General features: G+C 41.3%; 1 protein-coding gene across 1 annotated transcript; it reads left to right on the top strand.

Annotated features, from left to right (window-relative positions):
• The first annotated feature begins 18185 nt into the window (after positions 1–18185).
• LOC148032695 (uncharacterized) lies at positions 18186–49122 on the top strand. Its single transcript, XM_087683955.1, has 3 exons — positions 18186–18437; positions 47703–47880; positions 48950–49122. The coding sequence occupies exons 1-3, from the start codon at positions 18372–18374 to the stop codon at positions 49120–49122; spliced, it is 417 nt and encodes a 138-aa protein (XP_087540081.1). The 5' UTR covers positions 18186–18371.
• The last annotated feature ends 22967 nt before the right edge of the window (positions 49123–72089 follow it).

The following is a 72089-nucleotide window of genomic DNA, read 5'->3' as shown; positions in this document are numbered from 1 at the left end:
TTTTAAGGCTACTAGATTTCTCTCGACTTTGGATTGCACACATAATTCGATGGATTTTTCACACCAATTTATGCTCATTTTATAGAGATTATGCAGGCCAAAATTGATTTATGAAGACAATTTTTATGTACTTGTCTCTAATGGCACTTGCATGCTCGAAAGATAGTCAAAATACCTTGTAAAAGCTTGCAAAATTTTCATATGCCTTTGGGAGCACTAAAATATATAATGTTAGTTGCATGCTCAAAAGATAGTCAAAATACCTTGTAAAAGCTTGCAAACATTACATATGCCTTTGGGAGCACTAAAATATCATTTTTGCATCAATTTTATGCTAGTTTGATATTTGGATACCCATTGCTTGGCTTTGCGGGGCACTCTGTTTGCAGTCATTGGTCTCCTTTTTGAGCTTATTGTTGGGTATATCTTCTATTTTTGGTGTGCAAACAAACTTTTATCACATCAACAAGATGGAGGAGATTCAAGATAAGCTTGTATCCCTTGATAAGATCATGTCTTCGTAGGGCCTAGATATGACACTTGATAAGATCATATCTTCTATCCCTTAATAAGATCATGTCTTACATCCCTTGATGAGATCATGTCTTCATAAGGCCTAGCTATGACACTTCTCTTGCATCTTTTGTCATTTAAATATGATGTGTTCTACACCAATCTCCTCAACTCTCATCCAAGGGCCATTCTCACTTGGCATGAGTTATATCTACCTATGTTTGAGTAGGATACACATCACAAGGAGATAAATTTTGATATGCACATAGTCATGCCTTTGTGACATCATCAGTAAGGAAAAAACAAGCAAAGCAAAAGGAAGGGAAGAAGAAGTCTAAGAAATCGGAGTCATATTTAGACTTTGATATAGATTCCAAGGGGAAGTGCAAAGGATGTCCCATATGTCCACATAGTGGTAAGACCTTGCATCCCAAAGAGAAGTGTTGGAAGAAATACCCTCACCTTTGTCCAAGAGTGAAGAATGGAGCTACATCATCAGAGTCTCCATCCACCTCTACTTCTCAATCTACACTAACTATTATTATAAGTTTGTGTTCCTTCACATCCATGTAATGGAGGAGCCTTGATTGTCTCATCATTTAAAAGGCATTTTCTCATTGACATTGGTGTATCGATTCATATGCCTCCTTGAAGAGATTGGCTCCAATATCTCTATTCATTTAAGGCTACAACCATTATAAGTGACATCTCATTGGTGTCTATTTGAGGTCTTAGCACCTTGCCTTTGTTTTCTAACCATCCATCAAGCTCCATTTCAAAAGTCTTACATGTTTCTCTTTGGCTTCCATCTCGTCTTAGTTCATGGTCTTACTACACTTGGTACTCAAATTTTCTTCATCAAGTATGTAGTTTTGGTTAAGGATTCATCTACATGAGCCATTATTGCAATAGGCTAGCAAGAGAGGGGGCTATACAAGCTCCATTCCCCTTCCATTGTGATGGGTCCTTGAGGTCAAATTTCCATCATTGCACCTATTCTTGATTATGCACCACCCACTCCCCAAGTTCTATCCCATCCCCCACCATCTCCTGTGGCAGTTCTCTTATATTATCCATACCTTTTAAAGGGGGACAATATCAATGATGTGGCAATGGATTTCCTAGTCCTTTATGTTTGAGAGGGGGATGTCCAAGACCTTGAGGAGTTTCTTCATGGATTCTAGTTAACTTTGAGACTTTATTTCAGTAGTGGCCTATTTCCTTTGTTATCGAGTCATCCTCTATTGCCATTTGCATACCCTTTTCATACCTTAGTCCTTGTTGTTTTCCTTCGGCAAGATACTATGACTTCGATAGTCTTTTATCATCTCTCATTGGATCTGAGGCCTGGCTCACCCATCCTCAATTGGAGTTTCCTAGAGTGATTTGTTTGAGGCCTCTCCATTTCCATTGGCCTATGGTTGTGCCTCTTGTTGGTTTGACCTTTCATCTAGAGAGGGGTTCTTGCTCCTTGATTGGCATTCTTCATCAATGGACTTCAATTGGTAGTGGCACTCTTCCCACCACCCTAAGATTTGTTTCATGTCCTTTGGCCTTCCACCACAACCTAAATCTAAGGGGGGGTGTTAGAAGACGTGTGTCTTGTACAATCATTTCCTACCTATGAGCCTCAATTAGAGTCAGTAAATGGGGATCTTGGGAGATCTAACATCATGTTTGTCTATCATTTTACATATTTTAGAGTAGTTGGATAGAGTTGGCATCAAGGCATTTTGTTTTGGGCACTATGACCATTCTAATAAAAAAAGCAAGCTATCCTAGGTGCCAAAATTCTAGGCCTAGCCACTTATGTACCACTTGTGGCCTTCATTTTCCTATTTATAGGTGGCATATCCTCTAACTTTGTTCATCCATCATTCACCATCCATTGTGCTCATCAAATCAACTATCCCTCCTCATTCTTTCCCACACTAGCACAATGTTGCATGCTGGGGTTGATTGTTGCAACCTTATATATTTCACCCTTTTGTTAATTTACTCTTTTTTTCTCCTATGTTGTATTCAACCTCCTTCTTCTCTATTCACTCTGTGTTTGATTTCCTTTCTCTACTCACTCTTACATAAATGTGGGCACTCCAACACTTTAGCTATATTTACTATTTAAGTTTTAAGGATATTCAATGAGATGAAAATGTATTATTAATTTTAATTTACCTCTCAATACCCCTCTCATCCCAAAAACTTGAGCCAAGATGGACCACAAAGCATAGCTCATCCAAGAGGTCTCGCCCCAAAGTAGTCAGGGCATTGGATAAAGGGTGCATATTGGCTACCCAATGGCCTACCCAGGCAATAGAGGCAATGAGGAACTACCTCTATTTACCTTGAGAAGTTCCACCTCAAAGTAGTAGGGGCATGGTGGCTCAATGAGTGTTTTTATTTTTGAATGGGATTTTCTTTTTCTTTTCTTTGTGATTTAAAAAATCCCAAATTTTCCTTAGTGAGTCTCTAGTGGGAAGGGATGATTAGCTTGCATGACTATCAACAAGAAAGTACCCAACCCATAAGGTTGTCAAAGATGGAGTAGTGGTAAAGAGCTATGTAAGTGACTGAATTGTGGATAGATATTGCTTAGAACCTTCAATGAGTAAGGTGCTTATGTGTGATTTACCAACATGTGGAAAGGAGCATGTTGAATATTAGCTAGCTAGAGCACACTAAAGACTCGTTGAGCACATTGAAATGAACGGTGAAAAGCGTACACAATAACAACAATGAGGTATCACAAGTAGAAATATTAATATGCCCATTGGAGCTGAAAAGGGTAGGGGTAGTGATGAGAGTAGTGACACCTACATAGAGCTACATTCCCAAAGAGGAGGTGTTATTGAGAAAGTTGAACTCGGCCTTGAAGCCTCAACTATGGAGAGTAAGCTATGTGTTCTAGCACAAAAGGCTATGCTGCCAAGCTTCATGGATTGAGAGAGATGTACAAGGTCTATTGCCATTGGGAATGCCTTGATGATCCTTTCTCCATCCAAGATTTTGTTAGTTGTGACAAGGTGTCACAAGACCTCATCGCCACCTTCCCTAACCTACACCTAGTGGTTAATAAGAACAACAGCATCAAAAAAATCAACCGCACCTAGCACCAGACCAAGCACATCTACATCACCAACAACCCCAACATCTTCACAAATGGCCATGCCCACATTGCCATCCTTCTTATGCCAGTTGCTTGATTGCTTTTGCATTGCCGATCACTTTGTTTGCTTCCCTCTTGCAAAGAAGGGCCATCCAATTGTAGGCTTAGATTGCTCCCTCCACTGTATTAAACATCCCAAGCCACACCCTAGCTATCTTCTTGATGATCCCTTATTTCTACCATCCACTTTCCCCATGGCCTTTTCCTCACCCCTCTATATCACCTCTTCTTTTGTGGCAGCTTGACCTACTCATCAACTATGTCACTAGAAGTAAGCCTCTTTCCTTTCTTAGCATCACATGATGTCTTGTATCTCTACATGATAGTAGGGTGCAAATTGAAAAATCTCTCTCTCTCTCTCTCTCTCTCTCTCTCTCTCTCTCTCTCTCTCTCTCTCTCTCTCTCTCTCTCTCTCTCTCTCTCGTGATAAACCTAATAATGCACCACCCCTCTCTTCCTCCACCTCACTTTGCGTCATACTATAATTAATCAAATAAACAATCAAAATGGCTTTGTGTCATTAAAGAAAAAAAAAAGATAGTTATTATGAGTCAAAATGAATGTGAAAGGTGGAGCAAAAATGAAAGAACAAGCAAAAGCAAGACGGGAACAAGAGCTATGGAGGTTCAAGCACCTACCTTCCCTTATTTTGTTGCCACTAAGGGAATAAAGAATAACGTGACAGTGATGGGTACTTATCACCTGCAATGTACAAGTGTATGGGTACAATATACAAGTAAATGTAGGCAACTAGGCATAGGTAGCCTTTAACCCCCAATAACATTCATAGCTCTTGCTCCCTTCTTGCTTCCACTTGTGCTTCCCATCAACCGCCTAAGGAAGGTATATCATTTCAATGGGAGACTTTTAGTGAGAAGATTTTTAGGATTGGTATCCATAGGAATCTTGAAAAGATCAATGGACTTATCCTCTACCACCTCTATGATAAAGTGATAATGCATCTCAATGTGCTTTGTCTTCATATGGAAAACTAACTTATGGGTCAATTGAATGGCACTCATCAATTCTGAATGTAGTGTAGGAGTCATAGTCATACCAAGATTTGCAACCAGATGGCCTAACCATATGGCCACCTTGCAAGCCTCAGTGGGGCTACAATGTACTCAACCTCAGTAGTAGACAATTTGCACCCTGGACATCCAAGAGATTGCACCTGTAGCAAAGATAAAGACATATCTAGAGGTGGACTTCCTACTATTTGCATATCCTACATAATCCGAGTTAGTGTGATCCAGACTCCTACATCCTAGCTACCATATCAAATGCACATATCTACATTGCCCTTAAGATATCATGGCATTCTTATGTCACTCTTGCTAGAGGTATAGCTATATAACGTGCCACAACTTTCATTACAAAATACTATGTCAGGATGAGTGGCTATCATAGCATACATTAAACTACCCACTATGGATGCACATAGAACCTTGGCAATCTCAGCTCTCTCAACATCTAATTGAGGACAATCAACCTGACTAACCTTTACATGAGAAGGTAAAGGATAATGAATAGACTTACCATCTTGCATATGGAATCACTCAAGTACTCTATTTTACTCCTTCTAGGACAAGTAGAGAAGTCCCTTTTAGAGTGATTGCACATAATCCACATACCAAGTATGTGTGAGGCCTATCCCATGTCCTTCATCTCAAAGCTCTTCTTGAGCTGAGTCTTTAAGGTATCCAACTTAGCACGAGCACTCACAACAATAAGCATATCATCAACATAAAGCACTTATGAATGATGATATGGATAACTTAGCACAAGCACTCACAATATAAAGCATATCATCGACAATAAACATATGGCTACCATCGCGGGACTTCTTTGTGTATAGACATGGATCTATGTCATTGCAAGAATACCCCTATGAATGTAGAAAAGCATCAAACTTATGGTACCACTCCCTAGGTGCCTACTTAAGTCCATAAAGATTGTTCTTCAATTTGCACACTAGATATTTCCTACCTTTTTCCTTAAAGCCCTTAGGCTATTGCATATAAATGTCCTAATGTGAGTCTCTATGTAAAAAATCATTTAACATATATTTGATAAAGATTCAGATTCAATTGAGCAACCAAGACACTAAGACCAAGTATAGGGTAGTCATCTTGACCACCATGAGAGAAGATCTTATCAAAATTAACTCCCTTTTATTACTTAAAATCCTTGGTAACCAATCTGGCCTTATATAGTGGCTTAGGGTGAGATGAAAACAAAAAAGAGAGAAGAGAGGTGAATAAACCAAGAGCACACACACAAGAACAATGGAGACTTGAGCACACAGAGAAATATGGATGAAATCTTCTTCGTCTTTCGTCTTCTTCTACTAAAAAAAGAACTAAGTCTACGAGATGATAAAAAACTAATATAAAAGTACCACAATGTATGTACACATGGTCACTAAGTATAAACCTACTAAGAAAAGAAAAGGTGGCATAATTAATGTGCCACAACCAAGGGTGGGCCAAGGATGAACTACATTGGTGAAGTCCACCAACTATAGAATCAGTAGCATATCCTCATGTCATTCACTTAACATGACATTGAGTAATATCTTGCTACATCATCAGGGTGCATGGTGGATGCCAATTTATGTAGAATTTGGCATCTCAACACTCCCTCTTGAGCTCAACATGAGCTTGTGAACTCCATAGTCTAGAAGCATTGAAGCTTCTCATCTCCCAAGGCCTTGGTGAAAATGTTAGCAACTTGATCCTCTATGATGACATGAACTAAGTCAATATCACTTGCCAAAACCCGCTCCAAAATGAAATGGTAATGGACCTCTATGTGTTTGTTCCATGAATTATACACTAGGTTCATGGCCAATTGAAGGTTACTAAGGTTATCATTGTAGGTTATAGCCTTCTTGTCTAGCTGCATCTCCAAATCACCAAGTAGCTTGTGTAGCCAAGCTATCTCACATGCTACAATGGTAGCACCTCTGTACTCTGCCTCTATACTAGACAAGGTGACTATTGGCTATTTCTTATTGCTCTAAGTAATTGTAGTACTATTGTCAAAGGAAAATATTAAACCACTAGTAGACCCCTTGTCTAAAATACTACCAACCCAATCTCTATCTCTATAACCATGCAAGTCCAATGGTATCCTTGCACCATATAATACGGCATAATCCAATGTGGACTTGACATAATGTAATGTGCATCACACTGCATCCAAATATGGCTTCTATGAAATCTGCATAAATTGACTCTCCTAACTAAATGTGTAGTTTAGGTATGGCCTAGTGATAATCAAATAGACAAGGTTGCACACAATCTTCTGATGCATAGTGACATCCTCAATCAAGTCACCTTCATGTACACTAGGCTTAGAATTAACATCCAAAGACATAGAAATAGGCTTGCAATCAACCATACTATACTTCTTCAACATATCCAATGGATATTGTCTCTGTGACAAATTATATACCCTCTAGAGTCATGATTATCTCTATGCCAAGAAAATAGTACACCTCACCCTAATCCTTCATCTCAAATTCAATCTTGAATGAGACCCTTACCTATCACATAACAACCATCAAATGTGAACCAAAACTACAATTCTTGTTCTACCATTTGACCAACAAAACAAATTCTTTGTAATAGCTGATATATGCAGCATATTAGCCAAGTACTTAGTTTTACCATCCTACATACTCAAAAGAAATTTTCCAACATGAGTAATGGGGTGAGTTGTATCCTCTCATGTCTCTACATAGCCTAGAGACTCTAGATTGTGTATCTCTCTAAACCACTCTCCGAGTGAGAAGTCGTAGTTAAAGACACCTGAGTCTACATATGATACATAATTATTTAATGAAACATCAATAGTCGTAGTATTCATCATTATTCTTGTTATCGGATGTATAACTGCCTTACTGCTTTTTCCCATTCCTAATTTCGTAACTTTAACGACGACCATCACCTAGGCCTCTGCCATGACCTCTACCTCTGCTAGTAAAGTAAAACACATGTTTCAGACTTGTTCTTACTTTGAAAATAAGAGGAATCCAAGCTAAGGTTCTTCTTCTCAAGTATCAACATTGAAATCAAGTTTGCAAAATCAAGGATATCATCCCTTGAATTCATAAATAACCTGAAGCTCTTGTGTTCATCTCCAAGTCCATCTAATTATGTACAACAACAACATCATCAACTACAATGGTTATAGATCTAATGGCTTCCACAATACTCTTGATCTTCAAGCATAATCATTAATGGATAGGTTTTCTCTTTTCACTTGATTCAGCTTTGACTTGAGTTGCGGTATTCTAGCCTTTGTATTTACTTCAAATAGCCTTACTAGATTCTTCCATGCAATAGTGAGGATACCACATTCTTGTAAATAGCACACCATGTTATCTAGCCTTTACTTGTTTTGCAGTAGCATTTCATATAGTAACTTTAGGTGCTACTGCCATGTCTCCTTCAATGTACTTTGAAACTCCTTTGCCCTTCAAGAAATTTATCACCCTGAACTTCCATGTAGGATAATTGTTCTTATCAAACTTTTCACTGACAATCTGGTTGAAGTTATTAGATATTTTAAGAAAATAAACAACCTTGCAAAAAATTACAATATGCAAGCAAGGTGATACCAGGTGCACCACAACTAAACATGTATGTAGCCTTTTTCATTGAATGCACAATAATAACTACAATCTGCAATGTGTACACAAATATCTTCTATGTCTGCAACCTAGCAAACACTTGAAACCTTATGAATTTTAAATATGTAACATGTGCACTTGTAAATGTCTGATATAGTTAAAATTGTAGTATACCCAAAAGCAATTGTCATACTAGTTGCAAGTCTAGAACGGAAGTCAAAATGACCTCAGATACTAAAAATGACATCGAGAAAGTCTTAAAGGGTCTAGTTGCAATTAGAGACCACAAAGTCATGGGATGGTATCATAAAAATAAATAAGAGGGAAGAGAGAAGAAACCAATAGCGCACACACAAAAAAATGGAGACTTAAGCACATAGAGATATAGGGCTAAAATCTTCTTCATATTTCTTCTTATTTCACTCAAAAGAACTTAAGTGTATAACATGATAAAATAATAATATAAATATGGCACAATGTATGTATACATGGTTACTAAGTGTGAACCCACTAAGGAAAGAAGAGGTGGCATAATGAATGTGCCATAACCAAGGGTGGACTATGTAGGTGTAGTCCAGCTATAGAAACACAAGTAGATACTCATGTCAATCATCTAATATGCTAGTGAGTAATATCTCACCACATCACCAAGGTGCATAGTGGATGCCAACTCATGTAGAGATCGACATCTCAATGGGTAGGGGTACTCTTCAACTTGTACGCCCACTTGCATGGCAATGCATGCTTTCCATTAGGCAAGGAAACCGAGTCCCACGTATGGTTCTTCTATAGCGAATCAAACTCGAACTTCATAGCTATCTCCCAAGAATGAGAATCATCTTTGCGTATAGCCTCTTCATAGGCAAGTGGCTCAACAAAGTCTATCACTATTATATAATCCATAGAGGGCTCATAGAGATCAAGAGGACGTGAAGCTCTAATAGAGAGTCTCAAAACTGGCCATAGGGCCTGTACAACTTGTGCTCTCTGTCCAACATCACAACGCTACATAACAAGCATATATTGGGCTACTACATCATTAATAAGTGTACCAAGCTATCTCACAAGGGCTGGTTGTATTGTAACAAGAGGCTTCTCCTAAAATATTACCCTATGTACCTTAATTACCTACTTTGGTCTCATATGCATATTTTCCTCATGGAAAATAACATCATGGCTATGGATAACCTTTTGAGCCAATGGATCCTAAATATAATATGTTATCTTACATACATTGCTGTAATAAGAAAAGATCCATTTGATAGGACTTCGAATCCAACTTATTATGCTTGTCTTTAGGAATATGATTGAAAGCCTTGCATCCAAAGACTCACAAGTGTGCATATGAGAGCAATGTATAGGGATCTATTAATGAGGTGCACAATAGTCATAACAATCTCAGTCCAAAAAATTCTACCGTAAGCTTGTCTGACTAAGCATACTATGGACTAGTTCTTGAATAGTCCTATTCATGCACTCTACAACACCATTTCTAGGGTGGGGTGTATAGGACAATCAAATAATGGTTAATACACCTCTCATCACATGGTTACTCAAAAGCCTTAGAAACATATTCACCCTCATTGTCAAACCATAGACATTTCAACCTACACCCAATATAGTTCTCAACCACAATAAGAAAGCATTGAAACATAAGCAAAACATCCAAATTCTTCTTAGTGGATAAGCCCAAACCTTATACAAATAATTATCTATGAATGTAATAATTATCTATGAATGTAACAAAGTACTTTGTGCCACCCAAGGGTTAATATGGCATGGGACCACAAACATCAAAATGTGCAAGAACCAAAAGAATACCCACATACAAAGAACCCATACTTCTTATGTGAATTATGAGCCTTCCTACCATACAAATAGTGATCACATGAATCAAAACATGAATAATTCAAGGGTGCAAGATACTGCAAATGAGTCAATGCTTTCATTCCTTTTAAAGACGTGTGACACAAGCAATGAGGCCATAAAGATACATGTGGAATATCAATCATAGGTAAAACATGGTCATTAGACTCAGAAACAAGTAAAGGGTAGAGGATGCCAACCTTGGCACCTCTAGCAAAAACAAGACTATCATGGATGATTCTTATAGTATTTGTCATCGTCTAGCTGTCCAACTGAAATAAAGCTTTTCATAAAAGCTAGGACATTGCGTATATCATGAAGCACAAAAGGAGCACTAGTATCAAACTACAGATTAACATCACTTGTGCCAATGATACCCAATGTAGTGTCGTCTTCCAATCTAATAGAACCTATAATAGTACAGTGCTTTGGAACCAATGATGATGTAGGGTAGCATGGAATGAAGCCCTTAAATCAAGAACCCAACACTAAGAGTAAATAGATGGAGTATCGGTCAACTTAGTAGCATCAAGTGATAATAATGTAATCATTGGAACTATACTCCAAGTCATTTATATCATCTATCTTCACATTGGACTTAGGTATAATCTCTATGGACTTTGCATTTTCCTCCACTTTCCCCTTGCCTTTCTCATTGTGCCTATCATTGCACATTTTATGGCACTATAGCCTAATGTGACCATGTTGCCCACAATAATGACATGTCAAAGAGGACTCATGATTGTGGGGCTTACTATGAGATTGCCCATGAGACTGAGAATTGTCCCTATAGGGATATGAGTCTCTACCATGGTTATTATAACCATGTCCACCATTTTTTCCTCTAACTATAAGCATACGAGAAGTGCACTCTACATCAATATTCTTCATGTTTACTAACTTAAACAAGTCTAGAACAAGTTGTAGTAAGCAAAAGATCAATGGAGCTGATGCATACCTCGGTGTGTGGCTACCATGAAAGCTTGAAGTGAAGCTCTTCGTCCTAGGCTAAAGCAAGTGATGAAGAAGCCTTGAAGTGAACCCATGTCATTGGCTACATCATCAATGATGTCATCATGGAACATTCTAGAACATCTTTAACCACTCTCCAAAAATTATAAAAGAAGGGGCTCACCATAGAGCTCCTCAGTCTTGCCAATGCCAGTCTTGGAGCTCAAGGAGTCGAGACCTCCAAGCAAGTAACTTCAAGTTTCAGTTCTAATTCTTGTCTAGTTATGGTATCTAGTCTTGTCTTATCTTCCATTATACTCATATTATCTTGTCACCTAATAATTTTGTAGTATGAGATATTGTCTAGTACTGTCTTGTATCTTGTTAATCCCTATTGTCAAGGGTGATCTTGTAATTCTAATATCTTGTATTCATACCTATAGTCCCAGATTATGGAATCCTTCATATCCTATTGAGTCTTGTTGTCTATACCTACGTTCCCGAGTTGTGGGATTTTTCGTATCTTGCTAAGTTATCATTGTACCTTATGCCCCTATGTGGGATTATCTTGTAATCATAATTCTTGTAACAAATCTTGCATCTAGTCTAGTCTCTCCAGCACAGTCTAGTGCTCCCATAACAATTTGGCAAGGCTACTTTCTAGCCTTTCTGAGTATCATGGAATCGACCCTTGAAAGAATTGTAGCCGCCCTTTAAAATCTCTAACAAAAAATTAAAGATTTGAATGAACAACAAGCACAACTTCAAATAGAACACCCTATGCATCTAGGCCATGCACTTCAAGAGATGAAAGACTAGATCCAAGACTTGCAAAACAACAGAGGAAGTGATCATATGATTCCACGTGTTTATCAACCCCCAACAAGAGAACCCAAGATCAACATGCTAGAGAAGCTCAATGGTGACCATTATAAGTTCAAGGGATTCCTGCAACAAGTAAAGCTCTATATCTGCATGCAACCAGATAGGTATCCAGATGATGCTTCCAAGGTGGGATTCATTAGGATTTTACTTTGTGGTCAAGCTTTATCATGGTGCGCCCTTGGAAAAGAATATGCCAAGACTTCATAACTATGAGGCATTTCTTTGCGAGCTCACATTTGGAGATGTAGACACTAGTTGAGTAGTAGAAACAAAACTTTGGAAGCTACCATAAGGTAACTGCCCTACCTCTACTAATGCATCTGAATTTAGGCAATTAATATGTGACCTCACTTGGCATGAGGAGTATTTTATCAGCAGCCAATTCAGATGGGATCTTCAAGATAACATCAAGGACCTCATGCTCACTATGCCTAAGGCAAAAACACTCAATGATTATATCATGCAAGCCATCCAGTGTGATAATAGATTGTTCGAGAGAAAGCACGAAAAGTGAGAAGAATTAAGGCCTTGCAAATGTAACCTAGCCTCAATCAGAGACCCAATCATAGAAGAAATCAAGCTGAAACCGATGCAAATAGATAATACCAAATTCTCCTTGACCCCATAAGAAAAGCAAAGACTACAAGATAATCATCTATGCCTATATTGTGGAAACCATAGACACATCACTCTAAATTGCCTAAATAAGAGAGCAAGAACCCCAAGAGTTGCTGTAACCATCCTCGAGCAGAAAAACGAAGATGTTCGGTTGTAAATGAGATCATACAACCGGACCTTGATATAAGAAAGGGTCTCTTGATCCCAGCCACACCCATGGAAACTTTCCTTGCCACAGTCCAAATGATCCTATCAAGAAAGACCCTTTCCCTCAAAGCCCTAGTCAACTCTAGGGCCTCTACATGTCTAATTGATGATGGCTTTGTGAACGGATACCAGATTCTAGTACTCCAAAAGTATAATCCTTCACCAATTGAAGTCGTGGATGGAAGACCTCTAGCATTTGGAGATATTACCAAAAGGAAACCCGACCTCTCATGGTAACTCTTGGTGATCACACATCTCATGTATGCTTTAATGTCATATCCAATCCCATAAATCTAATCATCCTTGGGATGCCTTGGCTAAAGAAACACAACCTAGCAAATTTTTGGGTTAAGACAAAGATTACACATTGTGAAAATGAAGGAAAGTCAGTATATTTAGGAGCCAAAGTTTTTATGCACATAGCAAGGCAGGAACCAACCTACATGATATATCATGTACCAGCTCAAGGATCTAATAAGGATGAGTCACTCAAGCTACCAAGCCAATATCAAGAATTCCAATATGTATTTGAAAAAAAAATATAGATCTCTTGTCCGAACACAAACTATATGATTGTGCTATAGAACTCCTAAAGGGAACTTGACCACCTTTTGGACACATCTATAGGCTATCCCTTAATGAACTAGCTGAACTATACAAGAAAATTGATGAGAACTTAAACAAGGGGTTCATTCGGTACTCAAAGTCTCCTATTAGAACCCCTATTATGTTCATGAAAAAGAAAGACGGTCACCTTTGTAGAGTTTGTTTATAATAATAGTATCCATGCATCTAACAAGCAAACTCCTATCTTTGCAAACTATGGCCAACATCCAAGGATGGATGCATATCTCTCCAATCAAGAAAACAACCCTACCGCCCAAGATAAAGCTCAACACCTAGTAGATATTCACCAAGAACTCAAGCAACAAATCCAAAAGGCTTGGAATTAATACAAACACTACGTGGACCAGCATTGTCTCAAACATCCATCATACAAAGTCAATGATAGAGTATGGTTACTCAGGCATAACCTCCAGATAATGTAATGTCCCCATTACTTAGTTTATTTTAAGGTGCGTATACATGGTGTTACACATCCACACATAGATAAAAACTGTAGAATCTCTACAAGATTTATAGGAAGCAAGATTGGTTTACTAAAATAGTTTAAAATCTCTAGTATCATGTTTAGATGACTTAATTCCCACTTTAGATGGATCCAAATATATACTGACTTATTTTGAAGGGAATAAGGTGTCCAAGATAAAAGATGGATAAAAATAACATGATTTACGAAAATCATTATTTTTGCATTTTTTTAATGGATTTTCGCAATTCTGCCCATGTTCTCTTGTTGATCAGATGCGTTCCGATCATTTTGAGTATCCGAACAGCTATATTTGGAGTTTATACTACGAAGTTATAATCCAACCGCAAGGCAAAAAAAACGAAAAAAAGAAGAAGCATAAGCTTTAAAGCTAAGCGCTAAAAGGAAGCATTCTCTCTCGATGATGCGTCCTCTCTTCTACCCCCCCTTGCAAAAATATAAAATGAGGGATTGGGGGTTACCAGTAGGAGGACAAGAGCAATCCTGATAGAATGAGACGGAGATTGAGAAGGAGGAGACTCTATTCCACGAGACGAAGAGACATCATTCCATTCAACACAAGGAAGGGGATATGCTGAAAGTCTCTCATCCTCTTCTACTCTGATCTGATAAGAAAAGGCACTGAAGAACTCTATCCTATTCTATCATACCTCTATTCTCATCTCTATTCCATCTATTGGAGAGAGTGAAGTATTGCTCTCCATGAGGCAAGAAGAATCATCCGTAAGGCCTACATCATTAAATCTTGCAATATCCATCATCATCATTGAGAGTCTTGCACCCTTGCCAACTGGTATTATTGTCGTATTCTTCTTCTTCTTCTACGAATCATATTTCTGTCATGGCCTCAAAGAAAAAGAATTCAAAAGTGGAAATCGTGAATGATCCTACTAACGTGGAAGCAATAACTGGAGTTGCGAGCACGGGAGTTACTAACGGAGTCACGGGAGTGGATAACAACCCTTTACCAACCATGATACCACACATTTTTCTAAAAAAGTTCTATCCAAATTCAATAAAAATAAGATAAGTCTATTGATAAATACTGACTTAAGGTCAAGAAACTTGGTTACAAGAATTGGGAAGTTAGAGATTCCAAAATCTAGATACCCCAAGTTAAATTTCAAGGGGAAGATTTTATAATGTGAAACTCAAGTGTCGATTGCTACTAGAATTAAGCATCACTTGAAAGTTGCATGACTTATTGAAGTCATAACTGCTTGCAAACAGATCATGATTGAATTAAGTATTGGAACATATAAAAATTGAGGAGCCCTATACCTCCCCCAAGGATAGGTGCTGAATCCCCATACCAAGAGGGGATGTTTTTACCGCTACGGAAGCATGGACATGCTTCAATAGTGAGAGGTCTCCCAGCATGGATCGTATTAAGTGGGAGGTGGATAGGGTGCTAGGGGGGCTCTGGCTAGTAAATCTCTTTTCGCACCTAGGAACTACTTGGTTCCCTATATGGCCTTCTACTTGGGACACCTATAACGCTAGTTATAGGGGGATTTGAGCTTGGTGACATGCAGATGCGTTGGATGAGGTAGCATGTGAAATTGTAAATTTTCTCCTATATGGGTAGGAAAACACACATTATGGAATATAATCAATGAATTTTTTTAATTCTGATTGTATGTCTGTGAGTAAATTACGTAAACGAACAACTGTGCACAAAGGGATTTTAATTAATGAAGCTGTTTTTATATGTTTCACATAATATGGTAGGTAATTAGATAACTAAAAACTTTCATAGAGGGAAGCGGGTGGATGGATTCCCGATGAATCGAGTCCTATGGCAGGGTGGTCTTGGTTAGCCGAGAGGTTTCCCCAAAAACAAACACTAGGAAGGGCCGATTCACTGACTTACTTAGGGTTTGGTCTCGAACCCAAACTGTAAATTATCTTAGGGGAAAGGTATGACGGTCGTGCCAGAGCACTGCGAAGGATTTCATAGATCCTTAGTCTGCTATTGAAAAAAAGCGTTGTACTCCATGAATCAAGAGTAATGGCAGTCGCTCCTTCTGGACAAGAAGCCTCTTGAAGGACACCTTTGGATGTGAGTTAGTTGTTAATAGGTGATTGTTAGATCAATTAGGAATCTTCAGGTCGATCCTCCGTGGGTAATGGCAGGACGCTTCCCTTGCGAGGTAGACCTAGGGTTAACCAGCAAATAACAAAATCCGATTATTTTGTTTAGAGTACGGATGGCGACGATTGGAAGGTAAACTCTGGATGACTACTAAAATGTTACTGGTTATGTAATCAAAGGCGAGTACGTTATAGATAACAAGGCCCTCCACCAAGCTAGACCACCAAAGATTTGGGCCCTTCACTATCGTAGCCCAAATCAACCCAATTGCTTACTAACTCCAACTCCCTAGCACCATGAAGATCCACCTAGTCTTCCATGTTTCCTTGCTCGAGTCATACCATAACTCACCATTGAGGAGGGAGAGATCTAATCCCCCACCACCTGTCTAGATTGAAGACTATGAAGAATTTGAGGTCAAGCATGTCTCAAACTTGAGGATCTCTCGAGGTCGATTGAAATCCCTTGTTCACACTAGAAAGGATATGACATCAATGATCGTACTTGGGAACCTATAGAATATCCCCGAAGAGCACCTCTTAAAGTTAAAGAATTTCACAAGAGGAATCCAACAAAACTTCGACCAAACTACCAAGTTGCTTCTCATGGAACTCGTCGCTAGAGGAGGGGGTGATATCATGGACATGCCATGATTAAGTATATAGATTAATTCTTGCTCATGCCATATGAATCCATACCCCATGCTAACGTACCCTTAACAAAACATCCTCGAGCCAACCATGCTAATCCACCCTTGCCATGTCACCATTGAACCTTCTAGAATATATGCCATGACATCGTCTATATCATTGATGATATCATCGTGGAATATTCTAGAAGATCTTTAGCCACCCTCTAACACCTATAGGGACTTGCCATAGAGCTCCTCAATCTTGCCAATGCTAGTCTTGGGCGCTCAAGGAATTGAGACCTCCAAGTAAGTAACTTCGAGTTCCAGTTCTAGTTGTTGTCTAGTCATGGTATCTAGTCTTGTCTTGTCTTCCATTATACTCCTCTTGTCTTGTCACCGTGTAATCTCGTAATACGAGATCTTATCTAGTAGTGTCTTGTATCTTGTTTATCCCTGTCGAGGGAGATCTTGTAAATTTGATATCTTGTATCCATACCTACGGTCTCGAGTTGTGGGATCCTTCATATCCTATCGAGTCTTATTGTCTATACCTACGGTCCTCTTGCTAAGTTATCATTATACCTTATGCCCTTACATGGGATTATCTTGTAATTAGAATTCTTGTAACAAAGCTTGCATCTAGTCTAGTCTCTTTAGCATAGACTAGTGCTCCCATAACACTAGTCGCACTGTTGTGGTAGTTGTTCATGCTGCTTTGTCTCATGACATACTACTTCACCTAGAAAGCCAAAGAGAGAGACAGAGAACACCTTGCCATTTCTTTCAATTTGCATTGCAAAAGTGGTGCTCGATTTTTATGAGGAGTACGGATGGGGTAGTTAGTGCCAAAGAGAGAAAGAGATTGTGTGCATGCGAGAGTTAAATCGAGTTGAGGTTCTCTCTATGTTAGGCACTAACTACTCCATGTGAGAGAGAGAGAGAGAGAGAGAGAGTGTGTGTGTGTGTGTGCGCGTATGTGTAAGGCTTGCAAGATACAATGATGCTCTTGCATCACAAACATCATGTGCTTCACGTGAGTCAAACTAGCTACACACTTGTAGCTTTTTGTGATGACATGAAGAAATTTGTTAGAGAGAGAGAGAGAGAGAGAGAGAGAGAGAGAGAGAGAGAGAGAGAGAGAGAGAGAGCTCAAAAGATACATTGTCACTTGGTACAAATCCTAACACTTGTGCCTTGCAAAATAAGGGCAATTATTTGTACTTTCTACGATTGCAAGCAAGGGAGAGAGTTTGGGGGGGGGACCCTAACACCCATTCTAAATGCTACTAGTTAGTATAGGTATAGATTACTACAAACATGCATACTTACCAATCACCAAATTGTATTCATTTTTTAATGCATCAAATTTGAAATATTTGATTGGGCTTCATCCCAATCCTTGCACCTTTGAAGATAAAAGGTACTATTGAGCCACTCAAAAGTAGGATTTGAACCCTTGACCTACCATTCCTCAAGCTGCCAGGTGCTGGGAACACTCGAGTTTTATTAGTGTACTCCTTTGGGCAGCCGAGATCGATCTACGTGATCCGTCGCGTGAGAGAGAGAGAGAGAGAGAGAGCGCTTTTTTGAATATTAATTCTAAAATTACGTTATTGTTGTTGTGGTGGTGCCAACCGAGTAGACAGAAGAGGAAAGCAAAGGTCGTGCGGCGAGGGCCAAGTGACGGGAATGTCGTACCATCTCCCTCACTCGCATCCGGCATGGCCTGTGGGATGGAACGAGACTTACACGCAGGTTCCATTCCCACCTTCTGCCTGTTTTTCTCTTTGTTTGGTCAGATGTGATCTTTTGGATAGGCATCCTGTTTTTGTCTGTGTCGTCAAAGAGCTCGGCAGGCTATAAAGCTATTGAAAGAATACTTTGTTTTCTGATCATGAAGAGAAAAATCAGTTTGACGGCTACAGTTGGAAGTTTATCAAGGGGCGTTGTTACACAGACAAATTGTACTGCGGGCTGCATAAATGGTAAGTTGTTGCAATGTGCCTGTCGAAACTTTATATACTGCTGTTAAGGGGGAGCACACGATTATGTATATGGTCATTTTTTGGGGCAGTAGGCACAAACTGTCTTATGTAGGTCCGTGGCTCGGGAATTGGTTGTACCTGCCTGCTGGAAGAGCGCCTTGTTGGCCTCGTGCAGAGCACAATGTGTGATCTCTACAGTTGTATATCATATTTACTTAGGCGAGTGCATTGTGCTGTACCTTTTTTGTATATTTAAAACTTCAGTCTTCATTACAGATGACTTTTCAGGTAGTTGAGCATTTGAATTTAGTCTCATTGAAAAGGAATCAGTTCGTGTTAGAAATAGAACCTTATTTTAGTTTTACACACATAAACCAACACTAGTGGTGGAATAGTGTGTAATTCTAAACATATAGATCATTAATCCTCTTGTTTTTGGAGATAGAAGCCAATATAGAAGACATCAAAACCATTAGAAATCAACACTATTGGTGGAATAGTGTGTAAATCTAAACATATAGATAATTAATCCTCTTGTTTTTTGAGATAGAAGCTAATATAGAAGACATCAAAACCATTTGACAACCACATTGAGTTACTGCATGTAACCGATTAGCTTTGCACTTTAAGCTTGAGCCTCCAGTTTTTGGTTTGTATTGTGCTCAGTTGTGTCGTGACCCTGACCTACTTTGTATGTCCTAGCAACCCGAGCCCAAAGTGTACGCATTCCCAGCATGGTTGTCAAGGGTGCCATGTGATAGTTGCTAATTTAGAGTGGTTGGATTGGCTCAATAAGACTTCCATATGACCATTAGCTAGTAATTTATAAGCATGTGCATGTTTGATGAAATGTCAATGTAGCTCTTGAGAGTGTCTATAGTATGGTCAAAGCTCCATCCAAGTGTGTTTTGTGATCCTCTAGTGTGAACTCTCATATCAACATAACTTCTCACCCTTGTTCTCATCTTGCTGTTTGGTAGTAAAATGTGTAAACTCTATTGTAATTTAAGCAATTTGGACCCACAATACCATTGCTTTTTCATTGTTTAGTGTTGTGAGGGATGCAAAGAAATATCCTAACATAGAAACATAAATAGAAGTGTACAACAAAGCATAAGCTCAACAAAACATTGTTGGGTCAAGATAACTGAGAGACAATGAAAGCAGGGAAGATCATAAATGAATGAATCGGAATAGTACAATGCTCATGCAACAAACAAAGTGTATAGGGAATGAACACTAAACCTCAAACTCTTGTGTCTTGAGGACCAAGGCAAAGATAATGAGTTGGAGAGTGTATCGTACTCTTGACAGATCCCAAATTGCAGCAAAGCAGCCTTCAAGTTGTTGGACAGTAGTAAAGGTAGCGGAAGTGATGTTGGATTAGTGCCGGAAGGTAAAAGAGAGAGAAAGTTGCCAAATGTAGTAAGTAGAGGATGTAAGCTTGCTATGTGGCGGTAGTAGTTGCAAAACGCAGCCTCTTGATGAGTGTATAGGGTGATGGCAACAGATCAATAATAAGCACAGGTGCAGCAGTCCGTACGGTCAAAATAACAGCAAACAAAGCTAGTAGGCTGGTTGGTAGGCTGAAACTTAGCCTTTGGAGGTGTGGATGGTAGTTGACAATAGCAACTTTGGGTGTAGGCAACATCGAAGGGCTGGAAATAGGTGCTGGATGGAGGTAGGTATTTCGAGCAAACCTCAGATGAGATGTTCTTTGCGAATGGGGGGTGGGTAACAAAGCTAGAGTGCTTGAAACCTGCAAAAACGAGATTAAGGTTAAATGGAGAATAGCATGCCTAGTTATAGGAAGTTTGGGTCCTTAATAGTTTAAAACCTCTCTTCGTTTCAACTCTCTCGAATTGCTCCCTGTTTTAGGGTTGTTACATCAATTAGGCATATTTTGGAGTTGTTTAAGAGGTAATCCACATGTGATGCATATTTCAACTCAACTCCTCCTCTTAGGCCCAAAATTGAGCTAGAAAGGAAGGGCAACCCAAATTTTGTTTGTTTTGTTTTTATCAGTCCCATCCCAAAGTAGCCAGGGGATTAGACAAAGGCTGCAAGTTGGCTATCCAATGACCTATGAAGACTACAGAGGCAATGGTTATCTTACTAAGGGAGTCTAAGTGGTCATGGGAGAGAGGCTAGGGCATCGGACAAAGTGTACACATTGACTGCCCCATGGCCTACTAAGGCTTGCAAAGGCGGATGGAATCACAATGAACTTTTTTTTTTGAGTATGTGCGTGCACGTGTGTTTTGATTGTTTGCTTAGAAAATATACATTGCGTTCGATTAAGTAACTGATGGGGGACTAATAAAAAGATTGTCAGACCTAAGACCTTCACAAAATAGGCAAGCTATCCCTACTATTACTAGGTGTCGATGATGAAGGAATGGCTAAGGGTGGGTGAAACAAATATGGTGAGTATGTGGAGAGGCAAAAAAGATAGGTGGAAGCAAACTAGATAAGCTAAGTAAGCAAAGGGAGAGTGCCTTCAAGAACTGCCATAGGATGTCCACGAATATGGTGGATCCGGAGTCGACTTGAAACCAACCTTCCTTCTTGGAAAGGGTGGTAATTCCTTGATTAAGCACTTAATTACAGCAATCAACAAATAAACATAAATTGAAATGCGCAATTTACCTTAATAATCTTGGATAATAGACACCCTGTTGGCCCCCAAACTGGCGCATCTTTTAGTATTTCTTTAACTTTAATTGCTAACGGATTGAGTACAAGTTGAGATTCCACGATTTCGTTTGCTGATCCAAAAGCCCCTGGCTGTACATACAATCAGCAAGCAATTTGGGCCAATTGCCCTTTGATTTTCACCGAGGAATTGCACAAAATTCAAATGGAACCACCAATTGGCCAAATGTTGCCCCAATTCACAATGGATGGCCTGGCATCTAAAATCCTTGTCAATTCCACGAAATTTAGGTGTTGATTTTAGTGTACGATACTTCTCTTGTTGGCACGGGGCCCAAGGCGGCCACTAAACCCTAATCTGTATAGAAATTTAGGGTTTGCAGCAGAAAATTATTTGGTGTTTACCATATTTGACTGAGATGTACTCCAAATGGTTGAGAAATGCTGAGATCTGAGAATGGGTTGGAGATGGTGAGAGAAAGCCAAGATGAGAGAGAAATCTGAAATTCGGCTAGCTGTCTATCTTGCATTTAATGCAGTCAGCTATTGCTAGGCATCTCCAAAAAAATGCTGTCACCTGATCAGCAATGCTGTTGCTAGCCCCTGCAAGGTGACTCCTTGTTGTCCCTTGCCTGTGGAGGCTCCTAGATGGTTGTCTTTTGTAGTCAGCAAATTGCTGTTCTTTGATTAGAAAATATACCAACAGCTTTTTGTCTCCCTCTCCCAAGCTGGAAACTGATTGAATGGCTGAGACCCAATTTCCAAAAACGTTTTCTTAGTTTGTAAGGGCATTTTTGCCAAGTGGCAGCCTTCTAAATCATTTTTCAGCATTATCCAACCATTTAATTAATTTTCAAAATTAAATAATCTTGAAAATTAAATTCAGCCCTTCTGACTGTATCCAAAATTAAATGTACCCACCCATAATTAGATTGGCTAGGCCATTTGCAATCTGGAGCGGTCTTGATCGTTAGAGTGACATCACTTAATGATTAATTAATTAATGCTAGTTAATTAATTAATTCTAGTCCCTAGTATCACCATTGATACTTATTAGCCAAATAACTATCGTAGAGTCAAAATTGTTACCACAACTGATCCCTAAAGCCTAGTTGGTATAACTTATCACAATTTGTGTCTTTGATACCCATTGCATCCTCAGGGTCCTTGGCTTGCTACCATGAAATAAGTGCCATGTGCATCACATGTCCTAAACAACCTTGCACATTTGAGTAATAACTAAATTAAATGTTATTAGCAAGATTAAAGCAACTCAAAATTTCACGTCCCCGTGTCATGACTACTCAAAAAGACTAAAAAGAGATAAATGCGCACATGTGCATGTTTGCAAGAACAGAGTACCATTCATGGGGTAATACAAGGGAAATGCAAAGATGACATGCTTAAGCAAAGTGCAATGCAAATGGTGCTACTAGCCAGTGCCCTCACAGGGTAATTGTTTACTTGTTCAATGCCCTTTTATAATCACATCATCCCAATAGAATACAAGAGTACGGAATATCAAATGTCTGAATCAAAGACTGTAAAACCATCCTATCATTACCAAGAGAAGAAAGTCGCCTTCTCTTAGATTGGAAGGGAAAGCTATAAGGTTGTATCCTCTGAAGTAGGGGAGGATGTATCCAAGCCAATCTTGGGTAGAATGCACTGCAACACCGGTTGATTGATTACTTTGGTCAAAATGTTTACATAGTTGTCGGGTGATGGTATAAACTCTAGGTGGATATTACCTAGCTTAACACACACTTTGGTGAAGTGGAAGTGGACTTCCACATATTGCATTTGTGGTATGATGATCGGATTGCTTGAAAGGACAATGGCACTCTGGTTGTCGTAGTAGACAATGGTAGGAGTCGCATGGGAAATGAAGTGCTACCAATAGACTCCTTAGGTAGACGACCTTAGTGATACCTTCAAACAATGTCTGATACTCAAACTTGGTTGTGAAAGTTGCCACCATATCTTGTCTACAACTTGACCATAAAATGAAAGCCGTGCCCAAGGTAAAGAGGTAGTCGTTGTGGAAACGTCGGGTATCGGGGTCTTTTGCCCAATTAGAATTATTGTAGCCTTGTAGCATAGACCAAAACCATATGTCGAACCATAAGCATAGGTAAGACGAACATATCTCAAAATATGCAAACAAGCAATTCAATGTGACATGTGAGGTGCAATGAAATATTGATCGAGCAGGTTGACTAAGCTTAATCTAGCCTAGTATGAATCAACTAGAGAATTTTTTCTACTACAGAACTATAGGTGTGCTCATCAAAGTGTTGTCCTAAGATATCTTTAAATAAGTGAACAATGGGATCAAGTGGTATGGCTACAGGTCGTGTTTGATCAGTGTAATACTATTCCATTAGTTGAAGAGTATACTTCTACTGAGACATAAAAATACAACCCTCAATGAACTATCTCCATCCCCAAGAAATAAGACAACAAATCAAGGTCTGTCATCTCAAAAGTAGCACAAAGCTTTGCTTTAATTTTTGCTACGGTAGTAGAATTTGAGCCAATAATCAACAAATGATGTGCATACATCAGGATATAGCTGACCCCCTTTGAAGTGATATGGATATATAAGTTTGGGTCATAAGAGGTAGAATGGTATGCGTGAGTTTGAATGAACTCATCCATCCTTCAGAAGCAAGACCGCGGTGCTTGCTTCAGCCCATAAAGATCTTTCCGCAAGTGAAAGACCTTATCTTTCCAATTAGCAGAAGAAAACCTAGGTGGTTGCTCTACCTAGATTTCCTCCTCTAGATAACCATTTAGAAACACACTTTTGACATTGATTTGATAGATCGGGCCAACTATGGAGATTGACTAGTACGATCAACAAATAGAATAATGTTAACCGTGGAGTAGGAGCAAAGGTCTCTTCATAATACATGACAATGGAAGCATCTGTAGGTGGATCAAGAGTGGAAAGAAGTCCTGTGTAACAAACCTTTTGTAAATCAATTGTTACCAAGACATATTGGCTCAATGATTCCATATTAATTTGATACTTACGTACTTTGAAAGGCGATTTGTATTAGTTAAGTGTTTTAAAATATGATTAAATGTTCATCTTTCTATTTCCTATAATTATACTTGGGTTGTCATTGACAAGATGCCTAAGAGAAGTTAAAAGTTTAGTTAGAAGGCCATAGAAACCCATATAATGAGTGGTTTCAAAAAGTGAAACTAGATGATCATGATTGAAGAAACAAACCATGAACCGGTGAACCTATATAATGAAGCTCTCTAGAAGCTAAATTTGTTGATTCCTAAAATTTAGGAGATTACTATTTTTGGAAGTTGCTTAAATGGAAATTTTGTTCGTATCAAAGGCTTCAGAATTTAAAGAGGAGCAGTTCGAGAGAGTTTTAGTGGCCTCCTAAAAACCCTAATTTTTGGGGTATCCTTCTATATCTATAAATAGACAGGCTGCCCCCATTGAATCTCGTTCTGTCTATGCAGGTTTCACACTCTCCAGTGCAGATTGTAGCCATTAGTCTACCTCCACGTTCTACATCCACGTGGTTGTCTATCCTTCTTGACTGTTGCTACCTCTCCCTCCAGCCTCGCAGTGCCCTAGCGCCTTCTTTGAGCCGTCGCCTATTGTTTGGTGCCATCTCCCAGGCTGTGTTTGGCCTCCAATTGCCATTGCCGGCATCTCCACCATTGGGCGACATCCTACAGCTTGCGTTTGCACCTTCCTAGAGCCACTTGGCATCATCTCTCCATTTTGCAGCTGTTGCCTCTGTCTCTAGCATCCCCTGGTGTTAGTGTTTTGTAGTTTCCTCTCTCTTTACACTCCGACTAATGATCACAGACTTGGGATCCGTCCCCGGTGGATGTCACTCTCCGGAGCACACTCTACACCCTTACATTCATTCACTTCAGAGTTGTGTTCTCTCTCTTCCTTCTATTTGTGTTTGAATTTTGAGTTTTGCTTTTAGGGTTTGAGTTTTACTTTCTGTGTCTGTGTTTATCTCTTTGTGTTTTTGTCATGGTCATATACTCTGTGTTTCCTCAGTGTAAACCCTAGCAGTTTTCTTTATAGGCATGACACTTGAAGACTCTAAAGTGGGACACTATAGGCCGATTTCCAAAGAATACATTGTAGGGAGTCCAGTGAGGGACAGCTGCTGTCAGGCATTGGTTGCAGATGTACACTGAGGTGTTCACATCCTCGACCCATAGATGATTAAGGAGCTCTGCTGCTAGTAGCATAGGGCGGGCCATATTCATGATTATCCGGTTGCTACACTCTAAAACTCCATTCTGTGAGGTAGAGGTGAGTTGGTGGAAGATGCCATACTTTTTATAGAAACTCGGAGAACTTGTGCGAGGTAAACTCGCCACGGCTATCACTCCTTATGTAACTAATACAACGTCCAATTCAGTTATGAACCAGCAATACCCAAGAAAAAAAATATGTGAAAGCATCTATCTAACTTATACTTAAGAAAGTACACCCACATGTATCTAGAGAAATCGTCCACAATAAAGAAGAAATAAAGCGTGCCATTCAAGGTGGCAGTGGGCGTCAGTCCACAAAGATCAATATGAATCAATCTGAGGGGAGTCTTAGCTCTATGTGTGGACTACTAAGAAAAGGGAGTACAGTAGTATTTCTTGAGTTGATATGCTTTGTAGATATCTTCAGATAGCTTTAGGCATGGAAGGCCCTCAACCATCGATGATGCAACAAACTCATAAGAGAGTTGTATCTGAGATGTCCTGAGCGAAAATGCTAGAGATGCTCAATATTTGTAGGCTCCCAGTCCAATGGCTAAAGCCTAGAAGTGATGGAACTTAGAGCCATTAGCTATTGACTTGGAAAGAAATTGTGCCATGTGGTATAGGCCACTAGGCTGTGCCTTACTGCGAGCAATTACTAAACCAATTTGAGAGTTGAGGACCTCAGCTGTGGTTGTTGTAAAGAAGACTGCTTGTCTCATTTGGCAGAGCTGCCGAATGGATAATAAGTTCACCCAAGTTGGGAGACATAGTACACATCATCCATTGTAGTGCATTTGGGGCCTGACTAATGGTAAAATTGATGTGATTGAGAATCTGAATCTTGACGGAGGAGTTGTTCTCGGCATGGACTATTCCGACTGCAATGGATTCGGAGAGGAAAATGTCCAAAACGGGGATCATATGATGAGTAGCTTAATTATTCACAATCCAAGGAGTAGCTGAAGTACTCGGATGTGATGAGTGGGCCTTTGTAGTTATCTTGTCGAGAGGCAACTTGCAGATGTAAACGAGACTTGCATTCTCAAATGTATCTATGGAGATGAGGTGGGTCTCTGTAGACTAGTTAGACACACCCTCTGGCGTTGAGAATATTGGAGACTTGTACCTCAAATGTCTCTATGGAGACAATGTGGACCTTGGCAGACTGATCAGACAAGCCCTTTGATGTTGAGAATGTTGGAGACTATGATGATTGATATATGGTAGTGTAATGGGGATATGAAATTTTGAGATGCTTTAATCTTGATGATAACATTTGATTAAGTTATTAATCCAACATGTAAGGTTGTTTAGTACATGTGATACACATGGCAATTATTTCATGGTACTAGGCCAAGGACCTCGAAGGTGCAATGGGTGTCAAAGGCAAAAGTTGTGATAAGTCATGCTAGTTTGGCTTTGGGGATTAGTTGGTGTCAGTTTTGACCCTAGGAGAGTCATTTGTCCAATAAGTGTCAGTGGTGACACTAGGATTAGCATTAATTAATTAATTAATGTCTATCTAAGGGTCAACAAAGGTTGGTGACCACTCTAAGTTCAAACGGCCTAGATTTAATTATAGATGGGCACATATAATGTTGGGTAGGGCGAGAAAGGCTGAAATTAATTATTAGGATTATTTAATTTTGAAAACTAATTAAATGATTGGATAATGGTGAAAAATGGGTTTAGAAGACTGCCACTTGGCAAAAATGCCCATGCAAAATGTGAAAACGTTTTTTGGGAGTTGGGTTTCAGCCATTCAATCAGTTTACAACTTAAGAGAGTGAGAGGAGTTGTTGGTCCATTTTTTGATTAGAGAACAACAATTTGCTTTAAAAGACAGCCATTTGGGAGCCTCAATAGGCAAGGGATAGTGGGGAGACAACAACATTGTTGATTAGGTGACAATATTTTCGAGGTGCTTGGCAATAGGTGATTGCATTAAATGCAGGCTGGAGCAGACAACAAATAAATTTTAGGGTTTTCTTGCAAAGAAAATTAGATCTCTCTCATCTTAGCTCTCTCTTATATTCTCCAACCCCTTCTTAGGAGATCTCAGCATTTCTCAGCTATTTTGAGCAAATCTCAATCAAATTTGGTGGACAGTAGAGGGATCTCTACTATAAACCCTAAAATTTTGCAGAAATTAGGGTTTACTAGTCACCTTGGGACCCGTGCCAACAAGAAAAGGCATCATACATTGAAATTAGCACGTGAAATTCGTGGAATTGACAGGGATTTCAAATGCTAGGCCATCCATTGTGAATTGGGGCAACATTTGGCCAGTTGGTGTTTTCATTTGTGCAAGTCTTGGGTGAAAATCAAGGGGCAATTGGCCCAAATTGCTTGATGATTATTTGTTCAGTAAGAGGGAATCCATTAGCAATTAAAGTTAAATAAATACTGAAAGGGGCACCAATGTTGGGGCCAACCGAGTGTCTATTGTCCAAGATTGATAAGGTAATGTGTGTATTTCAATTTATGCTCATTTATTAATTGCTATAATTAAGTGCTTCATTAGGTTTTACCACCCTCTCCGAGAAGGAAGGCTGGTTTTGGTTTGACCTCTCCACTATCCCTGAGATTAGTCGCCACTACCTTGCCTCCCTCGTTGGGGGTTGTCCGATTGAGGGGCAGAGGTTTGGGATGTGGGTTTTGGCTGTGTGCCTCTAGCCTTTGATCGATACTTGTGACCAAAATGACCAGCCTTTGGACAATGTTAACAATACCTATTTTTCTTAGGTACATCTTGCTAATCGGGTTTGAGAGTAGAGTAGGTGTTTTCTTGGGTCTCACCAGATTGATTTTGAGTTTGACTGGAACTTGGAGATTTCTTGCCCTTCCTTTGCAGCCCCTTGTGGGAAGAAGCAACAAGAGTTCCCTTTACAGGTGATGCCCCATGAAACTGATTGAATAATAGAGTATAACGCAGTAGTTGACACTCGAGATTCATAGAAGGTGGGAATAGTGGACTTTGAGATCAACTGCTGCACAAAGTTGAAATACCTCCTTGGCAACTTTGAAACTCAACCTTAGGAGAGAAGCCACAAGCTCAGTTACTCCATGTTGGAGAATATATGCAATTCTAACCACCAAGCCATGGTTGAAACATCCAAAGCCCCGAACTAGGAAAAACATATAGATCTTGGATATCATTTGGAATAAAGGGGGAGGGAAATCAATGGGTCAAAAATCAATGGGTGAGATGGTGTGGAGATGCCAACCACTCCAAGATGGTAAAGGGTGTGTGAGGAACCATAGGATGAGTAGGGATTCCCTTTGAAGCTGAGGGAGTGGGATTTCCCTCTGAAGAAGAAAGATGAGCTCCTTGTGAATCCCCTGTTGAATCGCCCTCGAAGAGATATAGGAAATCAAGAAACTCATGGATAACGTTCTTCGAAATATGGAAAGGTGAAGGAAATGTTGGGAGTGGTGTTGAAGAAGGTATTTGGGGCTCCAATGAAACAAAGGTGAGGTAGCTCCTAGAGATGGCCTCTCGAACTTGAGTAGAAGAGGGGGTGGAGGAAGGGGTATCACATAGAATATCCTCAATCCCTCAAACAGAGTCGCTATCTGTGGAGCAAGAGAATGGAGATGAGGAAATAGATAGCTCTTGCGAAGCCATGGTTGAACAACAATTGTTGTTTCTTAGTGGAGCGGATTGTGGAGCTAAAGAAGAGGAAGGAGTTTAATAGCTTTTGTATCTTGAAGGAGTGGATTGACGAGAAGACGGTATCCAACAATCACGGTCTCTTGGGGAAGTGAACTGTAGGATTGGAGTTTGTGGCCGTGAAAGCCATTGGACCTGAAAATAGGTGGAGGGAAATGTCGGTAGTGCATTGTGGTGTCTTCAGGAGGTTGGGGTCCTTGATGATCCTTCTGTTGTCTGTAAGGACTTAGCACATTGGATGTGTCTTATTGCCTTGAGTGTAATACTCTTGATAGCTGATGTAGAATAAGCTCTGTGGTCTAGAAGGGGGATGTGTCACACGGAGTACCGGGTGCTAGACGCACACTCTCTGGTGCTGTGGGGAGCAAAGGTCGAATGCGACAATCTTCGATGGTATGACCGTTCTTGCGGCAGTAGGAGCACCTAGTAGAATTTCCATTTGTCATGGGTGAAGCCATGGTACCGTTGTGCCAACCTAGAAAAGGGTAGGGTGGGAGAGAAGAAGAGAAGGGTATCTCTTGATGATGCAATGGAAATAAGAGGGAAATTAGAAGATGATGTCAAGAACCCACAACCTGTCTTTACCTTCTCGGATGTAGAGGATCTTTGTGGCTCTTTAAGCACCTTTGCCTTTGATACCGTGTTTAGAAATGATGGACATGCTTTGATACCATGTCAAGAAATGACTAGGAGGCACAAATGAATTGTTACCAATGGTGATGTTGCCCCCTTTGTTATGGAAATCTTAGATTCAATCTTGATGGTGAAGCATATGAGAGGACACATCGCTATGCACAAGCCAAGAGCCAGTGCAGTCCTTGAGTCCTTACTCCATCCTTTGCTCTAGGCCAAAGATGGGGATACTCCTAAGTTTCTACTCTTGTTGATTGGATGTGTTGTCCTCCTGTAGTGTAGATACTTCGAATTATCCTTAAAACTTCTCATTCTTCTCCTTTTCTTACTTTTTCCTCAATTTCTTGCGTTTCTTTTGCTTTACATTGCCCCTCTTGAGATGTCATAACCGCAAAAGCATGTTTGGTGGTCGTGTCTCCATTGACATTGGTTTCCTTATGGCGAACATCTTGCTCTGAGATCATGGGCATGAGCTCCTTCCTTGTGATAGCATCTCAAACTTTGGTGGTGAGGAGGCTAGTATAGAAAGCACCATATTTTGGAGAAGGAAAATTTGATACAAGTGTCACAACCATGTCTTTGAATGATATCTTCTTGCCATTGGAGGCTAACTCATCCTGAATTTGTTCCATCTTGTTGATATTCCTTCATAGTTAGGGAATTAGCTATAAATAGCTAATGCAACTTCATATTGAGGGTCAAACATGCAAAGTACATACTTGATAAAGGGATGCCAATTGAGTCTAAATGTCTCTTTGCAAAGCTATCAAATTGGAGGCGGATTGCACAACATAAGCGAAAAGAGAGAACAGAAGAAAACAAAAGAATATTGCAAAGGGAGAACTTGGAGATATGCTCAGGAAATGGAATCCATACACCAAACACGAGATAGTTGCATACAATAGTGAGTTGTTGGTTGTGTGGGCTCCGACATTGGTTCCCTTTTTCCAACAAGGCCTGCATTGAAATCTACAAGTGATGAATAGTCTAACTGAGGAGGAGGCAGCTGTACAAATAGATATAAAATAATGCAAATAATGCTTCAGGTTGGTGAGCAATAAATGCTGGTTGGTCAGCCATAAATGCCATAAATCACCGTAATAGTGACAGTAAAAAATGCCTAAAATATCTATTATACCCAACCCACTAAACCACATGCCTAGACTCATTCATGAGCTAACTAGACTACTATCACCCTCTCTCAAATCATGGGTGATCTGATACAATACAATGATACGATGATAATGACTCATCATGGTCCATACAATAGAGACCACTAGAATAGAACCATGGATACCCTAGCAATGGGCGATCAAACCACTACCACCAAGGTGCCTTGGAGAGAACCTAATGCTGATGTCAATCAAACCTGAAAATAGGGTCAATTCTCTATCAATAGTGCCTTGTAGTAGCATACATGACCATCTTGTGCCCAGCCTGTAGGAGCAGGAAATTCTGAAAATGCAAATGTAGATGATAAAAATGCAGGACAGCAGGAGCATTAAATGCAGTCGATTAGCATTAAAATATTGATCAAAATGCAGACTGGAGCATTAAAATGCAGACGATTGAAGCCTGAAACAGGGAAAAGGTACCCAGAAATTGGTTGCCCAGGCTGCAGTAGACAGAAGAATGCTGATCAGCACCAGAAAATTGTGGGGGCAGACTGTCCACAGCAGAAAACAGCACTTGGAGCTTGAATGCGGATGTTTGATACCATGCTAGAAGTGGGTGCAGTGATGGAAGCGTAGAAGACTGCTGTAATTGTAAACGCCCCAAACAACGTAGTATGCTTATCAATTATGACCCAAATCATATCATGACCTTGAGGTGTTCTTGGAATACCTGAGATGAAATCCATTGTGATAGATTCCCATGGATCTTTGGGCACTGGAAGAGGCTGCAACAATCCTGGAATCTTCTGCCTATCATACTTGGATTTTTGGCATACCAGACAAGCCTCAATGAAGTTATGTGTATCTCTTCGTAATGTTGGCCAATAAAAGTAGCGCTCAATTGCACTTAGAGTGGCTGCCCTCCCTCTATGCCTTGCATAAGGGGGTTCATGACTTTCTTTAAGCACCTTTTGTCGAACAGGTAGAGTGACACAAAGGCGATTGTTCATGAGAAAGTAACCGTCTTTGATGGAATAATTTGGATGAGAACCTCCTTGCTGTAAATTTGACCAAATTGCTGCAAAATCAGTATCTTCATCATAAGTATTCTTCATCGTTTGAAAATCTTCATGATGAGCCACTGTAATAGTTGCAATGCGAGGCACTCTAGAAAGTGCATCAGCAACTACATTTTGTTTTCCTGGAGTGTACATAATTTGAAAATGAAACATAGACAAGAAATTTTTTCATCTTGCATGTTTCTCTTGCAAATGCTTTTGAGTCTTGAAATACTTCAAGCTTTGATGATCAGTTTTAATAAGAAATTCATTGCCTAAAAGATAATGTTTTCATATCTTTAAAGCATGAACCACTGCTAAGAGCTCCTTTCCATAAATGTCATACCTTTTCTTCACATCATTTAGATGGCGGCTTTCAAAGGCTACGACATGGCCTTCTTGATTTATGGTTTTACCAGATCTGGAATGATAAGAACAGGTCCAGAAGTAAGAGCTGTTTTCAGCCTTGTGAAGGCTGCCTTCTTTTTTTCCTTCCATTGGAAAGAGATCTTCTTCTTTGTAAGGTCATGAAGTGGAGAAGCCATATGTGCAAAATGCTTGATGAAGCGGCGGTAATAAGAGCATAAGTCAAGAAACGATCGCACCTCATGTACATCATGAAGATGAGGCCATTCTTGGATTATCCTGATCTTTTCAGGATCCATCTGAATCCCTTCAGAAGAGATGACATGCCCAAGGTAATTTATTTTATGCATGAAAAATTCACTCTTTTTACCATTTACCAAGAGTTGATTTTGTTGAAGTAATTGTAGAACAATTTCCAAGTGTTGATGATGCTCCTCTTTATTCTTGCTAAAGACAAGAATATCATCAAAGAAAGTACCAACATATTGTCGATGCTCTCTAAAGATGCGCTCCATTATTCGATTAAAGGTGGCTGGTGCATTGGTTAATCCGAAAGGAACCACCAAGAATTCATAAAGACCGTATGAAGTGCGGAAAGCAATTTTGTGTACATCTTGTGGTATTACCCTAATTTGATGATAACCACTCTTTAGATCAATGCGGCTGAAAACCTTTGAGCCTCCTAGACGATCCAAAATGTCGTCAATTCTGGGAATAGGAAACCGATTCTTCACAGTGATTTTGTTGAGGGCTCGATAATCAATGCACATCCTGAATGTGCCATCTTTTTTTTTTGGAACAAGAAGAACCGGTGAACAAAATGGTGAGCTACTTGGCCTAATTAGCCCACGGTTGAGTAGGTCTTTGACTTGCTTTCTGATTTTTTCTTGTTGAGAACGGCTTACACGGTATGGTGCTATATTAGGAGGAGAACTGCCCGGGATAATATCAATATGACGGTCTTCTGGCCTTTTTGGGGGAAGCTGATAAGGAAGATCTTCCGAAAAACAATCTTTATACTTTTCCAAGAGCTGAAGTCGCTCTTGGTTTTCAGCATTCATATTATCTTTTACATCAGTGACATAAAGCAAACAACATTGAACACAATCCTTAATTGCTCTAGAGACTTGCATATGGCTTACCATAGGTATGGTGTCTCCAGAAACTCCAGCTTGGATCTCGTACTTCTTGCCTTTGTTGGTGAGTTCTACCTTCTTTTTCTGAGAGAAGATGGTTGAATCTACTCTATGATTCCAGGGCATGCCAAGAATCACATCGCAACCATTAAGGTCTCCGATACAGAAGGTATCTTCGTCACTGTAGCCTTGAATTTGAAACTTGAGCTTGCTAATGTAGGGTGTCACAGTCTTCACTGTGTCACCTTCATCAGCATTTAAAGCTTGGCGAACTTTTGCCGGAGTGTCTATCTCTTCATTCTTTAATCCAAGCTCTTTAGCTAATTGCAAGGAAATGATATTTTCATTCGCCCCAAGATCTATCAAGAATAGTGCTTGCTTACCTTGCAACTGTCCCCAAGCTTTTAATAATTTGCGCGTCTCTGGAGTGTGAGTTGTGTTTGCAACTACATCACTGATAGCATTGATTTTCATTGGCGACTTAGGCTTATTGTTAGAAACCTTGCTTTGTCCCTTGTTTGGACATTGCTTCGCTATGTGGCCTGTTTGTTCACATTTAAAGCACTTCCCTTCTTTCATAAAGCGTTGCTTTTCTTCTTCGGAAAGTTGCTTTGCTTGTGGGTATAAATTGGAGCGAAATTGAGGAGCATTAGGAGGTGCATAGGACTTCATCTTCTTTTGATTTGATGGCTGCTTTTGCCGCTGTTTTTGTCCTTCATTTGGGGCTGAATACTCCTCATCATCAGCTACTCTCTTCTTATCATTCTTTTGGAATGATTTGTTGCCATTGTGCTCCATTTCCCATGTCTCAGCATGGTCAATGAGTTCCCTGAGATTAGAACAATGATAATGATTAAGAGCAGTACGAAGTTTAAAATGCAAATCTCCTTGAAACTTCCTAAGCTTTTCCGAACTGTTGATCTTCTTGAAATGTTGGACCTTCAAAAGTAGCTCCCAAAATCTCTTGGTATAGTCACCAAGTGACTCATTTTTCCTTTGTCAAAGCCGATCACATTCCATTTTTACATCTCTTTTGAAATGAATAGGAAGAAATTGGCTTTGTATCATTCGAACAAAGGACTGCCATGATTTTGGGGCAGCATGATCATATTCCAAACCCGTCCACCAAGTATGGGCTAAGTCAGTTAAATGTAAAGCTACAAACTTAATCTTTTCTTTTTCTTTATACTTGTCACGACCATACAAAATTTGAAATTGAAGAATAAACTTCAGAAGAAGATCAGGATTTCGGGAACCATCATACATACTGAACTTGATCTTCTTTTTAAGTTGAGATAGTGACTTAGTCTTCTTCTTCTTCTTATGCCTTCGTCCATGCCCGGATCTTGAGGTTGAAGATGATGAAGTGCTTGATGGGGATGAAGATGGAGACGAGGGTGAAGAATGTCGACGCCTTTGACGATGATAAGGTCTTCCACGAGAAGGGTGTGACTCTTCGTCACTAGAAGAGGGTCCATCAGAGTAGGCGCCAGATGACTTTGAAGAAGAGGATGAGCTTCGACGTGATCTCTTTCTTTGTCTTGAAGTAGAATGGAACTGCCTCTTAGAAGTAGTTGGACTTCTTGATCGGCTCCTTTCATTGGTATGGCTTTGTCTCCTTGAAGCAGATGGGCTTCTTTCCTTGAATTCTTTGGGATTCTCAACTTTTTCTAGTTTGAGAAGTTGGTCACGAATTTGTTGATTCTCCTCTCTAAGACTTTGAATGGCTTGAAGGATAGCACTAGACTGATCCATTGAGACTCTTAAGAAAAAATATGCTCAAGCACTCAATGCAAGGGTTGAAAACAAACAAACTTATAATTGGAAGCACTACCAGTGTTGGGGTGAGGACCGAGCCAAAGCTCTGATACCACTGTAAACACCCCAAACAACGTAGTATGCTTAACAATTATGATATTCGCTTGTTTTCGAGATTTAATATAAAAGAGAACACTTAAAGCTGAAAATGAAAATTACTCACAAAATTACAGCCATGAAAATGTAAAAGTAATGGAGACAAGATTGAGGGTTGAAGATGGGCAACCCCCCCCCCCCCCCCCGAAGGAATGTATTTCTGCTCAACCCAAGTCCCTTAGGGAAGAGCTCAGTTACAATCAACTTGAGAGTGAGGAGAAGTAATTCTCACTCTCACAAGATCATGCAAAGATGTACAAATACACATGCATTGTCTATTATGCAATGATAAGAACTGATTTCTTTACAGTATGAGAAGAAAGAGGGGAAATCAGCCTTTCTCCATCGTTGAACAGTAGTACATGGATAGGGCTTGCTTCTTGTTGCTAAAATGGAAGAAATAGCTTGAGAAGGAGGTGCTGTAATGAATTTACAGGCTTGCTGTCTTGTAAAACAGCAGTGATAGAAGAGGGAATATGGAGGAATTTGATAATGGAGAAGTGGGGGATGATGATGGGGATGGATGGGGCCAGTTTCTGGCTATCTGTGGGTGCTGTGCATTAGTTTACAACAAAGAAAAATGATGTTGAATGAAGAAAAATGAGCTCTTATTTATAGGAGAGGGAAGAGCTAGTACAAAAGGGGAAAGTGGAGTAGCACAAGATAAGTGTCCAGCCACTATGGAAAAATTTGATAATGGAGAAGTGGGGGGGGGATGGATGGGGCCAGTTTCTGGCTATTTGTGGGTGCTGTGCATCAGTTTACAACAAAGAAAAATGATGCTGAATGAAGAAAAACGAGCTTTTATTTATAGGAGAGGGAAGAGCTAGTACAAAAGGGGAAAGTGGAGTAGCACAAGACAAGTTTCCAAGTGTCCCACCACTTGTCACATCTCTATGGCCTTCCTTTTTGGGCTGAATACTGTCAAGAATAGAAACAACCAAATTTAGTAAGCACAGTCAGAGTACAGAACTTACTATTTTTAGAATGACATCCCTATTTTTGAGGACTAGCATTTTTAGGCTAATTCGAGACTCTTAAAATTTAGGGATCTCCTAAAATTTAGGGACCCCTCCCCCCCCCCAATATGAGTGTCATTTGAAAGCTTTTTTCGTGTACATGGCAAAAACGGTATCAAAATATTCATGTGACTTTCCTATGCAAAGAAATGTGCATTTCAAACTTTCAGTCCACACATGCACATTATACAAGCATTTCATGATCATGCCATCTTGTTGATTGTAATTGTCTGTTCTGGTGGATCTAGCCCACACTTCAAGGCATCAATCTTTTCTGTGTGTGAGTCTAACCCTGATATGCGTGAGTTCTGGTCACAGGCACCTAATCGGGCCATATAGGTGGAAGTGTGAACTATCTTTTCTCTAACCCACCGCGTGGGTCCACCATAACCTGTGACCACTCATCATTTGCCAGCTCCAATGTACTTTTCTTTATATCTAATTAGTGCAAAGGAAATAAATTTAATAAATCATTATATAGACAAATTAATGAAAAAGGATACAAATTCTGTTTCTATAGAGTTGTGATAGTAATAGACTCCACAACAAAAGAAAAAAGAGAAATTAGAAGAAAACAAAAGAACACTGCAAAGGGAGAACTCATAGATATGCTCGAGATATGCTCGAGAAATGGAATCCATATACCAAACAAGATTTGGAATCTGCAAGTGATAAATAATCAGACTTAGGAAGAGGGAGCCATATCATAGGTAGAAAGTAGTGCAAATGATTCATCAGGCCAGCCAGCAATAAATGCTGGTAGGCCAGCCATAAATGCCATAAATCACTATAATAATGACAACAAAAAATGCCTAAAATGTCTATAATACCCAGCCCACTAAACCACATGCCTAGACTCACTCGACTAGACTGCTAATAGGAGCAAATTCTTTTGGCATGCACAAGGAGTACATCATGGCAGCACATGAAGAGAGAGGATGGGCTTGAGAATTTAGCCTATCCAAATGGGTTGCTTAATAAAGAGTAGAACCAATGTGGGGTCCACCAAAAGACAATGGGCGGGAGTGGTGATGAAGTCCCATAGGTCAAACATATATAGGATACATGCCATTTTTCATGACCAAAGGGACTAGTTTTGTTGGCATAGGCATGGAGTAATTGTGTGATTTATTTAATGGAAAATGAATGAGAATGAAAGAATTAATCGATGCACAACAATACTAGATCACGAATAAGAAGTAATGAATTAATGAGAGAGAGAGAGTACAACGCTCTAGGCGATCACATTGAATAATGCAACACTTCTGCAAAATGAGGCATGAAGTGTCTTAAAGGAATAAAATATGAAACCCTAATAGCTTAACTGTCATAGGAGACACTCAAATAAACCCTAACCCTAGTGTCACTTAGTGCATGGATACTAGGGGCAATGACTACATTTAATGCAACGCATAGCCCACAAGATGGCCTACAAACCCTCCATGAAATGGGTGGACTGATCTAGGGAAAATAGCAAAATCTTAGAAAATGAAAGAAAATATAAGGTCATGGTTGTACAAGTTCATCTAAGTGAATATAGCAACCTATGACAATATAGAGTATGATAGATCATGGAACAAATGGAATCAAGTTCAAGGCTTGCCGAAAAGCCTGGAACTTTGGTTGAGGAAAAGCCTTCGTGAAAAGATCTTCCAAGTTGTCTTAAATGGATACATAAGACAACTCTATTTCTCTAGTTGACATCCGCTCACTAACATAATGGTAATGAATTTCTATATGCTTTGTGCGGGCATGGAACATTGGGTTGTTGAGAAACCACTTCTTCAGTTCACACAATTCATTTAGGGTTTCACACTAATAGCCTAAAAAAGGATTGGTGTCCACATTTTGGCCACTTTTTTAGTGGGTACCCACATAGTGGTGCGCCACCCTAGACAGCTTATGTCTATAAATAGGCAGTCACTTCATTCATTCTTCACCACCCCACTACTCTTCAGTCATTCTTCACCATTTTCTTCGGTCATCACCACCACTTTCCTTCTCTTGCTAGCCCCTTTCATTGCCCTCACACCCCTTCAAGACATTGCGGTTCGTGGCTTGTGGCTGCCTTCAACCTTTCTCTTTTACTTTAGACGCCTTGTTCCAGCATCAAGCCTTGCGTTTGGAGTATCTTTCACTTGGCATTACCATCATCTACTTAGCGTTGGCTTCCTTTTTCATGAGGCTCGATCTTTACATGCCTTTTTTAGGTTGGAGGCCTTCTCCTTGCTTGACATCATCATCTCTAGGTTGACGTCAGCATCCTAGCCTTTGGTGACGGTCTCCATCATCAAGCGTTAATGATTTCATCACTCGTCCATCATAGGGGCTGATGGGACGTGTATTTTTGTAGCCTAGCTCCTCCTCTATCACTTGGCATCACTCGTCTATCATAAGGGCTCTTGGGACCTACGTTTTTGCAGCGTGGCTTCTCCTCCATCACTTGGCGTCACTTGTCTATCATACAGGCTGTTGGGACCTGCGTTTTTGCAGCCAGGTTCATCCTTCATCATCAACATCATCTGGGCTGCCCTCCTTGAGTTTGATAGCTCCGGCACTCTAGGATTTGTATTTTTCTGCCAAGGTCACTTCTCGACATTAAAGGACTGCAGTTCTTGATAGCTGCTGATCATCTTCCACTTCTCGGATTGCATTAGAGGACTGCGGTCCACTCCCTCGATAGCTGTCTTTCACCTTCCAACCAAATCACTTTGGCTGTCAGTGTAGATAAGTGTAGGTGCCATTTGGTGCACATGAAGATTTGCAAGTAACGTGCGGAGCCAAACACACTCCACTGTGGCTGTGAATGCTGCTTTGTACTTAGCTTCACAACTGGAAGTAACAACTGTAGTTTGTATCTTGTTGAACTAAGAAACAAAGATGTACCCAAGAAGCAATAGTTGCCACTATGAGAGACGAGAATTTGAACATCTAGCCCAATCACTGTCAGAATATCCATGCAAAGAGAGTGAAGAATTGGCCTTGTAGAAAAGGCCAAGATCGTGTGTGTCTTTAAGATATCGAAAGACACGCTTCGCTGCTTGCCAATGAAGTACTGAAGGGCTGTGCATATATCTACTCAATTGGGACACAACAAACTAAAGATTGGGCCTCTTGTGACATAGATAAATCAAGCATTCAATAGCTTGCTGATATAAGATAGCATCAAAGGATCCACTATCATTATCAGAAGTGAATCTAAAACTAGGCTCCAAGGGAGTAGACACGGGCTTACAATCCTCAAATTGAAAACGTTGAACGTTGAAGAAGTTGTCCAATATACTTGGATTGTCTCATAATGATGCCCCCCTCTCGATGGTGGCAAATTGGATACCCAAATAATAGTGAAGTAGACCAAGATCTGTCATGGCAAATGTTTGCTGTAAATTAGCCTTAAATGTTGCAATTTGACCAGCATTGGTCCCAGTGACAAGCATGCCATCAACGTAAAGCACAAGAATAATAAAATCAGATCCTTGATGTCGAATGTAAAGAGTAGCCTCGGTAGGGCTTTTGTGAAATCCAAGATGCAATAGATGAGAATGTATGTGGGTGTACCAAGCCTGTGGAGCTTGCTTTAAGCCATACAAAGCCTTCTTGAGATGACAGACTTTGTGCTGAGAGCCTTTAAGTGCAAATCCTAGAGGCTTAGAAACATATACCTCTTCAATGAGATATCCATGGGGAAATGCTGTCTTGATGTCTAGCTGATGCACCTCCCAATGAAATTTTGTAGCGAGGGCAATAATACTCTTGATGGTAGTAATGTGAGAGGTAGGGGCAAAAGTCTCCTCAAAGTCAATTCCTTGTTGTTGGGCATAGCCCTTGGCAAAACAAGGCAGGCTTTGTACCTATCAATAGAACCATTTGACTTTATTTTAATTTTATAAACCCATTTGGTACCTATGGTACGCTTGTTGTGAGGCAAGTCACATAGCTCCCAAGTGTCATTTAGATCGATGAAATCAATCTATCTTCATTGCTTCCACCCAACGATCGTTTGAAAAAGCATCTTTGAGGTTCTTCATTGCATGTTGTAGCCACCAATGCACATGTAAGAAGATTACATTGATCCTTGTGAGCAGAGGCTCGTGGGCGGGCAGCCATAGGAAGAGGCTGTTTGCTGTCTTGAAGAGTGTCTAACAGCCAACGAGGGACTCTTTTAGGCTGCTGAATTGCAGCTCTTGATGCTGCTGCCTTGCAATAAATGTTATTGACAGCCTTGAAGGTAGTTAGAGCTCCTCCATCTTTGGCAGACTTTGATGGAAGCTCACAACTTGGAGATGGCTAGTATGAATACAAGAAATGCTAATTGCTCCTCTTAGGCCCTAGGAATGGTTGAAGGCCTATGATGCGCATACGATGAAGCATGGAAGCTTGAGACAAGTGCTTTGCCAACATGTTTGTTGCGTTGTTTACCATAGGATTGTAGGTCATCTCATGGGCTACGCATTGATGCCCTTTGATCCATGATCCAAGCTCCCTAGGTAGTTAATTTGTCATTGAATGCAGATGTTGCCCCTAGTGTCGTAGCACTAAGTGACGGTTAGGGTTTATTTTAGGGTTTCCTATGACGGTTAAGCCATTAGGGTTTCATATTTTATTATTTAAAGATACTTTGTGCCTCAATTTTACAGGAGTGTGGCATTATTTAGTGTGATCACCAAGAGCGTTGTACTCTTTCTCTCTCATTAATTCATTACTTCTTATTCATGGTTGAGTGTTGTTGTGCATCAATTAATTCTTTCATTCTCATTCATTTCCATTAAGTTAATCGCTCAATTACTACACGCCTAGGCCAACAGTGGTATTAGAGCTAGGTTCCTTCATTGTGCTCACCATCGCTTGCGATCATTTGCCACCAGCCATTGCCATTGAGCCCTAACTTGGCTGGCTGCCCCATGAGCCATTGGTCCCTGCGTCGGCTCAAGTTTGATTGGCAATTGCACACTTTGTGCCGCCATCTTCGTTGAATTGACGAAACTTGACTCACCGCCCTTAAAGGCTCGAGTATCTCCATTCTCCGCTAGTGCTCTTGCAGAATCCTCACGCACCTGCAATCTAGCCGCCATTGTTGCCTCCAGTTCGCACATTGGGTGGCATCCAAATAACGCCAGCTGAACTGAGTGCAGTAATTGCCACGCCACTGCTTGGAACTGCTGTTAATTGCCGCTTGTCCATCATCTCAAGTGCTGCTTGCGACCGCCTTTTACCTATCGACAAGTTGCTGCCTTTCCTGCCAATGAGTCACACAGCTGCCTGCTGTCCGACGACACGTGAACCGACAACCTGCACCTTGTTCCTTGGGCCCTGCCGACAAGCTGCCATGTCATCACGATATTTTGCTGCCTTGTTCTCGATAGAGTCAAAATCAAAAACATTAAAAAACAATTCATTTGTTATTCTCCACCAAGCCCCTATTTCTGCCTATTGCCTCATCTAAGCTCGAATTGGGCCAAATTTGGGGGTTTTCACTACACTTACCCAATTTGGTTCAAATTTTCAACAAAATTCAGGCATTCTCCATCAATTTCATTAGATTCTTTATCAAATTGAAAGAAATTTGGGATTGGTCATCATTGAATTTGGGGCTTTTCAACAAATTGATTGAATTTCACCCCAATTTTGCTGCCTAATTTGGGGCTTTTAAAGAATTTGGCATTCTTCATTGAAATTGAGGCAAAATTCATCACCGGGCGTGACATTTGGCATCTTTCAAGTAAAAATTTTACAAAAATAATCAAAATTCTCTTCAATTTCCGGATAAAATTTGGGCCTTTTCAACATTCAAGCCCAATTTTACCCCAATTTCTTCGGAAAATTTGGGGCTTTTCTGAAATTCATTAAATTTCATCAATATTGAGGTTCAATTCACCTTCTAGCATGGAATACGACAATATTTGGGTAAAAGTTTACCCAATTTTTTCAAATTCTCTTCATTTTTCAAGTAAATTTTTGGGCTTTTGCCCAATTCCACCACCGAGGCGCCCAAAATTTGGGGCTTTTGCCTCAATTCATTTTCTTGGCCCTCGACGTGCTCCAAAATTATATTATTTGGCTGTTGGCCCTGTTCTTTCCCAACAGTTAAGACAAATTTGATCATTTTGGCGTATTATTGAGCAAATTTTCACTATATTCAGCTGCTGTCCACATTATTGCAGCATTTCCAGCCGTTAATATCTTATTTCAGCATATTTCAGATCAATGCCTTAATCGGGTAATGTTTATTTTTGAAATTAATTATTTTCGGCATATTTTCTCTCCTTGGCAGGCAAAACAGCAATAGAAATTATTATTCTTTATATTATTCAACTTCATTAAAGCAGGCAACATATCTTCTATTAGTGATTTATTATTGTTCGGGCATCTATTTTCTCTCTTTTCACTTGCAAAATATTATTTTATTGCTGATCATCACTCATGGCCAGCAATAATAATGATTTGTTGGGCATGCTTGGCTCCGATGACAAGTTCAATGGCACCAATTACCCAATGTGGGCTTACATGATGCGACATGTTTTTGTCGTGAAGAATCTATGGCATATTGCCAACGGCACTGACCAAAGCCTGGTCTCTCCAACACCGGCACCACCTCATGCTTCCACATCTTGAGGTGGCTCTCATGATGCTGAATCCTCTTCTTCTTTGGTAATGCCTCCCACTCAAGATCAGATTCAATGGGATGGCCATGACGCCCAAGCGCATGCCCTAATTGCTTTATCCATAAAGAGAGCCATTATTCCACACATTCGATCATGCAAGACATCCACGGAAGCATGAGATAAGCTTGCATCATTATATCAAGTGCGCAATGATGCACGCGTTGCTTACCTACGTAAGCAATTGGAAGATGTTCGTATGGAAGGAGGAGGGCATAATGAATGCCTATCTCACTGACATAAAAGATCTTATTGAGCAATTATTAAATATCGATGAAGAAGTTTTCGATAACCAACTTGTTTTGATCACTCTTAGTGGTCTATTAGAGTCATATCAAGTTTTGCTACTACCTTGCGGTTGGTAACTATGGGCAACCAAGTTACCTACAACTTTGACCAGCTTGTGTCTCTTTTGTTATAGGAGGAGCAAAGCCGTCTCAACTGCAATGCTTCCATGGCAACCGGATATACTTTTTCCACCCATCATTGTGGAAAACCCAAACCCAAGCTAAAAAACAAGGTTGCTGGTAAAAAAACAACAAACTTTCATGCTGGTCATCCTTCTTCCTCCACCCCTTCTACATCAAAGACACCCTTCCATGCTGGTCCATCCTCTTCCAATCCCTCCAAGGATCTAGTCAACAAAGCTAAGAGTTGTAATTATTGTTGGAAGACAAGGCACGACATCACTTGATGTTGTAAGCGCATTGTGTCAGAGAAGGATTCCGGTCTTGCTCTTATATATGAGACCGTGAACTATTCTCAGTTTAAGGATTATACCTAGAATCTTATTTCCATCTCAGCCAGTGCTACTTCCGAGTTTCGCGTCATTTTTGATGGCCCCCGATGTCTGGTATATGACGATCAGATTTATTCTTCCATTGTTTTGATATGCACCTCACTAAAGGTCTCTATCGTCTTGATACTTACGATCAACAACTTGCTGAAAATTCTATTGTCAGTGTCTTTTCATGATACACATTTATGGCATCGGAGGCTTGGTCACATAAACTATCAAGCATTGGTGAAGGATATGGTCAAAGATTTTCCAAAAATTCACTTGCCATCAAATCACATTTGTGAAGGTTGTTTACTAGGTAAGATGCATTGATTCTCCTTTCCTAAGGATTTTCATGTTCATTCGCTATCTATTTTGCATCTTCTTCATAGTGATGTTTGTGGTCCTATGTGGACCAAATCCATTGGTGGATTTTTATATTTTGTCACCTTCATAGGTGATGAATCGTGATATATGGGCTGCAATCTAAGTTTGAAGTCTTCTCTTACTTCAAGACATTTATTGCTATGGTGAAAACCGAAGCGGCTTTCACATTTGGAACCTTTGCATTGATAGGAGGGGTGAATATCTTTCCAAATAGTTTTCAGAGTGTATTGCATCTCGAGGAATTCATCATCAATGCACTGTTCCTTACTCTCCACAACAAAATGGAGTAGCGGAGCGGAAGAATAGGTCACTCATGGAGATGGCAATATGCATGCTGAAGAGTAAGAATTTACCTAATTCCTTTTGGTTCGATGCTATTCTATGTGCCGCTTATATTTTGAATAGGTGTCCCACAAGAGCTTTACACACCATCACTTCTTATGAGGCGTGGAGTGGCTCCAAGCCTTCTCTCTCTCTTATGTGAGGACTTTCGGATCATTGGTGTATGCTCATGTGCCTTCTCATAAATGGCATAAGCTGGATGATAAGGCTATTCATTGCATATTTATTGGATATAGTCCTGAAAGTAAAGGGTATTGTCTTTATCAACCCTCTACAAGTAAGGTTATTGTCAGCAGAGATGTTATCTTTGCTGAAAATACTTCTCACCCCTTGCTGGACTGTCAAAAACAGCCTATTGTTGATGCTTTAGATATCTTTGACAGCTTACTACCACTTTTTCATAATGGTTCCATGGCTGATCCTTCTTCTCAGCCTTCATTTCCACCATCTACAGATACATTACAAGAGTCTATTCAGCCTGATTTACAGCCACAACAGCATCATGACACCTTGTCTTCAAAGGAGCCCCCTATTTTAGATCAATTGGAGCATACAAGGGCTGAAATTCAGCAGCCTAAAAGAGTCCCTCATTGGCTGCTAGACACTCTTTAGGACAGCAAACAGCCTCTTCCTTTGGCTGCCGGCACATGAGCCTCTGCTCGCAAGGATCAAGGTAATCTTCTTGCATTTGCATTGGTAGCTACAACATGCAATGAATAACCTCTATGTTATAAAGATGCTTTCTTGATGATCGTTGGGTGGAAGCAATGAAGGGAGAGATTGATTCCAATTTCCATCCATCAAAATGACACTTGGGAGCTAATGTGACTTGCCTCATGGCGAGCGTGCCATTGGTATCAAATGGATTTATAAAATTAAAAGAAAGTCGGATGGTTTTATTGATAGGTACAAAGCCTGCCTTGTTGCCAAGGGCTATGTCCAACAACAAGGAATCGACTTTGAGGATGAAGGGTGCGAGAGGAAGAACTCAGGTAGTGTGTGCGTAAATTGAGGTGTATTTAGTAGTGTAGTGGAGAGAGAGGGAGTGGAGAGTCGAGAGATGGGTGTGTACCAGTGTGGTACACACAAAGAATAAAAGAATGTATTTATACTTAGGGTACTGTACACTTACACATGCAAGGGTGTGTACATGTGTAAATAAATATATACACAGGAGTAGCGTAAGGGCCTTTACACCCAAACAACCTTCCACTTAGGTCCTAAGGAATCCTTTAATCAACTCCCACTAGCCGAATGCAATGCTCATGTTGAGCCTTTGTGAGACTTTTAGTGAGAACATTTGCAGGTTTATCTTGTGTTTTGATCTTAGTTAGTGTGACTAGACCATTTGTCAAAAGATTACGTACTAGCGAGACAGTAGGGTTTGCAAGGAGGAACATGGAGTGAACTCCGCAAACATGGAGAAGAGAAGAGAAGAGAGAAGAAACTCTGATGAATGGAATGATGAAGATCTGAATCATGGAGTGAATGTGATACAAGGAAACAAGGGTGCCGTAGCACAAGGAAGATGATGACGACAGCCACAAACCACGAACCGTAATGTCCTTTTGAAGGGGTGTGAGGGCAGTGGAGAGACTGGAGAGAAGAGGTGATGGACTGAATGAATAAGCCGTGAGGAATGAATGAGAGTGGCCTATAAATAGGCATAGTCAATCTAGGATGGCGCTCCTTTTTGGGGTTGCAAATCCTAAACGCAAAACACAGAAATGCAAAAAACGCAAACTGCGGGTGAAGGGTTTCTCAACACCCCCTCTTAGGTCCAAAAAGGGGAACAAGAGAAGAGTGAGATGGAGATACAATGCTACATGCTGAAGAATGCTCATGCAACACGTGCCACTTGGATAGTGTCCCTTGTGGGAAAATTGTTCACTTGCCCAAGCGCCCTAGTACAAAGATGATGAAAACATGCAATGCATAGGAGGAATGTTGGACTTTGTGTGGTGCCGAGTGTCAAAAGATGACGTACCAGCGAGACAATAGGGTTTGCGGGGAAGAACGAGTTACCCTAACCCTAGCTGTGTTCTTTTATCAGTCTATGCTTTGTCGTACGGTTTCTGTTTTTGTTTCTGTGTCAGGGCATTTCTTTAAACCCTACAATCAGGACACATTCACAAGCAGCAACCTAATAGTCATTGGTTAGTGTCGAATATTGCAGGTGTCCTCTTGGATGTTCAAGGATGTGACACCATGGCTGCCTCCCAGCTCTCCCAAAGATTGGTTGTGAAAATAGCTAGTGTGATAACTGTTTGTGAGCAACTATATTTTCTCCATTTAACCATAACCTCTTTAGACCCAAATAAGCTATCTTGGACGATGGATCCTTCAGTCTAATTTGGGATCTACCTACCTGCATAATGGTTGCCTGCTCCTGGATTCATCCAATGAGATGTATTCCTGAGGTAGTGCATGTGTCATGGCAGCACATGGACCCCTCAGTGGGTTACAGTCAGTCTTTTCAGTCTGATATACATCAGTCTCAGATCTCTGAAATGGCCAGTATCTCTCTGTCTTTTCCATCTTAGCTCTTCCAGATTTACTTTTAAGTTTCAGATCCCAAAAAGGGGACTTCACTCAAACCCTTTCCCTGCTCAGACTTTGTCTAGGCATGCACCCACTTGGAGAGCTCAGCAGGATCTTAGCTGCTTCAAATCTTCGTCTTGATCTTCATCTAATGCTGCCCTCCTCCCACTGAGTATGCTGACCACTCAGGGGTGTGCACGTTGCTATCATAGTTTGAAGTTCACAAATAATGCTTGTTGACTTGATAGCGTGCTATGATTTGTTCTCTTTGCTCTTTCTCTACCGAGCTCTATCAAATAGTATATCATTTGTATTGGCAGACATCTGCACTTGATTGTAACTCCTAACTTTCTTCTTGCTTATCCTGGCTTGCACCTATAAATTGTTGTACTTAGTCAATAGTCAAAGAGTCCGCATTTGCTTTCTGGTTAGTATGAGGTGTATTATTTTTAAGTGTACAGTCAGTGTAAGAAGTTTGTTCATTTTGTATGTGGACTTGCAGGCCCAGCAGTTATTTCAAAAGGATGCACAAACGATCACACCTGAAGCTATTGAAAGTGTGAAAGCAGCGCTTGCAAGTGGAGATAATGAACATAAGGCAGAGGCCAAGAAAAAAGCCATACCTCGAAAGGCAGCAGGACAGACTTGGGAAGACCCCACCCTTGCTGATTGGCCTGAAAGTAAGTAGTAGTAGTATTGTGTCTTTGCACTTCACCTTTACATGCAAGTGATAGAATGGTTCTCTGTTGGGTATATGCTCAATGACTGCACGACTGTCTGTGGTAAGTGATAGAATGGTTCTCTGTTGGATATATGCTCAATGACTGCACGACTGTCTTTTGTAAATGTACTATCTCAGCTTGTTCAAAGTTTTGTGTAGGCCTTGCAAATCCGGCATAAACTTTTCCTCATGCAACATTAGGAAAAGCCAAGTTTCATCTAATTTTTGCTTACTGACAAGTATGTAAATGCTGCAACATTAGGGAGATGAAATGAAGTATATAATGAATCTGATGTGCTGCTTAATGTCTCTCTGGGACTTCAGAAGGACGCGAGTTGTTTACACTGCTAGATTCTATTTTTCAGAAAAGATTCAAGCAAATGTAAAGGGCCCCTATTGGCAAGTTTAAGTGTCTATATCAAGAAGACATTTGCTATCTATCTTAGCAATAATGTGGTATTGCTTGCTGTGCTCATTAGGAGTCAACCTTTGCAATAGATGACTCACAGTAAGTCAACAAATGGAACAGGTAGTGGAATTTGGCAAGGTACATGAGCGAACAACTCTATCTCCTGTACATGGTAGCACCAACAGGATAGTGTTCTCCTGAACAATGTGTAATATTTGTGTTCATTGGTTTGGCCGATGTACTATATTTTCCCTGAGCCTCATTCAGTAGTTTCTTTTGCAACAGAAATTCAATGCCTAAGAAGTAATGTTACAAATCTTAGCCTGTCAGCTCCTATATCTGCTTTTCATATTTTCTTACCTTCCAGAAAATCTTCACAATCTGGTGGTCATGTTTGCAAGTAACTTGAACATCTCTTTGGGGCTTGACTACTTGTTATGTTCTGGATAAACTTTGCAGCAGTGAAGAATTCCCAAATATTTAGTGTTTCTCTTTTGCTGGGCTTCGGCTCTCTCGCTTTTCTGATGTCCTTCTTATAGTGTATTCTTTTTTCCTTCGCCATGCCAAGTTCTTAGTGCCTCAAACTTTCTGTGTTGCTGAGAAGTGGGTTGTCTTGTAGATGATTATCGCTTATTTTGTGGAGACTTGGGGAATGAAGTAAATGACGAAGTCTTGACAAAGGCATTCTCACGGTTTACATCATTCAATATGGCTCGGGTACTAACATGCATTATCCATAACTTCCCTTATGAATTTCAAAGGATGCTCACAGTTTTAACTTTGTGTGGATGAAAGATCTTAAAGAAAGTAAGATGAAGGTAAATTTAGTTTAGAAGTTTTAGCAAATAATGTTTAATTTGTGACAAGCACAATGAGTACAAGCTAGGTACTTTTGTGTTAGAAAGAGCTTATTGTACGTTTCCCAAGCCATTTTAGTGTTAAAAAAACACGTGCTTGATATCAGTCAGCAAGTATCCGGCATTGGAGTTTTGCTTTGCATTGGTTTCAAAGGTAGTTACTTGATCTTGTATGTAGAAGTTAACTTGTTTATGGGATAGGCTATGTGTCCTTTGCACTTCATCTAGGCAAGTCTTTCATGGATGGTTTTGGTTCACCACCTTAGTTTATTCACTTCTACATGTTTTCCTAATCATGGATATTCATGCTTGTTTCTACTGTGCATGCCACACTTAACATGAAGGTGGATCCAGGATGTAGGTGGTCATTTAGGAGCTTGCTTTGATGGATGGTTGCTGATATTTTTGGTTGAGTAGATAGCCGTGCTCTTGCTTTTGTAGTTTCACCTACTTGTGCTTTGGCATCTCATTGATTTTCAGCATCAAATATCTTAACTTCTCAGTTTTTCTGATTTTTTGTCAAAAGCAGATCCCAGATGATATTAGATCCAAAAATTAGTTATTTTATTTTTGCGATTCTGGGGCTGAGTACTCTAATTTGATCCACAATCTTCAGATTGAAGAGTGCAGAGCACTTTTTTCACTTGAAACATCTTGAACTTGCAATATTGATTTTGTCAAAAAAGAAAACAATCGTGTTGGGTCAAATTAACAGGTGATGAAATTATGGTTGGGACCTTGACTGCTACATAACTAATGTGCATAGAATGCAACTCCGAGCTCTAGATGCAATGGAGGTCCTTCCAAGCTCTAATCATGAGCTTATGATGCACATGGGTCCTTCACTAGGCACAGGTGAGTCTTGCAAGTGATGGCAAGCCATGAATTTTGGTGGGTGACCTCAAGCAGTTTTAGCAACAGCAGTTGAGCAGTGTGGGAGTGCAAGGTTGAAGAGGAGAGTTCATTTTTTATGATGCAAGTTGGTGGTGTTGAGCCAATGGTATAAAGGCTTTTGTGCAGTGCATCTGCCTGAGAGGGTCTCTCCCTCTCCCTTTGTATCTTTTGGATGAGGTCTCCTTAAGCATATTAGGTTTGTACTGAGGTTGGGTGTTGAACCCTAGATTGGTCCAAGGTATCTGCAAAATGTTTCATCCTCGAAACATTTCACCCCTGAAATGTTTGTTTCAGGGGTGAAACAAGTCGATATTTCAGCATCAAACATCTCAATCTTGGGCAGGTCCTATAGTGACACACCATTGAAACACCTGAATAATCAGGTTGATATATGAAATATTCAACAGTGAATAATGTCTTTCTAGAGTGAAATGGCTAGGCGATTTCCCTCCTAAAACACATTTCACATTTCAGCTGTACTGAAACGTTTTCTTTGTATTGTTGCAAAGAAAGTTCTGCTTGTACAGGGATTTTGTGGGCATATTCTTTCATGACATGATAGTGCATTCAAAGAATAAAGAAGAGAGAATCACAAGCATTTGGCCATTGTCTTTGATGAACTCAAGAAGAACATGCTAGTAATCAATGATAGAAAGAGTAAATTCTTCTTGAAAGAAATTCATTTTTTGGGGCATATTGTTGTTGACTATGGAGCTCGTGCATGTACCAGCAGACTATGGTGGGTGGAACTCCATGGATGAAGAGAGAGAGAGAGAGAGAGAGAGAGAGAGAGAGAGAGAGAGAGTATATTAACGTCTCTAAAAGGCCAATGTGGCCTATGAGACCAAAGCATTACATACAATTATGGTGTGTTTCTCATCTGGAACGAGAAAAGATGAAAAACATGCCTATAAGACTGAAAAAATGAAATAGTGTCCTATAAAAGGGAAACATGTCAATGATCTAAAAGTGAAAGTAGAAAAAGGAAGACTCTCCATCAGTGAGATGTTTGTCCTCTAAGGAGGTGTATCTCTGCATGGTTGAGGCGTCTCGGCATTTGTCTCCTGTGGCGCTCAATGATGGCTTTAATTTGTCTGTGGTGTGGATGTCTAGGCCTTCGTCCGGGTGGACGTGGGCGCCTAGACCGGCTAAGTGCCACTGCTCTATCCAAAGGGACACCTATAGAAGATGAGGTCCAATGATGATGTACTCCTGTAGGCTATGTGGCAGTAGTAGTGGTATCTGCCATACCATGTCGTGTATCGGTGAAAAAGTCAGTGACTGCTCTCTATCTATGTGAGCCGAGATGTGGGGGCCTCCTACTCTGTAGAATTGTTGCTCTGCGCCTCTGGAGCTCCAAGAGGAAGAATCCCAAGCATCTCTGATCCTCAAACTGAATGATCCGTCTCAAGGGTCCAAAACCCTCTTGAAACAGACAATGGTATCTACCTCGTATATTATAATATACAGTGCATCGGCAGATGTAGTGTTCCTCTGTCTCTGGCTCTCTGTCGCATAGTGGGCATATGCGTTCCTCTGTCTGTATACCCTCCCATCTACCTGTCTCAATCCTTAGGTGGTGGGATGAGGTGCGGATCTGGCCAATAATTGTGCGTAGTCCAGAGGCAGCTGTGTGTCCATGTAATTGGGTCAGGTGATGAAACCATCCTCAAATACCTGAAGGAAGTGGGTCTGGTAGTGTGCCATCCTCGTGCCATGGGGGGAGGGGGGTCAGATCCAGGTCTTCTCTGTATCTAACTTCAATATGTCTGGTCTGATTACATGGTTTAGCTCTGATCGCGGCTTAGGTCAAGTGTAGGGCAATCCAGGCTATAGTCAAAGGGGGGTAGTCTGTCAATCTGCAGCCTATGTAGACTCATCCATGTACTCATTTGAGCATACCAACAATGTCTATCACCATCTGCTGCTAGTTGTCTAGAAGAGGCCAGGGCTAGCCGTGGGTATCTATCTTGGGGGAGCTCCCATAGTCTATGTATGAAAGTCACTGCCTGGACCAAGGCCTTAAGCCACCATGGGTGATGCTTCCAACTCAGCTTTGATAATCTCATGTGGGGTCGAGCTCTTTGCTCATATCATATGTGAGATCATCATGACCAGTGGTCTTTCCGTATGCTCCCACCCGTCATAGTATTCCTTCTCTGGTCCATCCTGGTCTCCCAAAGGCTGTCTCCTCGTGTGAAAGAGACTCGGACCCCAAATAGCTGCCCCATATAGGAGTGTGGGTGTAACCAGTGTGTCAAAAAGCCACAATTTGGTGTGCGGCTCATGAAATTGTATGTGAGCACATTGCCTCTCCAATGCACCTAAGGCTGCATATGCTTTTGCCAAACGAGCCTCTGATGTCTCTCTTCAAGAGAACAATGGTCCCTTCAATGTGACCCCCAAATAGACATACTGCCTAACCATCTCCACTGGCTCTCCATCAAAAGTAAACTGGTGCTCAGCTCTTGTCACCCAAGCAACTGAAGTGTTAAATACCATAAGTTTAGTTTTCCCAAGGTTTACCTTAAGATCTCTATCTTTGCAAAAAGCTGATAATGCATCCAAGTGTCTATTTAGTCCCTTAGGTGAGTCAGATATAAGTACAATATCGTCGGCATAAAGCAGTAATGGTATCAGCACTCCAGCTAGGCTGGCTCCGGCTCCACCAGTTCTGTCCACATATTCTGAAATTTCATCTATGTACAACCCAAATAGTGTCGGTGAAAGTGGACCGCCTTGTTTCACCCCAGTGGTGCTATTGACTGTATCTGAGATGCCCTCAGGTGTTCGTACTCTGCCCGTCACTGTCTCATACAAGGCATAGATACTCCACTGTATCTCTACAGGCACATCAATGTTTTGCATTCTTCTCATGAGTCTAGCACATGGCACTGTGTCAAAGGCCTTGCGAAAGTCCACAAAACAGCAGTAGATCTTTTTCTTGAATGCCTTGCCTTCTTCGATGATTGCCCTCAATGTAAAGATATGGTCTAGAGTTGTATATCCCCTCCTGAAGCCAGCCTGGCCTTTTGATCTCAGGCCATGCATCTCGGCCCATTCACTCAATGCTTGTTCCACGATAGAGCCATATATTTTGGCCAGCATGTGTCCAATCATGATAGACGATAGTTAGTAGGTAGCGCGGGGTCTCCACTCTTAAAGAGCGGCACAATAATATGGTCTAACCAACAGGTTGGAAATCCCTCACAAACTACCCTATTAAAGATGTGGGCCAGCGTTGGTGCCAAGATATCACAAGCATGCGCGAAGTGTTCAACTACTAAACCATCATGATCTTGGGCTTTTCCATTTTTAAGTTTCCATATGGCATTCCTTACTTTTTTTTCTGTGAAAAATCTGCAATTTTCTGGTCTTGAGGTTGAGGGGAGTGGCATAGGCTCTTGGCCAGGAACATGTCAGAAGTGGAGCAGCAGTGGAAGCATAAACATGTGCTGAAATAAATTGCTGAAACACAAGACAAAAAGAGAAAAGAAAAGAGCACGATACAGATGAGAACTCAGATGTATGCACGGGAAATGGAATCCATATATCTGAACACGAGACAGTCGCATACAACAGTGAGTCACTGGCTGCGTGGGCACTGGCACTGGCTCCTCTCTCCACAGAGTCTGCAGATGGTGAAGTTGAAGTGACTGACTGAGGAGGAGCCACTGAGTATAAATAGGCTGAAAAAGTGGGGAGCAATAATGCTGGTCGGACAGCATTTAATGCTGGCCGACTGGTGCATAAAATGCTCCACTGGCATAAAATGCCACACCAGAAAAATACCTAAAATACCTAATAAAAATGCCCAGCCCAGATCAAGCTCAGACTCACACATGAGCTGACAAATACTCTGCTAACACCCTCTCTTAGATCATGAGTGATCTGATACAATACAATAGTACAATGAATAGGGATCAGAAACTATACAACATAGAACCACCAAGTAGAACCATGGATACCCAAGCAGTGGGTGATCAAGCCACCACCAAGGTGCCTCGGAGAGAACCTAATGTCGATGTCGATCGTACCAAACACTTGAAAATAGAGAAGATCATAGCATGTCTCTGTGTCCATCACCAATGTCTCGCAGGAGCATACAAGACCATCCTGTCAAAAATGCCTCTGAACATAGGTGACCATGAATTCCCGCCTTTGGCCAGACCGCCAAAGTGTCCCCTCATGTGAGCTCCAGACGAAAGCCTCCCGCTCTCTGTCAGATAACCAGCTCATCATGAACCTGGATGTCAATCCCAGCTCCAGGATTTGATTCCGCCAGACTGAAGTCGATGCGTCAGGGATGTCCCTCTCTGGAACCTGTGCACCTGTATAAAAGTATAGATGAGGCGCAGCTGCCCCATCTGAACACCCGCTCACACTCCCTCTCTGGCACAAGAGAGTCGTGAGGGATGACCTCATCACCACCACTAGAAAGCAGCCGAGGAAGGGGCCACCAAGCCCTTCCCGCGATCCGAAGAAGAGGATCCCTTCCGCGCCTTGGACTTCACCTTGGTCGGAGGATCGGAGTCGGAGTCTGATGAAGGAGAGGACTCATCGGTAGAGTCAACATCCTGCTTCGTCTTCTGCTCCTTCTTCCTGGAAGCCGCTAACTTCTTGCAGTCCTTCCGCAAATGTCCCTTCTTGCCACAGTGGTAACACTGGGCCTTCGACTTCTTCTTCCCGTCACCCCTCTCTGAAGCTACATAAGCCTCACCTCCATAATGGGCCGAAAGCCGCCCTTGTAATCTCAAGGATGCCTCATGCTCAAGAAGCATCGAGGTCATATGTAACTTATCATCAGTGGAAGTGCGCGGAGGAGCCATATGGAGAGGATAAGAAGAGAAGTAGAGAAGAGATAGAATTGAGAGAGGAAACATAGCCAAAACACAAGCACAGACTGCAGAAAATGAGAGTTCACATGCAATATAACCCAAAATCTGATCAATAGAAGACAAAATCTGCTGCAAAAAGTCAAAAAATCAGTCAAAAACTGCCAAAAACAGCAAAAACGGCCTGAAGTAACAGTCACCCAGCCACGAGAGATGCTGAATCAGCAAAACACAGGCTGTAAACTGGAGAAAAACAGGTAGAAAACTGTCGCCAGCAGCTGCAGATGAAAAACGCAGGCAGCAGAGGGTGCGTAGGCAGCAGAGGGTGCGGAGGTAGCAGGTGATGGCAAAACTGCAAAAAACGCAGGCTGAAAACAGCCCCAAAACAGGTCGCCTGGCTGCAACAGCAGTCGTCTGATCAGCAGGGGTACAAAACAGTCCTGAAATCAGCAAGAAAACACAGCAGAAACACAAATCCAGAAAACTGATACCATGTCAGAAGTGGAGCAGCGGTGGAAGCATAAACATGTGCTGAAATAAATTGCTGAAACACAAGACAAAAAGAGAAAAGAAAAGAGCACGATACAGATGAGAACTCAGATGTATGCACGGGAAATGGAATCCACATATCTGAACACGAGACAGTCGCATACAACAGTGAGTCACTGGCTGCGTGGGCACTGGCACTGGCTCCTCTCTCCACAGAGTCTGCAGATGGTGAAGTTGAAGTGACTGACTGAGGAGGAGCCACTGAGTATAAATAGGCTGAAAAAGTGGGGAGCAATAATGCTGGTCGGACAGCATTTAATGCTGGCCGACTGGTGCATAAAATGCTCCACTGGCATAAAATGCCACACCAGAAAAATACCTAAAATACCTAATAAAAATGCCCAGCCCAGATCAAGCTCAGACTCACACATGAGCTGACAAATACTCTGCTAATAGAACATCATAGAGTGTGCAAGCATATCCATGCCAATCATCTGGTCTAGTAATCTGTAAGGGTGGCTGGTTCTCATGCATCCTTTTCCATGCTCTCTTGCTGTCCTGTCCCAAGAACATGGAATACATTTCTGTTTCTAGTCTGCTTAGGTATTCCCGTTTCTTTTTGCATACCAATCGTCTGAAGAGTGTTCGAGCATGCTTATGTGTACATATGCCAAGTGCCACCTCTCGCTGAAAACGTGCTCATGTCTCTCTGCACTCATCATCATACCAGCCATTCTGTGGGGCATAGCGAGAGAGAGAGAGAGAGAGAGAGAGAGAGAGAGAGAGAGAGAGAGAGAGAGAGAGAGAGCGCTCTTGTTAGTATACACGAACTAAGAGATTGAATTGATAATGGTAAGTGAGATGAAAGTACAACTAATAGGGCTTGAATATATAGGCCAAGGAGTGTACCTAACTCTATGATGTGATGTTGGGAGGTGTAAGACATGCTCACACCTTTGACACACATATACACACATGTAAGGTGTGTCCACATATAGGGGAAAAGAACTAACAAAACTCCCTTGCTTCATGGCTGACTGAACTCATGCTAGGAAACATATGAAAACAGAAATGGGAAAGTTTTATCTTGAAGAAGTGTCTAAGCCCATATGATGATTCCGGAAAAGAGATAGATAAATGAGAGAGATGCAATATGAGGATGGTCATGGCATGGTCTATTGAGAAGCTGAGTGACTTGAAGTAGGACATGGTTCAGAGGTGTGTGTGCATGGCTTAGAGGTTGATCAAAAGCTAGCATGGCTCAGAGGTACCAAGAACGTGACCAAAGGTTAAATACGTGGGTATAGCTGTCAGGCCCAACTCAAAGGTCATGTGTAAAGTGTTTACAATTCCTCCTTGAAACATAACTTCTTGGTGAATCAGAAGGAAAGGAAATAATAACAATTTGGATGAAAATTCAGAGAGTCGATCCCACACAATCATTTAGTAATAGAAAGTTCTTAGCTTGGATGTCAATCTCGAGGACGTTGTGGTGGATGTTGATTGATTGCAATGGCATCACCAATCACTGGATACTTGGCAGATCATCTAATTGACCGATATCAAAGGTGAGCACTTGAACAGTCTCAAATGTGTTATGGGATGCCTTGATTGGATGCTAGAGGGTGCCATCATGAAAAGTCCCAAATTTTATCGAGGAGATGGCGAGAAATTTTGATTAAAAACAAAAAAATTCGAAATGTATGTGAACAGCATCTTGATTAAAGCTTAAAACTTAATCACAGTTTTAACCTTATTTTTTCTAGAGCGTATGATGGGTTGAGGTGTGATCAATGTGGAGAACAAGATGATGTGATTCTATTTTAGATACGTGTGGAAGATAAAGCAACTGGCGATGTCACAGGTATAGGTCTACAGGTGGAGATTAGTTGCTAGGTTGGAAGATGATGTGGCATATAATAGTTGGATTGTTGGGAGGTGACACAAGGGATAGGTTAGACGGCGGTTGCTTGCACGATAGATTGGATAAGATGCACAATGAATTGGAGGTGATGATCAAGGTAGGCAACTTTGGTGAGAGGCATGTGCAAGTGGAGGGCATTGCCATGGCTGGTGACGCAAGCAGATATGGATGCAACTCACACTTTTTTTGCTTCTTTTTCTTCTTCTTGGTTTTTCTCCTCCTTTTTCTTCTTGTTCTTGCTTGTTTGGGTCGCAACCAAAGGTTGAAGGGTAGACAAATTGTGAGCAGCAGAGATAGAGCAGTGCTAAGAACAGAGGCGGTGATGTTTGCTAGCAATGTTCATGACAGTATGTGTTGGGGATTGTTGGAACAAGGCGACAACTAGCATGAGTAGAGTGCAAGGCTGAAGCACTTTGGTGCATAGGAATCGACCTTGCTTTGATACCATTGTTGGGTATGGAGCTTGTGCGTGTACTAACAGACTATGGTGGATGGAATTCCTCGGGGAGAGAGAGAGAGAGAGAGAGAGAGAGAGAGAGAGAGAGAGAGAGAGAGAGAGAGAGAGAGAGAGAGAGAGAGAGAGAGAGATCATGTGCAAGCCAATATGAAAGTGCTTTTTCACCTTCTACACTTTTGAGATTTTTGGTGCATATGGATTATGAGGAAAGCCTACATATTTTATTCTTCATTAGGAGTGCAGAGTTACATGGCCCACTTGAGAGGCCTTCTCCATTGGCAGCTCGACATGATTGAGATGATCATTCGTATGATGGTTTAATTGTATGGAAAGAACCATGAATAAATATGCAATGAACAATATAAGAAGCTAAAAGCTATAAGAAAGGAGAACTCTAGTCGATAGATAAAGAGCTCTATCTTATGCGATCTCATGGAGGTGTATTGCCTATAAATATACAGTTGATATGTGTGTTGTGGTCTAGGATGCTTGGATCGGCAAAGTTGGATAGCTCGATCAATCAATATGCCTTGTGTATGTGTAGATGACCGATGTTGTGATTGTATTGAAACTTCGCAAGTCTCCCTTGAGAAGAAATCTGCAAGTTACCTTTGGGCAGGGCCTCGATGTTTTGAGCTGATGTACTCTTGAGGAGTGTGCCTCAAAGCTATTGTATCTCATGGAGGAAGAGGCTAAGGCACCATTGATTAGTGAAATCCATGACTCTAAACAGTGGTCTAAACCTGTCTCTAAATAGATAATGGTAATGGCATTGAATCTTTTAGTATGTTGGGCAATGACAAATATAGTGTTCCTCTGTCTCTGGCTCTAGCTAACATATTTGGTATATGCACTTCTCTGGTGGCATGGATTTGTATTTTCAATCTCAATCTCTAACTAATGTGAAGAGGTACATAGTTGACCAATAGCACACCTGATCCCATGTGAGAGGTGGGTGTCCATGTATATTGGGTGGACAATAAATCCATCACTTGTAGTATGGAGAAGGTGCTCTTGTAGAAAGCCATCTTTGTCCCTAGCTCTTGAACTGGTGCCAACCATGTCCTCCTAGTGTCTAGTTGGGTGAGATCCATTCGGATCATAGTAACAGGGGATGGCCATTTTCTAGCTTTGTATCTCTCATTATTAGGACATGTATTTTTGCAAGCCTCACTTAACATGTGGATTAGTTCTTAATCACATGTTTAAGTAGTTGTTGCACATGTGAGGTGCAATTGAGGTAGTGTAAATAAGTGAGCCCAGAACTCCAGGGAATCAATGAATGTCAAATGCAAAAGTTGCAGTTAGTCATGTCGCATAAATACTAGGTGGTATCTGGTGCCTAAGTCATTTATTTGGCCTTAAGTATGGGTTGTTGACACTAGAGATATGGCGTTTAATGGTACTTCATACTGATTTGATGGTCAATAATGGCATAGAGACACTTGGTAGATGAAGTTGCCTTGCCAATTTAAATATTGGTTGGTTAGATTATTTTTCTAGGCACAAAAATAGTTATTAAATTAGTTTTCAGAATTTATATTCTGAAAATTAAATTAATGGGATGGATAATGCCGGAAATTCAGTTTAGAAGGTTGCCAAAAACTTGCCCATACAAGTTTGGGAATTTTGAGTTGGGGTTGAAGGGAGAAGGAAATCTCATTTTTGCATTTTGGAGCTATTGGGAAGAGAGGTTGGGTTGTTGCTGCTTGCTTTTGGGGCCATTTCTTAGCCATTGGAGACCATTTTAGTGAAGGTGGTTGTACATTCTTGACTAGGGAAAGTTGATGATCACAGTTGATGCACTTTCTCTTGAAGACTATAGCCTCTAATGCTCCCTTTGCTGCTGTTGAATCCATTTAGGCTGGAAAATTGGGTCAACATCTCAATTTCACCAAATTCTCGTGACAAATCTTTGAATTTTCTCTCTCTACAACATTCTCTCTTTCTCCATGCTCCCTTTGCTGTTGTTGAAGCCATTTAGGCTGGAAAATTGGGTCAACATCTCAATTTCACTAAATTCTTGTGACAAATCTTTGAATTTTCTCTCTCTACAACATTCTCTCTTTCTCCATCCATTTCCCAGTTTTGCTCCAAGTTTTAAAATAATCTAGCCGTTGGAGGTGGAGATTTTGGGTGAATCTTTGTTGGAAATCCTAATGTACAGCAGAAATTAGGGTTTAGCATTTGCCTCGGGAAGTGTGCTGGACATTGAAGACTCCAAGCTCTGAATTATTCTAGGGTGAAGGTGATTTTCAACTGAAATCAGTTGGAGGACTAGCCAGCCATCAAATTTGGGGCATTTCCACTCTTCTTGATGTGGGTGAAGGCCTCGAAAAGTGTGCTAGATGTTGAAAACTCCAAGCGCTGAATTATTCAGGGCTGAAGGTGATTTTTAGTTGAAATTACGTGGAGGATCAGCAACCATCAAATTTGGGGCATTTCCACTTTTCTCGAAGTGGGTGATGAAGTGAGTGATGCGCTGCGGAGATGCAATGTCCGGCGATGAAATGTCAGGTAAAGAGCAAACACGTGAGCAACAGCAGCGAGTGAGAGCGAGAGATGCAAGATGTTCTTGGGTACAATTGGAGTGTGTACCACTTTAGGTTTTTAGATAGATATATATAAAAGTACAAGTGTGCTAAGGGTGCGTTCACACCCGTGCACATATAAAAGGCACGATGGCCCTTTATTCCCAACAACCTCCCACCTAAAGGCAATGTGCCTTAAGAGGGGAAAAGAATCAGCTAAGTCTAAGTATGTACAAAGCTGAAATACATATATCTATCCAACTCCCATCATCTGTCGGCAATGAGCAAACCGCTCTGCTGGAAGACCCTTCGTGAGAAGATCTGCAGGATTATCACTTTGACAAGCTCAATGCTCTTGCTGTCAAGTACATCTCTGATGAAGTGATACTTCACCTGTATGTGCTTCGTCTTTGCATGAAAGACGAGATTCCGTGCTAGCATGATAGCACTCTGACTATCACAATGAAGAACGGGTAACTCTGTAATGCCAAGATCTCCCATCAGACGTGAAAGCCATAAAGCCTCCTTGCATGCCTCAGTAGCAGCCACATACTTTGCCTCTGTAGTAGACAATGCAACACACTTCTGTAGCTTGGAGATCCAAGAGACTGCTCCTCCTGTGAAGATAAACACATACCCAGAAGTGGACTTTCTACAGTCCGCATGACCAGCATAGTCTGCATCCGTAAAGCCAACGACAGATGCCTTCTGCTTTCCAAAGCAGATGCACAAATCACTTGTGCCTTTGAGGTATCTCATAATATCTTTCACTGCTTTCCAATGCTTTTTGCCAGGGTTTGCCATATATCTGCTAACCACTCCCACTGCAAAGGCAATGTCAGGACGTGTAGCAACCATAGCATACATCAAGCTGCCAACAACTGAAGCATATGGAATCTTGGCCATTTCAGCCTTCTCATCATCAGAGGTAGGGCTGTCCTCTGCACTGAGTTTCACATATGGAGGCAATGGAACACCAATTGGTTTCTCCCCCTCCATATTGAAACGCTGCAAAACCTTAGAGACATACTCATGTTGAGATAGAAAGAGTAATCCTTTGGACCTATCTCTGAGTATTCGCATGCCAAGAATGTGATTTGCATCACCAAGATCCTTCATGTCAAAGCTGCCATGAAGACTTTGCTTCAACGAATCCAAGGCATGAGTATCCCTGCTAGCAATCAGCATGTCATCAACATACAGAACCAAGATAATTAGGCTGCCATCTGCGGCCTTCTTGGTGTACAAGCAGTGATCCACTTGACTTCTTTGAAAACCTTGAGACTGCATAAATGTATCAAACTTATGATACCATTCTCTTGGTGCTTGCTTTAGCCCATACAAACTCCATTTGAGCTTACATACCATCTTCTCTTTGCCTTTAGCCACAAACCCTTCAGGCTGCTGCATATATATGTCTTCATGCAGATCACCATGTAAAAATGCAGTCTTTATATCCATCTGTATGAGCTCCATATCTTCAGCTGCAACCAAGCCCAAAATGGTTCTCAATGTAGTCATTTTGACTACAGGAGAGAAGATCTCATCAAAATCAACTCCATGTTCCTGCTTGTACCCCTTAGCAACCAATCTGGCTTTGTACTTTGGCGAGGAACCAAAAGTGACCTTCATCTTATAAACCCATTTGCATGGAAGCGTTTTCTGCCCTTTAGGCAACTGCACCAAGTCCCAAGTGCCGTTTTTCTCAAGAGATTCCATCTCTGACAGCATGGCTTTATACCATTTCTTGCTGTCCTGTCTGTCCATTGCTTCCTTGAAGCATGACGGCTCACCACAGTTAGTGATCATGACATAATCAGCCACATTATTTGCACCAGGAACGAATCTGTCGGGCTGTCTAGTAGCCCTAGACGATCTCCTAACCCAATGATCATTGTTTGCTGGCTGTTCAGCCTGCATATTATCATTTACAGCTTGCTGTCCTGGCATTTCAGCCTGCAAATCAACATTAACAGCTTGCTGTCCTGGCTGTTCCTGCACATTTAGTGGCTCATCATTATGGGCAATGGCTGGCTGATCATTTCCAGCATCATTTTCTTCATTCGCAGGTTCATTTACAGCAGGTATTTGCTGCTGTACAGCGGGCACATTTTGCTGTCCAAAAGGTACTTCTTCCCGGAATACAACCCTACGAACCTCCTCAGTCTTTTCGGATTGTTTATGCATGCGACCTTCCCGGAAGATAACATCGTTGCTGCGCACTGTTTTCCTTTTCACGGGATCCCACAATCTATACCCCATTTCACCCTCGTCACCATATCCTAGGAATATGCATTTACAGGACTTTGGCTCAAGTTTGCTGCGGTCTTCCTTACGAATGTGCACAAAAGCCTCGCAGCCAAACACTCGTAAATGAGCATAAGAAGGTGGCTTGCCCGACCACGCTTCTTGAGGGACTCCCCCCCCCAAAGACCTGTTTGGTGACCGATTGATCAAGTGAACGGCTGTCATAACAGCCTCTGCCCAAAAACCTGTTAGCAGAGTATTTGTCAGCTCATGTGTGAGTCTGAGCTTGATCTGGGCTGGGCATTTTTATTAGGTATTTTAGGTTTTTTCTGGTGTGGCATTTTATGCCAGTGGAGCATTTTATGCACCAGTCGGCCAGCTTTAATGTTGTCCGACCAGCATTATTGCTCCCCACTTTTTCAGCCTATTTATACTCAGTGGCTCCTCCTTAGTCAGTCACTTCATCTTCACCATCTGTAGACTCTGTGGAGAGAGGAGCCAGTGCCAGTGCCCACGCAGCCAGTGACGCACTGTTGTATGCGACTGTCTCGTGTTCAGATATATGGATTCCATTTCCCGTGCATACATCTGAGTTCTCATCTGTATCGTGTTCTTTTCTTTTCTCTTTTTGTCTTGTGTTTCAGCAATTTATTTCAGCACATGTTTATGCTTCCACCGCTGCTCCACTTCTGATATGGTATCAGTTTTTAGGATTTGTGTTTCTGCTGTGTTTTCTTGCTGATTTCAGGACTGTTTTGTACCCCTGCTGATCAGACGACTGCTGTCGCAGCCAGGCGACCTGTTTTGGGGCTGTTTTCAGCCTGCGTTTTTTGCAATCTTGCCATCGCCTGCTGCCTACGCACCCTCTACTGCCTGCGTTTTTCATCTGCAGCTGTTGACGACAGTTTTCTACCTGTTTTTCTCCAGTTTACAGCCTGCATTTTGCTGATTCAGCGTCTCTCGTGGCTGGGTGACTGTTACTTCAGGCCGTTTTCTCTGTTTTTGGCAGTTTTTGACTGATTTTTTGACTTTCTGCAGCAGATTTTGTCTTCTATTGATCAGATTTTGGGTTCTATTGCATGTGAACTCTCATTTTCGGTAGTCCGTGCTTGTGTTTTGGCTGTGTTTCCTCTCTAAATTCCATCTCTTCTCTACTTCTCTTCTTATCCTCTCCATATGGCTCCTCCGTGCACTTCCACTGATGATAAGTTACATATGACCTCGATGCTTCTTGAGCATGAGACATCCTTGAGATTACAGGGGTGGCTTCCGGCACATTATGGAGATGAGGCTTATGTAGCTTCAGAGAGGGGTGACGGGAAAAAGAAGTCGAAGGCCCAGTGTTACCACTGTGGCAAGAAGGGACATTTGCGGAAGGACTGCAAGAAGTTAGCGGCTTCCAAGAAGAAGGACTAGAAGACGAAGCGGGATGCTGACTCTACCAATGAGTCCTCTCCTTCATCAGACTCCGACTCCGATCCTCCGACCAAGGTAAAGTCCAAGGCGCGGAAGGGATCCTCTTCTTCGGATCATGGGAAGGGCTTGGTGGCCCCTTCCTCGGCTGCTTTCTAGTGGTGGTGATGAGGTCATCCCTCACGACTCTCTTGTGCCAGAGAGGGAGTGTGAGCGGGTGTTTAGATGGGGCAGCCGCGCCTCATCTATACTTTTACACAGGTGCACAGGTTCCAGAGGGACGTCCCTGACGCATCGACTTCAGTCTGGTGGAATCAAATCCTGGAGCTGGGATTGACATCCAGGTTCATGATGAGCTGGTCATCTGACAGAGAGCGGGAGGCTTTCATCTGGAGCTCACATGAGGGGACACTTTGGTGGTCTGGCCAAAGGCGGGGAATCCATGGTCACCTATGTTCAGAGGCATTTTTAACAGGATGGTCTTGTATGCTACTGAGAGACATTGGTGATGGACACAGAGACATGCTATGATCTTCTCTATTTTCAGGTGTTTGGTACGATCGACATCAGGTTCTCTCCGAGGCACCTTGGTGGTGGCTTGATCACCCACTGCTTGGGTATCCATGGTTCTACTTGGTGGTTCTATGTTGTATAGTTTTTTATCCCTTTTCATTGTACTATTGTATTGTATCAGATCACTCATGATCTGAGAGAGGGTGTTAGCAGAGTATTTGTCAGCTCATGTGTGAGTCTGAGCTTGATCTGGGCTGGGCATTTTTATTAGGTATTTTAGGTTTTTTTCTGGTGTGGCATTTTATGCCAGTGGAGCATTTTATGCACCAGTCGGCCAGCTTTAATGCTGTCCGACCAGCATTATTGCTCCTTACTTTTTCAGCCTATTTATACTCAGTGGCTCCTCCTTAGTCAGTCACTTCATCTTCACCATCTGTAGACTCTGTGGAGAGAGGAGCCAGTGCCAGTGCCCACGCAGCCAGTGACTCACTGTTGTACGCGACTGTCTCGTGTTCAGATATATGGATTCCATTTCCCGTGCATACATCTGAGTTCTCATCTGTATCGTGTTCTTTTCTTTTCTCTTTTTGTCTTGTGTTTCAGCAATTTATTTCAGCACATGTTTATGCTTTCACCGCTGCTCCACTTCTGACAAAACCATGGGGTAATGCAGCATGAGACAGCATAGTACGGACTTTATCCTGTATAGTCCTGTTCATACGCTCTGCAACTCCATTCTGGGGTGGATTATGAGGGGCAGTGAGCTCCCTTTTTATCCCTTTGCTGTCACAAAATGCCTGAAAGGCCTTGGACACATATTCCCCACCATTGTCAGAGCGAAGACACTTAAGTGTCTTATCAGTCTGATTTTCAACCAATGCCAAGAAGTTTTTAAACTTGTCAAGTACTTCATCCTTGCTATGAATGGGGTAAACCCATACCTTCCGTGTAGCATCATCGACAAAGGTGACAAAGTACTTCTCCCCCCCCAAAGACAATCCTGGCATCTGACATACATCTGAATGTACTAACTCTAGAGGTGAAGATTTCAAAGAAAGAGATTTCTTATGAGATGTCTGCGCATGCTTACCATAGACACAATGATCACAATGCTCAAAATCAGCATAACGGAGACAAGGCAAGTAACCCAAACGAGAAAGAACTTTCATTCCTGTTTGACTCATATGTCCTAACCGGCCATGCCACAAAGAAACACTTGGCTGCTCGGTTAGTGCGACAACATGGTCACGCACACTAGATACATGAAGAGGATACAGAGTATCACTCTTTGAACCCCTGGCAATGACTCTAGATCCTGTACTGATCTTCCATTTTCCATCGCCAAATGTGGTATGATAACCATCATCATCTAGCTGCCCAGTACTGATTAAGCTCTTCTTGAGCTTAGGTACACGACGAACATTCTGAAGAGTAAAGACAGAACCATGCTGAAACTGAAGCTGCACACTGCCAATGCCTGCAATATCACATGCTGAGTTGTCCCCGAGATGGACAACACCATGTCGACCGCCTGTATAATCGGAAAACCAATCTTTGTAAGGGGTGACATGAAAGGAGGCACCCGAATCTAAAATCCAGGTATGCATGTCATCAGCTGAATCGGCAACCAATGCATGGGCATCAAAACATGAAGACACGAAGAGTACATCGTTTCCACTGTCACTGTCCTGAGTGACTACATTCACCTCTTCGATCTTGACGCTGCTCTTCTTGGGCTGGCTCTCTTTCTTCTCTTCCTTGCTGTCCTCTGTCTTCTTGCCTTTCCCTTTCTCTTTCTTCCACTTGTAACAGTCACGTTTGAAGTGACCCTTTTTGCCACAGTGGTGGCATTCCACATTCTTGCCGCGAGACATGCTGCGACCCTTGCCATCAGATTTTCCCTTCTGCTGTGATCTGCCCCTGGTATGCAAGGCACTAGACGACTTACTTGATGCATTATTTTGCCTATTCATCTCTTCCATAAGCAAAGAGCTTTCCACGTCAGAATACATAAGCATAGCATTCGAGTTACTCAAGGCAGTCCTGAATGTATCCCAACTCTCTGGTAGAGTGCAAAGCAGAAAGGTAGCTTTAAACTCGTCATCAATGACAAACTTCAAAGCAACCAGCTGGCTGAAAATTGAGTTGAATTCACTCAGATGATTTGACATAGCAGTTCCTTCTTTCATCCGCAAATCCATAAGCTTTTTTAGCCAATACACCTTACTAGCTGCACTCTTCTGAGCATACAATTCCTCCAGTCTAGTCCAAATGGCATAGGCAGTGTTCAAACCCTCTATGTTAAACAGCAGAGCATCAGAGACAGATAGCTCAATGGTCGAGCGTGCAAGCTCGTTCAACTCATCCCAGTCATCTTGTTCCACATCTGCGGGCTTTACCCCTTTGGCCTTGATCGGCTTAGCCTGCTTCTTCTGCAACAGGATATTGTAGCATTGCTTTTGCCACACTGCAAAATTATGTGCACCCTCAAGTTTCTTGATGTGCATAAGATGGCTGCTATCGCTGCTGCCAGCCATGATTTTCAGTCCAAAATATGACCACAAATTCAGCAAATGCAGGCCCAAACTGTCAAACAAGTGACCAAGGTACAAACAAGTACCAACCAGCAATAAGTACCAGTTAAAAGCACAAATTTCAGATCTGCAAATCAATTTTCAGAAGCACCAAATGTTGTGCTACAGCACTCCACAACTGATGACAGCTGTTCCAAGGACAAATACATCACATTACATGAGAAGTCCCAAATTTTAGCTGCAATTTCTGCTGTACATGCACCCACGGGCATAAAATTTGACCCGCACGGTCAAAAGCCCCAAAGTTTTGTGCTCAAAACATCAACCATACATCTGCACTGTCTCTGACATGCATAGAGTAGACCAATTTTGCCAAAATGAAGCAATTTCAGCAAAACCCCCAAATTTTTCAAGTGTCGGGCGTCCAAATTGCATGAAATTAAACCCGCATGTACATAAAATGACCAATTTGCGCACAAATTTTGCTCAAACAGCAAAAGCCCCAAATTGCACGGGGTCCAATGTGCATCAATGTCAAGAAATTGGGTCAATTTCAGCCCAATTTTAACATGTACATGAAAAGCCCCAAATTTCGGAGGCAAAATGTCACAAATTCTTGCAATTTCTGAGACAGAATCTCACTATGTGTCTTGTTCGTGTCAAATCCGGACAAATCCCCAAATTTGTGGCTCAAATCTGCCCAAAACACAGAACTGTGCTTACACGCGCGAACTCCCGTCAGTGGGCAAAGGGGGCAGCTTGCAGTAAACCTTTGAAAATTAAAAAAATTTGCAAGAGAAATTTGACGAAAACTGTCCCGTAACGTGACGACTGCTGCGTTTTGACCTGCCGCCAGCTGCACGTGGCCTGGAAAGTCACGAACTGACCTGGCGTGACCTGCGTGACCAGCGCCTGTGCAAAACACGTCACTTCTGACCTGCGCCTGACCTGCACGCTGCCTGGAACTGCACGCCTGACTGCACACTGTCCAAGAACAGTGACGAGCTGACCAGAAAATGACTGACTGACCTGCGCGCAACCTGGGAAATGTCGCCTGGCTGAAAAACGTGACCTGTGGACTGCGAGAAGCACGAACACCTTAACCGAAGCTCTGCACGGACTGCGAGAAGCGCGAACACCTTAGCCGAAGCTCTGATACTAGTTTGAAGTGAGTGATGCTCTGCGGAGATGCAATGTCCGGCTATGAAATGTCAGGTAAAGAGCAAACACGTGAGCAACAGCAGCGAGTGAGAGCGAGAGATGCAAGATGTTCTTGGGTACAATTGGAGTGTGTACCACTTTAGGTTTTTAGATAGATATATATGAAAGTACAAGTGTGCTAAGGGTGCGTTCACACCCGTGCACATATAAAAGGCACGATGGCCCTTTATTCCCAACAGGTGAAAGCTAATGGAGTGCTTGAATCAAGGGGGAAATCATATTGAAGACTTGCTGGTCACTTTGGACAAGGACAAGGGGAGTTTGGATTTCAAAGGGGATTGGGAGAATCCCATTGTAAATTAACTTCAACTTCAATAAAGCTAAAGAAAACCGAAAGGGCCGCCAATTTTGGGGCCAATTGGGTATCCATTGTCCAAAGATTAGTAGGTAAATTTGTATATTCAGTTTTTGCAATAAATGCTTGGTACTGTAATTAAGTTGTAATCTGGGATTTACCACCATCCATTGAAGAAAGGTTGGTTTTATTGTCCCAATCCCATCTTGCCCCCATCATAGTAGCAATGGAACGTGAACAAGAACGCGGGGTCCCAAGGGAATGGGAACAAAGCCCCAAGGGGAATGGGAATGACTTGTATTGTATACATGATTTATATATTTCAAACGACTTGTACTGTGTACATGATTTATATATTTCAAACTATTCATTTATATATTTCATAAAAGCTCTTTGAAAACACATGTACAATTTGCAAAACATGATAGTCTTTTTCATAGATGAAAGGTTCATTACATTGAAATGACACATAAGATCCAAAATAGATGATGATCTAAGATCATGCTACATAAAAGAGTCAAGAAGCATCAAGTAACAACTATAGTGGACAAAATATGGCAGCTTGGAATTTGGAAGTCTCTCAAAGTAACCATTGGATCATACATCATTGCCACTAGCAATGAGACTATCCAAAAGACTATCATTAACATTGTCTAAGAAAGCCATATCATCATCAAAAATAGCATTTGCAAGTTCCAAAGCATCCTGATCATCGACCATATTTGTAGGCATAGGTGTCTCCCTATCCTCATCATCTGAAGTCTTTTCTTAATTAAGAGCTATAAACTTTTCTGCCTTGAGGGAAGCCACATCTGCAAGCAAGTGCTATTTTTACACTCACAACTTGTTTTGTCCCAAATCTATTTCTCTTTTTAGATGCAACATGCCCAAATACACTCCACAGTTGCTTAATGGGAGAGAAGCTTGCACCTTGAGACAAAATCCGCACCGCCAATGCTCAGGTGAACATGCCCCATAATCTTTCCACCACAAGGCAGCCCCAATCTTAAACCGATCTATTTGTGCATAAAGAGATCCAAACCTTCCCAACTTGTTTCTAGAAAAAGCAAGCTGATTTTTCACTAATCTTGTCTTAGTATCAATGGGAACTGACTTAGAAAGCACTATGTCCCAACCGTGCATTACCTCATCATCCTTCTTTTGACCACACCTTTGAAACTCTAGATCCAATACATATGGTATTGCAAACATAGGTGAGTGATAAGCATTCCATCTTGCCTCACATAAATCTCAAACTTCTTTGATACTTTGCATCATCCAAATCAAGTTGTCCTAGCTTCTCAATCATATGATCTGCCGTCTCACAAACCTTTCCAATGCATGGCTCTCGTCCATTTGCAATTTACATTAAGCGCATGATTGGCTTCATGACAATATTGATACTTTTCAATTCATTCCAAAATGCAAGATCTTATATGATGTGTTGCACTGCTATACTAGCCCTTGATCTAGAAGTAGCTCATCCCATCCACTCATTACGTACCACCGATTGCTTCAGGGGTAAGCTTATCATCTCAAGTCTCTTCATCATGAGAAAGTTATAGCCAAAGCATGTGTTAGGTACTTTAAGAGATCTTCTTTAGGTGATGTCTTGCGGAACTCACTAAGAATGAATCGATGGCTTTGGATGAAACTTATTATATCCTTGCCTTTTGGATGAAGGGATCAATCCATGACAAGCTATCAATGTCTTTCACTAGATTGCTCAAACAATGAGCAAAGCATGGGCTGAATGTGATGTGCAGGTATCTCTCCTCAAGTCTCATAATTGTTGCCCTATTTGATACCTCACCATCAACAATAAACTTGATTACATTTTCATCCCCAACTTTTTCAACACCTTCAGCCCATTCCTTCACAAGATAATTTGCAAATTTTCCTGAACTTGAGGCATCATGTGAGGAAATGAAATGCATCTTTTCTCGGGAATAAGCAACCATTCCATGGATGGCCTTTTTTTGAGTATCAATCCACCTGTCCACTATCAAAGAGATACCATTCTTCACCCAACTTGATTGCACAGTTGCCAAAGCACATTCAATTGCATCCTTTTCCTTTTGCAACAAAGTGGTACGCAATGTCTCATATGATGGAGGCTTATAGATTGGACCATACTTTGCAGTATCTTGGACCATCTCAAGGAAGTAGGGAGATTTTATAACATTGAATGGAACATGATCATGGTAGAGAAAACCTTGCCACTGTTGCATCCACCCACTCCTTTCTATGAGGATCCCAAGCTGTTCCCAAGGTTTGTTGCTTGCTGCATTTTCCATGATGGGATTGTGAGAATGCAAAAGTTTCTAAGTCCCCTATGCATGGCTCCATTGCCCATGACTACATCATCAGCTTGTCTACTAAAAAAAGAGGCATCAATTGCTTGCTTTTTCCTTGCACATGTTTTGTCTTCCTCACTTGGGTATGTTGCCAAGAGCTCTGCCTTCGTATTTCGGGTGTGGTCTTTGGACACAAATTTATTTGGGTTTCGATGTCAACATGGCAAGTGTTGCTTCACACAATTGGATCCTCTTGTTTTCAATTGCTCACATCTTTTGCATTTTTGTTTCTTTGCATCTCCCTTTGATGCATAATGGTCCACTTTCTCAATCTTGTTCCACCAACTAGGCTGAGATCACTTATTGCCTGAATGCTTGATCATGAGGAAGCCATGACTTCTACAAATTTAGGAATCAAAAGCATTTGTCGACCCTCCATGAGACTCAACTTGCTTTGAGAGAGAAATAGACAATGCTGTAAAAATAAAGTTGTTTGAGAGAGAGAGAGAGAGAGAGAGAGAGAGAGAGAGAGAGAGAGAGAGACTTGTTCTAGAGAGAGGTATTGTGTGAGTCTAGAAAGAGGGAGAGCATGTTGTATTAAAGGTTGTAGCCAAACAAAGAAAGAGAGAGAGGGAAGAATTTCAGCTGCAGCCTGTTTTGAGAGAGAGAGCAGTTCGCTGAACAGTTTTCTCTTGTGTAGAGGTTGAAATGATTGTTCGCAAGTTGTAGCATATGATGCCTTGCTCCTAATAGTCCAAAAATTTGCATCCCACTCGTGACAGTCTAGACGCCTCTTTCGTGACTTTTGACAGTCCTGACAACACCCATCACTTTTCCAACTTTCCTCTTTGGGGAACGACAACATTTAGGCTCCCCTTCATGTTCCCCCAGCCATTCCCCCAGCCATTCCCCCATCACAAGCGTTCCCTTGCAGTATTCCCTTGTTCCTTTGGTGTTTTTTTGATATGGAACGCATTCCCACGTTCCCAAGGGGGTGGAATGTCATTCCTTTGCTACTATGGTCTCCATATCGTCCCAGTCCCATCTCCATGTTAGAGCCCCTCTCATGGTAACAGGAGGTGACAATTCTTGCCATCGTTCCCATGCCCGTTCCTGTTCATGTCCCCAAAACCGGTCCCATGTTACTATGATTCGGATAAGCCTATCAATCTTTGAGCAACTCAAAGTAAAAGATGGTGTATCAAGGGAGTACTAGAAGTGGGGTAGCTTGTCAATGCTAAAGCCATGTAAC

The sequence above is a fragment of the Lygodium microphyllum genome, chromosome 8 (assembly GCF_053477565.2).
Source record: "Lygodium microphyllum isolate KBCC chromosome 8, Lygodium_microphyllum_v1.1.10, whole genome shotgun sequence".
Lineage (NCBI taxonomy): Eukaryota > Viridiplantae > Streptophyta > Polypodiopsida > Schizaeales > Lygodiaceae > Lygodium > Lygodium microphyllum.
The sequence above is the reverse complement of the archived record's forward strand: the minus strand, read 5'-3'. Positions and strand labels throughout refer to the sequence as shown.

Bases quoted from the DNA above. Each gene is read 5' to 3' on its own strand.
- LOC148032695 (XM_087683955.1), top strand. From the start codon at position 18,372: ATGTCGTACCATCTCCCTCACTCGCATCCGGCATGGCCTGTGGGATGG. The intron at 18,438-47,702 runs GTTCCATTCCCA...GTGGACTTGCAG, and splicing joins GGAACGAGACTTACACGCAG to GCCCAGCAGTTATTTCAAAA. The intron at 47,881-48,949 runs GTAAGTAGTAGT...GTTGTCTTGTAG, and splicing joins CCTTGCTGATTGGCCTGAAA to ATGATTATCGCTTATTTTGT.